Source organism: Aegilops tauschii, chromosome 3 (genome assembly GCF_002575655.3).
Source record: "Aegilops tauschii subsp. strangulata cultivar AL8/78 chromosome 3, Aet v6.0, whole genome shotgun sequence".
Lineage (NCBI taxonomy): Eukaryota > Viridiplantae > Streptophyta > Magnoliopsida > Poales > Poaceae > Aegilops > Aegilops tauschii.
In genome coordinates, this window is record NC_053037.3 from 612,338,893 (window position 1) to 612,410,981 (window position 72,089).

At 45.3% G+C, this 72,089-nt stretch overlaps 2 protein-coding genes across 2 annotated transcripts; one reads left to right on the top strand and one right to left on the bottom strand.

The window, feature by feature from the left end:
• Positions 1 to 17,950: 17,950 nt before the first annotated feature.
• LOC109758396 (DIMBOA UDP-glucosyltransferase BX9) lies at positions 17,951 to 26,258 on the bottom strand. Its single transcript, XM_020317247.4, has 2 exons — positions 25,491 to 26,258; positions 17,951 to 19,015 (listed from the first exon to the last, which is right to left on the bottom strand). Exons 1-2 carry the CDS (start codon positions 25,999 to 26,001, stop codon positions 18,126 to 18,128), a joined length of 1,401 nt encoding a protein of 466 aa, XP_020172836.1. The 5' UTR covers positions 26,002 to 26,258; the 3' UTR covers positions 17,951 to 18,125.
• Positions 26,259 to 40,935: 14,677 nt separating this feature from the next.
• On the top strand, positions 40,936 to 42,563 carry LOC109758398 (uncharacterized). Its single transcript, XM_020317248.3, has 3 exons — positions 40,936 to 41,307; positions 41,407 to 41,586; positions 41,700 to 42,563. Exons 1-3 carry the CDS (start codon positions 41,137 to 41,139, stop codon positions 42,315 to 42,317), a joined length of 969 nt encoding a protein of 322 aa, XP_020172837.1. The 5' UTR covers positions 40,936 to 41,136; the 3' UTR covers positions 42,318 to 42,563.
• The last annotated feature ends 29,526 nt before the right edge of the window (positions 42,564 to 72,089 follow it).

Below are 72,089 nucleotides of genomic sequence, written 5' to 3' on the forward strand. Positions count from 1 at the left end.
AGTCATGAGACTTTAGGTTCTGGAACTTTTTCTCTGGCATATTTATTATTCCCTTTATATTCGACGAGAAGCCAGTCGGGACCTTCATACTAAGAAGGCATTCAAAGAAGATTTCTTTCTCTTCTTTCGTAAGAGCGTAGCTTGCAGGACCTTCATACTGCTTCGGAGGCATGCCGTCTTTTTCGTGCAAACGTTGCAGGTCCTCCCGTGCCTCAGGTGTATCTTTTGTCTTCCCATACACGCCCAAGAAGCCTAGCAGGTTCACGCAAAGGTTCTTCGTCACGTGCATCACGTCGATTGAAGAGCGGACCTCTAGGTCTTTCCAGTAGGGTAGGTCCCAAAATATAGATTTCTTCTTCCACATGGGTGCGTGTCCCTCAGCGTCATTCGGAACAGCTAGTCCGCCGGGACCCTTTCCAAAGATTACGTGTAAATGATTGACCATAGCAAGTACGTGATCACCGGTACGCATGGCGGGCTTCTTCCGGTGATCTGCCTCGCCTTTGAAATGCTTGCCTTTCTTTCGACATTGATGGTTGGTCGGAAGAAATCGACGATGGCCCAGGTACACGATCTTCCTGCATTTGTCCAGGTATTTACTTTCAGTGTCATCTAAACAGTGCGTGCATGCGTGGTATCCCTTGTTTGTCTGTCCTGAAAGGTTACTGAGAGTGGGCCAATCGTTGATGGTTACAAACAGCAACGCGTGCAGGTTAAATTCCTCCTGCTTGTGCTCATCCCACGTATGTACACCATTTCCATTCCACGGCTGTAAAAGTTCTTCAACTAATGGCCTTAGGTACACATCAATGTCGTTGCCGGGTTGCTTAGGGCCTTGGATGAGAACTGGCATCATAATGAACTTCCGCTTCATGCACATCCAAGGAGGAAGCTTATACATACATAGAGTCACGGGCCAGGTGCTGTGATTGCTGCTCTGCTCCCCGAAAGGATTACTGCCATCCACGCTTAAACCAAACCATACATTCCTTGGGTCACCTGCAAACTCAGTCCAGTACTTTCTCTCGATTTTTCTCCACTGCGACCCGTCAGCGGGTGCTCTCAACTTCCCGTCTTTCTTACGGTCCTCACTGTGCCATCGCATCAACTTGGCATGCTGTTCGTTTCTGAACAGACGTTTCAACCGTGGTATTATAGGAGCATACCACATCACCTTCGCAGGAACCCTCTTCCTGGGGGGCTCGCCGTGAAGATCACGAGGGTCATCTCGTCTGATCTTATACCGCAATGCACCGCATACCGGGCATGCGTTCAGATCCTTGTACGCACCGCGGTAGAGGATGCAGTCATTAGGGCATGCATGTATCTTCTGCACCTCCAATCCTAGAGGGCATACGACCTTCTTTGCTGCGTATGTACTGTCGGGCAATTCGTTATCCTTTGGAAGCTTCTTCTTCAATATTTTCAGTAGCTTCTCAAATCCTTTGTCAGGCACAGCATTCTCTGCCTTCCACTGCAGCAATTCCAGTACGGTACCGAGCTTTGTGTTGCCATCTTCGCAATTGGGGTACAACCCTTTTTTGTGATCCTCTAACATGCGATCGAACTTTAGCTTCTCCTTTTGACTTTCACATTGCGTCCGTGCATTGACAATGACCCGGCGGAGATCATCATCATCGGGCACTGGTTCCTCTTGATCTTCAGCAGCTTCCCCCGTTGCAGCATCATTGGGCACATCGTCTGGTTCCTCTTGATCTTCAGCAGCTTCCCCCGTTGCAGCATCACCGTATTCAGGGGGCACATTGTTGTCATCGTCCTCTTCTTCTTCGCCGTCTTCCATCTTAACCCCTATTTCTCCGTGCCTCGTACAAACATTATAGTGTGGCATGAAACCCTTGTAAAGCAGGTGGGTGTGAAGGATTTTTTGGTCAGAGTAAGACTTCGATTCCCACATTTAGGGCATGGACAACACATAAAACCATTCTGCTTGTTTGACTCAGCCACTTCGAGAAAATCATGCACGCCCTTAATGTACTCCGAGGTGGGTCTGTCACCGTACATCCATTGCCGGTTCATCTGCGTGCATTATATATAATTAAGTGTGTCAAAAACCATTACAGAACATCATGAATAGATAATTAAGTGACCAAATTAATAGAGGTTCATCATCACATTAAAACCAAAGTACATACATAGTTCTCATCTAACAACATATAGCTCTCCAGAGCATCTAATTAATTAAACCATACATCTAAAGTAAGAATTTTTTTCTTTCAGAAAGAAGATAAGAACAAGAGGCTCACCACGGTGGTGCCGGCAACGAGATCGGCGCGGGCGATCGACGGCGGTGAAGACGGGATTGGGACGTGACGGGCCGCTAAACCTAGACAAATCTCGAGGAAAATGGAGCATTGAGGTCGAGCTTCGAGAGGAGAAAGCTTAACTAGTGTGGCTCGGGCATTTCATCGAACACCTCATGTGCATAGAAAGTGAGCTAGAGCACCACAAAGCCCTCCCCTCGCCGGCCAGAGAAAAACATAGCACTGGAGTGCTCTGCTGGCGGGCGAGGGGTTATATAGGCACCTCATTGGTCCCGGTTCGTGGCATGAACCGGGACTAAAGGGCAGCCTGTGGTCCCGGTTCAAGCCACCAACCGGAACCAATGGTGGTGGGCCAGGAGCGAGGCCCATTGGTCCCGGTTCGTCCCACCAACCGGGACCAAAGGTGCCAGACGAACCGGGACCAATGCCCCCACGAGGTCCGGCAGGCCCCTGGCCTCACGAACCGGGACCAGTGCCCCCATGGGTCCCGGTTCTGGACTGAACCGGGACTAATGGGCTGACCCGGCCTGAACCAAAGCCCTCTTTTCTACTAGTGTATAATAACCTTTTTTGGATGGCTAGCGTAGTAGTATATACCTAGAACCTGTAGTTTAAGTAATTTCCTTCTGTTGAACTAGGATTCATGTTGTGAACCTATTACTTACGGTAATGGTAGTAGAATCTGATGCAAGTTAAAAATGTGGATATGTTCTGAGAGATTGTGTTCACCATGAAAGGTGTCATGTGTGTTTTAACCTTGTTTAATTAGTAGTATTGCTTTTTTCATTGCTGCTAATTTTTTATTGCACTACTAACGTAAATTGTATTATTTGCTAGATAGAATTATTCAGAATTTTCCATACGAAAGAGAATTATGCAGAAGTTTGCAGAAATGTATTAAGTATGTAAGCCTTCACTCATATGCGAAACAAGTCCATGTAAGTGCATCTAGTGCCACCCCTAGTTGGTTTTGGAGTATTCACGACAAACCTGGTTGAGGGACTAATGTGTTTGTGAGAATTGCAAGATAACACGGGTAGTAGTCCCTCATTGAGTCAGTTTACCTACCGGAGATGACCCCTAAAAATGTATGAAGACAATAGTGGTATGTGAAGATATTCACATTGAAGACTATGACAAGAGAAGGCATTGCGTGAAGACTATGGAGCGCGAAGACTTCGTTGTTTCGTTGTTTCCTTTTCTTCTTTGTTGAGTCGTAAGAACCACCGTACTGTTAAGTGGGGTCCCAGTGAACAAAGTCAGAGTGACTGAAGTGATGCTCAACCAAAATCCTATGTCTTCGAGTGAAGACAATGAGAGCAAATCTTATCCAGAGCTGGATGAGTCAGCTTTACTTGTAGCCCAAGTAAAGTTGCCGCGTGTGTTTGAAATCTGACCGTTGGAACACGTGTCAGTTCCTTAGTGACCCAGGGTCATTTCGGACAAATCAGGTCGGGTTGCCTAGTGGCTATAAATAGCCCACCCCCTACACCATAAATTGGTGGCTGCTCAGAGTTAGTACACAGCTTTTGTCGTTTGAGAGCAACCCACCTCCGAAGCTTTTGAGAGAGAGAAATCCTTGCGAGGACAAAGCCCAAACACCCAGAGCCAAAGAGTGTTAGGCATCACTGAAGTCTTTCTGTCCGCGTGACCTGAAGACTTGTTACACTTGCGGACTGTGAATCCTCCAGCAGGTTAGGCGTCGCGTTCTGAGCATCCAACAGTCATTGTGGATCGCCGGTGAACGAAGTATGTGAAGGTTTGGAAGTCTACCTTGAAGACTTACCAGAGTGATTGGGCGAGGACTGGGTGTCCTTAGCTCAAGGGGAATAAGGTGAAGACGCGGTCTTCTGAGTTGAATCTCAGCCTCCCTAACCAGACATACAGTTGTCATAGCAACTGGAACTGGTCCAACAAATCATGTGTCCTCAACAAGTGACTGGTTCTATCCTCTCCCTCTCCTTACTTACAGTTCGTCTTCGTGAAGTCATTGCCTATTTGCTTTACCTATTTGTCTTCACTGTGTGACTACTATTGTTGTTTGGCTTCATACCATCTTCCATCCTGATCCTTACTACCTAGCAGCTATTAGTCTTCGTGCTTTCACTTCATTGCATACTTGACTATGGGTTGCTTAGTGTAGTTTACCTTCCGCTGCATATCAATAGGTTCATTTATATTGTTTGTCTTCGAAACTCTCATGTTTTGAAGACTTTCATAAAAATCGCCTATTCACCCCCCCCTCTAGTCGATAACTAGCACTTTCAATTGGTATCAGAGCAAGGTACTCCCTTGTTCTGTGTGATTAGGTTTAAGCACCTGGAGTTTTAGCTATGTTGACTGCAGGGATAATCAAAGTCTCCATTGCTTGCCCCGTCTTCGATGGAACTGAATATCCCTACTGGAAGAATAAGATGCGCATGCATCTTGAAGCCATTGATGTCGACCTCTGGTATGTCGTCAAGAATGGCGTTCCCAAGACTGGTGAAGGTGTCACCCTGCTGATGTCAAGAAGTTTATTCAACTGGATTCTACTGCCAAGAACATCATCTGTGGTCATCTGACCAAAGGACATTATGGCCATGTGAGTGCTCTGGAAACGTCGAAGCTAGTCTGGGACTGGCTCTCCAAGGTCAGTGAAGGCGTCTCAACCCAGAGAAATCAAAGGATCAGTGTTCTTCGCAACCTTTTTCAACCGCTTCAAGAGAAACGACAATGAGAATGTCCAGCTCATGTTTGATCGGCTCACTGACATCACAAATGAGCTTCGTGCTCTCGGCGCCACTGAGATCACCAAGCATGAAATCGTCAAGACACTACTGAGATCACTTGACAGCTCGTTCGACACCCTTGCCCTCATGATACAAGAACGCCCTGACTTCAAGACACTCGATCCGTCGGATATACTTGAGAGGCTCAACACACATGAGTTCCAGCTATCTAAGAAAAGAGATATCTATGGTCCCAACTACGGACGAACTCGTGCTTTGAAGGCAAAAGCTGTTTCCTCATCTGAAGAAGAATCTGACTGCAGTTCTGATGATCCTGAAGACATTGGAAAGGAACTTGCTATGCTTGTGAAGAAGTTCCACAAGTTCACTAAGAAGAAGGGCTTCAGAAAGTCTTCACGATCCAGCTCAAGAAATGATGAAGCTTCCACTCATGACTACAAGAAGAGAACATGTCACAAGTGCAAGAAACCTGGACACTACATCTCTAAGTGTCCACAGTGGGACAATGAGAACAAAAAGAAGAAGAAGAAGAAGAAGAAGAAGAGCATGGAATATGATTCAGATGACAAGAAGAAGAAGAAATCCTCAAAGTCTTCTTCCAAGTCCTCATCCAAGTCTTCATCTCATAAGAAGAGCTCATCTGGCAAGGCTCGTGCTTTTGTCGGCAAGGAGATGGATTCAGAGGAGGAGTCTGCTTCTGAGGAGGCGGAGGTGGAGTCTGAGGAGGAGTCAGACCCTGGCGTTGCAAGTCTGGCTCTAGCTACAGCCTACGTTGCCAAGTCCATCTTCAACACTGAAGACAATGGCTCCGTCACCAACGCTGAAGCTAATGACAAGGACGACTCTGCTCCCACCTACTGCTTCATGGCACGTGGTGCCAAGGTAAAATCACGCGATGCTTACTTTCAAACATCTAGTGAAGATGACTCTGATTGTGAATCCAAACCCAGCTACAAAACACTTGCTAAAATTGCAACTGAACAACAGAAAGCTATGGAACATACTCAAAAACTGTTAGATAAAAGCGATGACCTGTTGGACGCTGAAATGACCCGTTCTAAGTCCTTAATTGAAGACATAAAAAATCTTCATGTTAAGTACCAGGAACTTCAAAGTCGTCATGAAACGCTCTCAACAACTCATGAAAAGCTCTTCTATGATTATCTTCAAAGGAAGCAAGAGCTTGAGAAATTGAGAGCGACTCATGAAGATCTTCAAAAAGAGAATGAGTCACTTCGCGCTCAACAGATCAGTTCCACACAGGAAGGATTTGAACCACCATGTCTAAAATGCCTTGAGCGTGATAACGCTACTTCTGTTGCTGAATGTTCTACTGCTGCTACTGTTGCAATATCTTCAACTGCTGATGTGGTAACTAACCCCTCTGCTGAGGATACCACTACTATTGCTGATGAAAATGCTAGGTTGAAGACATTGCTTGAAACAGGGATGTACAAAAGTCTCAAAGGGCATCAGACACTGTACGATGTCCTCATAAAGCAGATTCTGAACCGAAACCCTAGGAAAGAGGGTGTTGGGTTCGAGAGGAAAATGAATGTTGATGGCTCCTACTGGAAGCCTGAGCAGTACCCCAAAACCACATGGGTTGCTGCAAAGGGACCTTCAGTGGATCCATCCACCTTATCTGGCTTCACCTGTGCTAACCCTATTATCATTGATGAATCCTTTGATGCAAACTATAAACTGTTTAAGAATCAGAATGGTGAAGTGTTTGCCAGATATATTGGTACTAACTGCAGGAATGGGCCACCTATGAAGAAGATCTGGATTCCCAAAAGTTGTCTTGAGAATCTTCCCGTGAATGTCATCATGACACCACCTGGGAAGAAGACAAATCCCAGACCAAAGGCTTCATATGGTCCAAAGGCTTCATACAGATACATGACTCAACTGAGTCACCCTAACGCCAATGTTTTGCAGGGAAACCATACTCAGACTTATGAATATGAGCGTGTGTCTTCAAACCACTATGTTCATAAAACTAAGAACTTTTCTGCTTATTCATATGAGTATCATTCTTCTTCTGCAAGGCTATTTGCTAGGGCTCCAAAGCCAAAGTTTTCAGATGCTGCACTTAGACTCATTGCTTCTAAGCCACCCCTGAAGATGTGGGTGGTTAAGAAGAATTAACTTTCTTTTGCAGGGAAAGGTCTCCAGCCGGAAATCAAAGGCGTCTGATGCTATAGCTGGGGACCTAAAACATCTTGTAGGGCGCAAGATCAAATGCCCAAATGGTCTCACTATGTATTTTGTTCCTGAACCGTTTGCCAATCATCCTATCAGTCCTAATCTTGATCTGAGCTTTGATAATCCTCTTGCCCGTCAAATGTTTATGCTTCACAATACTCTTGGTGAAGCCTATCCCCCTAACTGTACTGTAGGGTATGACACCTCATGCTTCAGAATTGATTATGGACATTGGATGCACTAATCATATGACTGGTGATCGAAGTCTTCTCATGGACTCAACCTTACGTCCATCTGACAAGAGTCACATCACATTTGCTGACACTGGTAAAAGCAAGGTATTGGGTCTAGGTAGAGTTGCAATCTCAAAGGATCAACACATGGATAAAGTGATGCTTGTTGAATCCCTTGGTTTCAACTTAATGTATGTCTCAATGCTTTGTGACTTGAACATGATTGTGATATTTGGAAAATATCGTTGCCTTGTACTAATGGAATCTGACAAGTCTCTAGTCTTCGAAGGGTACCGGAAAGATGATCTGTACATGGTAGATTTCTCAGCAGGGCCACAGCTTGCCATATGCCTTCTTGCAAAAGCTTCAGAGTGCTGGCTCTGGCATCGGAAGCTAGGGCATGCTGGCATGAGGAACTTACACACTCTCGCAAAGAAGAAGCATTTCATAGGCATCGAGGGCGTCAAGTTCAAGAAGGATCACTTGTGCGGTGCCTGCGAAGCTGGAAAGATGACTAGGGCCAAGCATCCCTCGAAGACAATCATGACGACATCTCAACCCTTCGAGCTGTTGCACATGGACTTATTTGGCCCTACTCACTACTCCACTCTCACTACTACTGCTTGTCTCTATGGCTTCGTCATTGTTGATGATTATTCAAGATATACATGGGTGCACATAATTCTCTACAAGACTGAAGTGCAGGATGTCTTCAGACGCTTCGCCAACCGTGCCATGAACAACTATGGCGTCAAGATCAAGCATATCAGGAGTGACAACGGCACAGAGTTCAAGAACACCGGCCTCGACCTTTACTTGGATACATTGGGAATCACTCATGAGTTCTCCGCTCCGTTCACACCTCAGCAGAATGGCATCGTGGAGCGCAAGAATAGAACACTCATTGAGATGGCTCGGACGATGCTCGATGAATACAAGACACCAAGAAAGTTCTAGCCTGAAGCTATTGATACTGCATGCCATGTCATCAACTGTGTTTATCTTCACAAGCTTCTGAAGAAAACATCCTATGAACTCCTCACTGGTAAGAAGCCAAATGTCAGTTACTTCAGAGTATTTGGTGCTAGGTGCTGGATCAAGGATCCACATCACACTTCAAAATTTGCACCGAAAGCACATGAAGGTTTTATGCTTGGTTACGGAAAGGATTCGCACTCCTACAGAGTCTTCAACCTCTTTCACTATAAACTGGTTGAAACTGTGGATGTGCGGTTCGATGAGACTAACGGCTCGCAAAGAGAGCACCTGCCAAATGTGCGAGATGAAGTTCCACCTAGTGAATCCATCAAGCTAATGGGAACTGGAGAAATCATACCGACTGATGCACAGCCTGAAGAGGAACTTATCATTTCCGCACCTAATCAACCTGAAGACAATGCTCAGCCTGAAGACAATCCTCCTAACGATGACAATGATCAGCAAGAGCAAAATCTTCGTCCGGTTCATCCTCGAGTTGCAAATGAAGTACAGATTGAGAAGATAATTGACAGCATCAATGCGCCTGGTCCACTCACTCGTTCAAGAGCAACACAGCTAGCAAATTTCTGTGGGCACTTTGCATTTGTCTCAATATCTGGACCCAAGAAAGTTGCTGAAGCCTTCATGGAACCTGAATGGATTCAAGCTATGCAAGAAGAGCTTCAACAGTTCAAGATGAACAATGTCTGGGAACTTGTCAAGCGTCCTGACCCCCGCAAGCACAACATAATAGGCACAAAATGGATATATCACAACAAACAAGATGAGCATGGTCAAGTTGTCAGAAACAAGGCTCGTCTTGTTGCTCAAGGATACACTCAAATTGAAGGGATTGACTTCGATGAAACATTTGCTCCTGTGGCTAGGCTTGAAGCTATTCGCATACTGCTAGCCTATGCTAACCATCACAACATCTTGCTGTATCAAATGGATGTGAAGAGTGCATTTCTCAACAGCAAGATTGAAGAAGAAGTGTATGTCGCACAACCTCCTGGCTTTGAAGATTCAAAACATCCTGATATGGTGTACAAGCTAAACAAGGCACTGTATGGCCTCAAACAAGCCCCTCGCGCTTGGTATGACACACTCAAAGACTTCCTGAAGAGCAAAGGCTTCAAACCTGGTTCCCTGGATCCCACACTCTTCACGAAGACATATGATGGTGAACTATTTGTGTGCCAAATATACGTGGATGACATTATCTTCGGCTGCACCAACCAGAAATACAGTGATGAATTTGGACACATGATGCAAGAGCAATATCAAATGTCAATGATGGGTGAGCTGAAGTTTTTCCTTGGTCTTCAAATCTGTCAACAAAGAAATGGCATCTTCATATCTCAAGAGAAATACCTCAAAGATTGTCTGAAGAAGTTTGGAATGCAAGACTGCAAAGGTTACACGACGCCAATGCCAACCAAGAGTCATCTGGGTCCTGACGCCAATGGTAAAGAATTCGATCAAAAGGTATACCGCTCCATGATTGGTTCTTTACTTTATTTATGTGCATCTAGGCCAGATATTATGCTTAGTGTTTGCATGTGTGCTCGATTCCAAGCGGCACCAAAGGAATCGCATCACTTAGCTGTGAAGCGAATTCTTCGATATTTGGCTTACACCCCAACATTAGGATTATGGTATCCAAAGGGCTCAGAGTTTGATCTAGTTGGATTCTCGGATGCTGATTATGCTGGTGACAAGGTGGATCGCAAGTCTACATCAGGCACATGTCACTTTCTGGGACGATCACTTGTCTGTTGGTCTTCAAAGAAGCAGAACTGTGTATCACTCTCCACTCCTGAATCTGAATACATTGCTGCTGGATCTTGCTGCGCTCAGCTTCTATGGATGAAGCAAACACTCAAGGACTATGGCATCCATCTGAAACAAGTACCACTCTACTACGACAACGAAAGCGCCATCAAGATTGCCAACAACCCAGTTCAGCACTCGAAGACAAAGCACATTGAAATTCATCATCACTTTCTCAGAGATCATGTCATGAAGGAAGATATTGATATCATACACGTCAACACTAAAGAGCAACTGGCAGATATCTTCACAAAGCCCTTGGATGAGAAAAGGTTTTGCAAGTTACGGTGTGAGCTAAATATCTTGGAATCCTCAAATGTCCTATGATCTGGCACACATCCTAACACTTATGCATGTTGATGACTTAGATGTGCAACACACGAAGTAAAGTATATTTTCAATCAATGAAGACTTACATTCTAAGTGTGAATACATTAACACGGAATTTGACTTCGGAGCGCCACGATAATTGTGCGTCGTGTCTGGGTCTAATACTTCCTATACGGTGGGCAACGCCACCACCAAATTCTTCTGTTTGAAGTGTTTTTCTCATGGCGTTACATTTGCTATGTCTTCACATTTGGTTTGTCTTCAATTTCAACTTGTCTTCATGATTATTTTCACTATGTTGATTTGGTTGCATTCTGATATATACATATATTAGTGTCCTTTCCTCTACAGCATTCACTTATAGCTATGTCTTCTCGTTTGAATCTTTTGAACTAAGTGAATGTGATCGGACCCTAACCTCTCTATGCTTCCTACCTCAAACTCTGTCTATCCAAATCATATGCATTCTGTTGAAACTGTCGAATGTCTTCTCTGCGTCCTTGTCAGCAGAAGATACAGAGACAAACATTAAATCTGTTTTAAATGTTCAACTCTTATTGCCTGAAACCCGGAGAAGCCGGAACGACCATCCGACCGTCCAGGCGGGCGTGGGAACGTGGGACAACTCTAAATGTGTTGCATGTTCGCCACGTGTCCCTCAGATGTGAACCGCCAGGGGCACCTGCGTAATTGTGTTGTGCCGTCCCCTTTCCCTATAAATACCTGTCCAATCGCGGTCAAAATCCTTCTTCCACCTCGACAAACCCTAGCGCCACCGCTAGCTCTCGACGATGCCGGCGACGAAGCGCTTAGCTGCCGCGACCTCTCCGACGCCGTCTTCACGTCGGCCGCGGACATCGTCTTCTCCGCCGCCGCCGTAGGTGTCCTCCGTCGCCAAGTTAGGGCATGGAAGATTGAACTGCTCGGCCTCATCTTCTACTCCGTCTAGCAGTTCATCGTGTGGTAAATTAAAACCCTCTTTTTACCGTCTTTTTGATATTATAGATTCATCCTTTCTACCAAAAGTGGTTTCTGCCTCCACAAATTTGGATCTATCCTGTCTGCATCTCATATAATGCCTAGTATATTCACTTATGCTTCACACATAGTTAGATTCCTAACTTGTACTTATTCTTGGATTCGTACAAATCTGGAACCAACTCTCAACATATAAGTGAATGTCTTCGCGCTATCAGGGTCAATGTCTTCTAAACTGATTTATGTTCAAAATCTTCTGAGAATGCATATGACCTCTTCCCCTTCCCTCGCCTCTCTAATGCTGTCACAGGTACATGTCCGTGGGAGAATCCCTTGGTTCTCATAGTCTGCATTCATTTGCAGAATTCTTACAGCATCACATCAACTCTCCCGAAGCCAGTTCCTGTCTGACCAGCGGACAGAAGCCCTTGACAGTGTTGAAGCCATTCAGTCTGAACTTCATGGCAACAGAGAAGTCTGCAAGGAAGGGTGGCAGACAGCGTCGTGGGAACACCTCAAGAGATTTGCCTCCTGACCTCTATGAGTTGTACAAGACAGATCCAGAGGAGGACTACAATCAGTGAAAACCCCGAATCCAATGGATTTGAAGATATTGGGCAGAACAATGGTACAAGTACAGGTTCGTGACCCAGGAATATGCTGATAAGAATGCCATCAAGCGACCATGGGGAGACATTTTGTACAAAAATCTTCCACCCAGGTCCAGAGCTGAAGCCATTGAACAAGGCTTCTACCATTGCATGGTCCGTGGACCGCAGCCTGAAGATGCCGACCCATCTTCATTGCTATCGTGTCGTGACGACAATCTGTTCAAGCGCAACTTCAAGTTTGCCAAGAACTCTGCCAAAGAAAACAAGAAGTCGCGGGGATTAGACTTCAATCCAGGCCCCTCTGCTCCTCGTGCCGATGGCACACCTGAAGCTGAACCCAATCTTGTTGGGCCCGTCTACAACCTAGAGGGTCTCATCACTCATATTATGGTTCAAGGGACAGCCGTGGATGAGCCTGCAGACGACGCTGATTCTGACGAAGCGCCTGCACCACCGAAGCCAAAGAAGCTGAAGAAACCTAAAGCTTTGAAGCCTTCCCCTGCACCAAAAGCTTCATGAGTGAAGCCTCTGGTCACTGCTCCTCCTGCACCAAGTGTGTAGTCTGAAGATCTCTCACGCATCTCCAAGACTGAGAAGAAGAACAAGAAGCCTATGCACACCACTGGTCCAGTTCTGACCCCTACTGCTGTTCTGAGGAACGAGAATGACGCCATTGATCTGTCAAGTGACGACGATCTTGCTGATGACACTCTTGAGCAGCTGAAAAGAGCAAGCAAGAGGCGGAAATCTTCAATGATTTGCCTCTCTTTGACGTGGAAGTATTGAACAACTTCATTGATGAGTGGTTTGACACCCCAATCTCAGCTTTGACGATCTACAACTTCCCATTGGCCTGAGCGTCTCCTTCCATGGCGCCATTGCTCCTGAGCTGGCTCTTGCTCAGAAAATTGTTGAGCTGAAGCACAAGATCGATTATGAAAAGGCTCAGTTCAAGAAGCACATGGCCAAGCTCAGCGTGGCAGACGTCCAAAACTTCAAGGTCATGTTGTATGAGCTCAAGGAAGCATTTCACAAGAAACTTGATGAAGCCAAAGGTTCTCGTGAGCGCATGAAGGTTCTTGCTGCCAAGTGTGTTCAACCTTACAATGAAGCTGAGAAGCGCAAGGCACTTGGGCATCCTGGCATCGACCCTAAGATGGCTGCCAAGCAGAAGAAGAAGCCATTTGTGGACCAAAGTGAACCATCCAGGCGGGAAGAACCTCGCATTGTCTTCCCAGCCAGTATGACAGGCGTGAAGCCTAAGGTCCCCACAGTGGCTTCAGAGCTTCAGAAGACAAGGGCAGATGAAGCCAAGGCCAGAAAGCGCAAGACCAAGAACACCACTGATGATGCTCCACCCACCAAGAAGCGCAAGACCAAGAAGAGAGATCGGGCTGCTCCCACAGAGCCCCTTGTAGTCGAGCCGATTTCTGTTGCTCGTCCTGAATCTGCACAACAAGAACGTCGAATGATAGTTCATGAGCCTGCTTCCACAGAGGCTCCTGAGGCTGAAGACCTTCCAGCTGTTGACCCCACCGCGGCTGAAGACATTGGTCATCAAGACAATGTTGAAGATGATGAAGTCCTTCCTCAGATCGAGCACAACGTGGTATCATCGCCTGTTCTTACGAACAGCGAACTCATCAGCATTGGTTGTCCATTGACGCCAACTGCTCAGGATGACTCATGGGCTGATCACCCACAAGACTCCCCCCGTCAAGAAGAAACACCTGTTACTCCCACAACTCAAGTCACCACTCCGGTGATCGAAGATGAAGACTTTGTGGCCCAACCAACTCCATCTCCACAAGCATCGCCAGCATTTCGCAGGCTTCGCAAAGGACCAAGGCCACAGGTCACTCTGTCAAGTGTTCTAGAAGGAGAAGAGCGCCAATCCGTTTCACGCCAAGTCTTTCCTGAAGCCTCTCCAACTGTGAACAACCCCGAGACTGAAGCCAATATGACTGAAGATATTCCAGCTGCATCAACCGATGACCAAGAAGAACCAAGAGAAGAAGAAGCGTGTGTTGCTACACCCCCTACCAACCAAGTTGTTCTCGAGGAGAATGTGTCTGACCCTCCAGCTACTCAAGTGGAGGTTAACAACATTGAGGCGGCCACAAACACCAACACTGAAGCCAATGACGTTGTCATGGCTGAAGCTAATGTGGCGCCTGAAGTCAATGAGGTGCCTGAAGTGATAGCACCTGAAGTCAATGCTGCACCTGATGCCAATCTGCAGCCTGAAGTCGCTGCCACTGCCACTGCCACTGCTCCTATACCGCCTCCCAGGCCACATACTATTGAGCAAGCATACAACTATGGTCAGCTGGTCACTATCAGATGGCCTATTCTGGTTCCTCCTCCTCCTGCTGGTCCGCAATTTGACTATCATGTCGAGCACAGGCCTCAGGTCCAGAAGCCTAAGCCAAGACTGCCCAGGTTTCCAGGTATTGCAACTTCACCAGGGTCCTTCAATGCTAATGGCTTCATTGCGCACAACACTTTCTTTGATAGCGCCAAGAACCCCTATTCCAAGCCAAGGATTTCATCAGATCGGTTCTGGAGCTATCAGCAGTGCAGTTATTATTCATGTGTTCTTTACGATCAAGGGCGCATCTTTCCTCATATGCGTCTTGACTGCGAAGCCATTGTTGGATTGCCATGCCTTGAAGAAGCCCTTGACTGCTTCCGTGATGCTGGCTTGCTAAACTTTGTGACTGATAAGGAGCATTGGAATGAAGAACTTCTCCTTCAATTCTATGCCACCCTCCACATTCGCGGCTACAACAGGGATCCGAAGACTTGGGTCCTTGAGTGGATGACAGGCAATGTCCATCATGAAGCCAAAGCTTTTGACATCATTGAGCTAACCGGCCTGCCCACTCCAGGAGAATTATATGAACCTGGTTGTCAGCTTCACCGCAATGCTTTGGAGAGTATCTTCCATAAGCCAGAGCCCAACATGAGCCAAATGCTGAGCATGATGAAGCCTCTGCCACATGACGCTGATTACCCAAAGGTGTTCTTTGTCGAAGACCTAGAGTATCTGCCCCGCACTATTTATCACATCATCAGGCGAACTCTATGGCCTGTCAAAGGACATTCTTCAGCAGCAAAACTTGAAGGAGCAATGAAGACTTTGGTCTTTTATATCTTCAACGGCATCAGCTTCAATGCTCAAGACTTCTTTATCAGGCAGTTGGCTGCATCTGGCTCTGATCTCTTTGGACTGAAGTTCTACGCTCCGTGGGTCATGCGCCTCATCAAGCTACACTCAGCTGTCAACTATCAGCCCTCTGCTCGCAACCATCTGATCTTTCTGCCAGAGGTTGATATGTCAGTTGAAGCCATATACCCAGAGCCTGCCAAGGAGCCTGTTTGTCTTCACAATGCTGATCACCAAAGCTTCACGCAACCCATTGAAGGAGTCCAGGCCGTCACTCATGTTTATCCTTTGGTTGGAAATACACACTTACCTCACCGTGCTAAAACTGAAGCCACTGAAAGCACTATTGCTCAAAGGCCTTGGAAGCGATCTCGTGTTCTCAATGACCGAGAACTTCTCGTTGCCCTGCATCAGAAACAGGATAAGCTTCACTTCTGGCTGAAGTGTCAGATGCAAAGCCTCTTGGTGGACGTCAATCGTATTCGCAATGTTGCCACCAAGAATGCCTTTGTTACTCATGAAACATGTCGGAGGTCATGGAAGAGTTTGACATTGCTGAGTGCTGAAGCAGATCTTCAAGACGATGGCTTCACTGAAAGATTCAAGTTTGACTCCACTCCTCCAAGGAATGCTGTCTTGCGTCGAACTCCGTCTCTTGAAGACTCTGATTATTCCTCCTCCGCTGCAACGGTGAATGCAAGAGTGATCGATGATCAAGATTATGCTACTTCACCACCTCCAACTTCAGCACGTATCGACACTGCACCAAGTTCGTCTGCACCGCCAAACCCCGACGCCGACCCTGCATCCTCTCCTACTCCTTCTGGGAACGAGTAGAGGCTCTATGTCTTCAAACCTTTTTGGTCCTTACTGACAAAAGGTGGAGAGGCATATGAGTTGATAGTCTTCAAGCGGGTCCATATGGGCGGTTGCTTTATATTTTGCCTAGTGTTTACAACTCTCGCTTTTGATACATTTGGTTCTTTGAGTTGTAACACTTAAACTTGATGGTCGTCTGCTACGTTTTCTGCTATTCTGTGATGTGATGATAAATTCTGCATGTGTGAGGATAAATTCCGCACTTAGTCATTTTTGCAGACGTCCATTTTTCATTGTGCGTGTCATTATCTTTGTTATATCAAATCATGCATGATGAATTGTCTTCATAAGTTGAAGATGATCTCCACAAGTACAACCTGCCATGTGCATTTGCATTCCAAAAGCAAATTACTTATATGCACATCTTCAGATGGAGCATTTTGCTACTTATGAAGACAATACCTAAATCCTTTACAATTTCACATATTTTTATCCTCGTTGAAAACTTCAACCAGTTTGTCATCAATCACCAAAAAGGGGGAGATTGTAAGTGCATCTAGTGCCACCCCTAGTTGGTTTTGGAGTATTGACGACAAACCTGGTTGAGGGACTAATGTGTTTGTGAGAATTGCAGGATAACACAGGTAGTAGTCCCTCATTGAGTCGGTTTACCTACCAGAGATGACCCCTAAAAATGTATGAAGACATTGAAGACAATGGTGGTATGTGAAGATATTCACATTGAAGACTATGACAAGAGAAGGCATTGCGTGAAGACTATGGAGCGCGAAGACTTAGTTGTTTCGTTGTTTCCTTTTCTTCTTTGTTGAGTCGTAGGAACCACCGTACTGTTAAGTGGGGTCCCAGTGAACAAAGTCAGAGTGACTGAAGTGATGCTCAACCAAAATCCTATGTCTTCGAGTGAAGACAATGAGAGCAAATCTTATCCAGAGCTGGATGAGTCAGCTTTACTTGTATCCCAAGTAAAGTTGTCGCGTGTGTTTGAAATCTGACCGTTGGAACACGTGTCAGTTCCTTAGTGACCCAGGGTCGTTTCGGACAAATCAGGTCGGGTTGCCTAGTGGCTATAAATAGACCACCCCCTACACCATAAATTGGTGGCTGCTCAGAGTTAGTACACGGCTTTTGTTGTTTGAGAGCAACCCACCTCCGAAGCTTTTGAGAGAGAGAAATCCTTGCGAGGACAAAGCCCAAACACCCAGAGCCAAAGAGTGTTAGGCATCACTGAAGTCTTTCTGTCCGCGTGACCTGAAGACTTGTTACACTTGAGGACTATGAATCCTCCAGCCGGTTAGGCGTCGCGTTCTGAGCATCCAAGAGTCATTGTGGATCGCCAGTGAATGAAGTCTGTGAAGGTTTGGAAGTCTACCTTGAAGACTTACCAGAGTGATTGGGCGAGGACTGGGTGTCCTTAGCTCAAGGGGAATAAGGTGAAGACGCGGTCTTCTGAGTTGAATCTCAGTCTCCCTAATCAGACGTACAGTTGTCACAGCAACTGGAACTGGTCCAACAAATCCTGTGTCCTCAACAAGTGACTGGTTCTATCCTCTCCCTCTCCTTACTTACAGTTCGTCTTCGTGAAGTCATTGCCTATTTGCTTTACCTATTTGTCTTCACTGTGTGACTACTATCGTTGTTTGGCTTCATACCATCTTCCATCCTGATCCTTACTACCTAGCTGCTATTAGTCTTCGTGCTTTCACTTCATTGCATACTTGACTATGGGTTGCTTAGTGTAGTTTACCTTCTGCTGCATATCAATAGGTTCATTTCTATTGTTTGTCTTCGAAACTCTCATGTTTTCAAGACTTCCATAAAAATCGCCTATTCACCCCCCCCCCCTCTAGTCGATAACTAGCACTTTCAGTCTACTATCACAACAGTCTAAGTTTCAAGACTAAATCCATATGAAAATAGGAAACATATCTCTTCTAAATGGAAGAAGGTAGTGACGTTATAAAATTCACCAACAAATCAACTCTAGTTTGCGAAGAGCCTCCTTTCTTGATGCATCGGGTTGCTTTGTCCTTCAGATCTTTTGCCCTTCGCCTCATTTCTCCACCTACTTCTTGGCACAACAAGTTTCGAACATTCCTCTCAATCTCCCCCCTCTCCAACTTGCCCTCTAACTCAAATCCTATCTTCCACACCTCCTGGACATACCTTGCATTTATCATCTGGTCGGCGAAATGGGGTCTACATAGCATTGGAACACCCTCACTTATGCTCTCCAACGTCGAGTTCCAGCCATTATGGGTCCAAAATCCACCAACTGCTTGGTGCCCAAGAACTTCTTGTTGTGGGGCCCAACTCACCACCATTCCCGTACCTTGTACCGCTTCCTCAAAGCCATCAGGTAGGCCTACCTTCTCTGAACCATGAAGCAAGTCATGCCTGATCACCCAAAGAAATGGAATGCGGCTATTGGCCAAGCCCAATGCAGTCTCCATTAGCTCTTCCTTGTCCATCGACGCCAAGCTCCCAAAGCTCACGAACAAAACAGACTCGTCCTCCTGCTTGTCCAGCCAATCCAAACAAGTCCGATCTGGAGCCAGCAGGCTGCTCTGGGGACCTGAAGATATCTTGTGAAGCGGACCAATCGCGTACACTGGGACACCCACGCTATCATTGACCTTTTGGAGCTCAACATCTTCGAGGTCACAGAATGTGCTGAAGATGACACCGGAAGAACACCTTACTGATTCCACGATGCATTCTAGACAGGTGGAGATTGTTTCATGTGGACTTGTGGTTGAGAAGACCATATCTCGCACCCGGAGTGGTTGGAGATCGTCCAGTGGCATGTTGAGTTGTGAATGGTCTGAAATTTTGGTAAGAAAATGCTCAACCACCAGGTGACGTAGTGAGGATGCATATGCATTAGTAGGAAACTAGAACCATAAATATGTGAGCCTAGTTATTAATGAATGGTGACTGTGATTGTGATTGTGGTTGCGTGTAGTAGCGTGCATATGTGAATGCGAGTATATTGTAAGAGGTGGCTAGGGGAAAGACCCTAGTGCACTCGTGTGCGCTGCCCAATGAAATCCCACCAACCAATCCTCTCGAGAACCGTGCATCCACTATATATATAATTCGCCTTTGTGTCGTAGTCGAACCACCAAATCATTTAACCACTCGTATTTTGAAGCCACTCATCTGTACCAAGTGTGCGGGACGATAATTTTCACTTTCAGTTTCAGACTTGTTTCAGCACCAACCGAAATGAATTTCAGTGATTTTAGTTTGCGGTCTGATGCAGAAATATTCACTTGGAATTCAATTCAATATTTAGAAAGACTTGAAAATATTTTGAAAAGTATTTGAATTCCTGTGTACTGCTGAAATTGTTTAAATATTTTGACCGAAAGATAAATATTTCAGTGTCTACTGAAATTATTGAAATTCAGTGAATTTCATCGACAAACTTACCAAAAGTTAAAACCATGTGCGGGACCCATGAAAAACTTGAAAATATTTTGAATAGTATTTGAATTCTTGTGCACTGCTGAATTTGTTGAAATATTTTGACCGAAAGATAAATATTTCAGTGTCTACCGAAATTATTGAGATTCAGTGCATTTCATCGAAAATCTCACCAAAAGTTAAAACCATGTGCGCGACCCACCTCCAAGTTATGTTGTCGATGCCAAAGCATGCTCTCTCAACTGCCAACTACTCCTGTCAAATCATCTCCTGTAAAAAAAAACTCCTCTCCCTTCCTCACTAGTCCCCAGCATGCAGTAAAAAAACTTTACGAACCTGTCTGCTTGCTCGTAGCATCTAGCTCACTGTATACTTATAAACTCATTTGGCGTTAGCTCTCAAATTTGGCCTAAATTTAGTGCAAAAGGCGGGATGTAATCGCCTAATCATCAACTCTGACAATTTGGAGGTGATTCAAACCATGCAGGACGGAGGACAGTCAGCGGGAGCGGCGGCAGCAATCTTCGATGAATGCTATCACTATGCTTGTGATTTTATCATGACTAAATTCGTACATTATAATAGAGAGGCAAATAAAGTAGCACATGAACTTGCTAGAGTAGCTAGATTTTTTTCGACTTCGGATTGGTTTGAGGAGCCTATTAGTGAAATTGTAACGTTTCTCACAAACGATGTATTGGTTATTGCTAATGAATAAAAATTTATTTTATTTCAAAAAAAATACTTATAAACTCATTTTAGCTGGCCCTAATAATTCTGTACGCCCAAAAGCTACATGTAACTATTTATAGGAAACTAAATCTACTATTCCCTCTGTTCACTTTTATAACACGTTTTAGATAGCTTGGATAGAAATCAGCCGTCTAGAACGTTTTATAAAAGAAAGGGAGGGAGTAGCATTTGTTAGTACAATTACTCTAATAATGATATTCCAACGACAGTTATGACCCAACTGTACCACCTGAAAATGTCACATCAACATCATAACTTGGACAATTCATTTAGGCTGGTCATAGTGGGGAGTAACTTAGCTAGTAACATGCATATGTTACTAGTCTATATTACTACCTCCATAGTGCATAATATCATAGATTAGTATTATAGGTGGTCTCATTTATTGTCATGCATGACACATAGTAGCATCACATTATGTTACGGTATCTACCTATGTTACTATAATCATCTCTCTTTTTTTAATTGCCTGCCACATAAGCATGTTTGCGAGTTTCAAGTGCATGATACTACTTATGTTACCCCACTATGGCCAGCCTTACAGAAGCGGGAATTAAAAAAAAAATTAAACCTACAAGGCATGACACCCAGATGGATTTTTTTTTCTATACTTAATCACCGCCGACAGAACAGTACTTCACGTATTACCATTGATGATCAATACGCTAGTTTTCAGTGGATCTCACCTAGTCACGCAAAATAACTAATAACTATATGTCTCGAAATAGCCTTTTGCCGCGCTTTATAAATAACGTGAACAATACAACAAGGTACACGGTCGAATGATAGTGATAAAACAAATCTAAACATACAACATGAAGCATAGAACGTCCTAATACATCACCATGACCCGACAGCCGGCGTCATTGCTCCACGACAATGCCCTTAAGGGGGTTACGGCGCCAAGCGTCGCCGGTGCCGAGTCCGCAGACATGGATTTTCATCTGGAACCCTGCTGGTATAGGGAAGATGCCAGCGACAACATCCTCAAGAAGATAACGACACCCAGAGGCATCGCTGTCGTCAGCGCCAAAGCACAAAAGTTTCACTTGGGAACTCCTCCGCCCTACTAGGAGACACAAGGCCACCACTGCGACGAAGATCAGCCCGTCCAAATCAGATTTCGGCGCCGCCACCTCCACTAGAAGAGAGCGGACCAAAGCCTTCCGCCGCTACTCCTCTTGCCACCCACACAACCGAGATTCGAAGCCACCACCGCCACTAAGGAGCCCGATGGAGAGCAAAGCCCACCTTCCGAGGCCGCCACCCCGGCATCCGAGGACGATCCCTACACCGACGCCATAACAAGCAGATGCCACCCCCAAGCAACCTACGGAACCCCGCCAATACATGCTCGGAGGTGACCGAAGCAAGCACAAGGAACAGCCTGCCCCGACCAAGGGGGCCGTGTCAACACCTGCCTCGGTGGGCCAGCCCGCACCGCCGGACAACTGCTAGCCAACACTACTAGGAGGGGCAGGTGTCGCCCCATCAGATATGGCTGTCCAGATGTAGAGGGAAGAACACCGCGGCATCCGGCACCTCCGGCCGCCCTGTGGCAGCTAGCACCTCCGGACGCGAATCGCCATCACCTCCGTCGGCCCCCACAGCATGCTCTGCCACCGCTGCGCCACCATCGAGGGCCACCACACAACCTAGCACACCGGACATAGCAAGCCCCGGGAGGAGACCGCCACATGCCCACCGCACGAAGTCCACCTCCGCCACATCGCCACCTCCACCGAGCACTACAGAGACGGCCGACTGCGACCCAAGCTGTCCCAACGCGCCCGAGCCCGAGCCGCCCGCCAGAACCGGCCGCAGTCACGTCAGGTGCCGCCGGCGCATGGCTGGGCACGCCCCACCCCAGCACAGCCCACCAAGCCATAGGCAAGACCTTGGCACGCCCCACTGCATCTCCACGACCGCGCATCGCAGCGCCCAGGCACGACGACGTCGGCCTGCGCCAGCCCCTGCCGCGCGAGGGCATGAGGAATCCCCGCCGGCACCGGCGCCAGCCGGGCTTCGCCTGGTCGCGCCCTCTAGCAGTGGCGGGAGGGGAAGGAGGGGAAAGGAAGTGGAGAGGCGGCCGATGGCTAGGGTTCCTCCCCTGCCATCCGCGGGGCCGCCTGAGGAGAAGGGGAAAAGGGGGGTTTGATAACTACATGTCGGTAGACACTGCCCCCTGCTCGAGTGTACACATCAGTACAATAACAGTTTATTTCCGGGAAAATAATCATTACAAAAACTTTTGATTAGATAATATATTCTGGAAAATATTACCATCAGTGTTAGTCTTTAAAGTCCAGTTTGAAAAACTAACTTTAAAAAAGCTTGAAACATTTATTAATTACTTAGAAAAATCCAGAACATATTTCGATCAGTGTTAGTTTTTACGGTCCACTTTCAAAAAGTTACTTGTGCAAAAGCTGGCATTGCCAGACTGGTTGCATTTATTAGAAGGAACATTTAGAAGATCCCATCCTGAGATGTGCCGGCCTCTGTATGGCACAGATAGCGTGACGTGTATATAAAATAAAATAGTGCGGTTTGCCTCAGGGACGGACCGTTTGGTCCATAGGTGTATATACATTCTAAAAAACCCATGAAAGAAAACCCCCGTTGACTACAGGTCAAAAAAACAATTGTTTGGTCAAAATAATGTGAATAGTGACTTGTATATACCAATAATTTTTTGCATTTTTTCCCTCAAGTCAATGCCATGTTTTTATTCGTGAAAATTTATATACTGGTACAAAAGAAAGTCAAGTTTATTAAAAAAACTTCTGAACTTTTTTGACTATTTTCTGTAATTATTAATTTTTCCCTATATAGGGTGTATGTACTCCCAGGAACCAAGGGGTATTTCCCCGTTACACATGCATCTTAAGGCAACAAGAAACGCGTTGGATTTTGGGAGTGCTTACCATCAAGAGTCATTCGTTCGCGTCGACGAAGCTACTTTTATGTTTACTTTGATTTGCTTGCTTCCATCTCAATGCTAGTCACTCTAAGTATTGTCTTGCCATGAGTCCTCCAATACCAGTTGTTTTTATCCATACGTGACTACTTTTGCATGCAGTCGCACTCAACTCAAGGTGCCATCTATATTTCTTTTACAACTCATTCTTGGGAGTTGCATTTGGTGTAATTGTTCTATATTTCCCTTTCCAATTGGTGCTTGCTTTAGTGGGTTTTCTGATTTGTTGATTGTTTATTTATGTTTTCTTACCAAATTTCAATGCAACATAGGATATGTGCTTCGTCTCCTGTCCGGACTAACTGGATAGCAGTTGATGCCTCCTTTGGTTCATAGGATAGAAATGTTATAGGAATAGGAAAGTCATAGAAAGTGAGATGACATGCATCTCAATTCCTATAGCTAGAGAAAGAGATGTCATTTGATGGATAGGATAGGAATTTTTCATTGAGTCCAAGCTAATGTTTTTTTTCCTCCAAAATGTAAAGGATTGATTCCTATCCTACATAGGGATAGAAATTCTTTCCTACAAACCAAAGGGTTTCAAAGGAATTTTTCCTTTGCAAATCATCTCCTATAGAATTCCTATAAAATTTCTACAAACCAAAGGAGGCCTGAGTTGCAACTTTCTCCCCAACCGTGGATGTACAATTTCTTTGCTGGCACCTCATCCTGACTATCCTACGAGTGAGATATGTAACTTCATATATTTCCCCAGCCATCTGTCCAGCAATCGATGTGACACTAAAATTGGTTTCTATAGTACTAACATTGGTTCCCTGGAGCCCAAAGGTTGCACAGAACAAAGTTCATCGAAACATACGTGTATGATACCTAGTTTTGTAGACTTGCCGTGAGAGTTTCAATAGTGAAAGCGGATATAATTTTTGCTATCATATTCAAAATTTATATCTTTTTACAAAACATAATTAAATGCATGTGAAGACATAGCACTGCACTGTGGTAACCCATGTACTACATCTTGTGTGCCTGGATGTTCATGTTGCCATGCATATTGAGAACCACGTGGGGCCAAATTTATTACTCTCTCCGATCCATATTAATTGTCATTGATTTTAGTACAACTTTGTATGGTGGAGTACTAATTTTGTTATAAGTCGGGAAAAGTATGTTTTTCTTTCCATTTAAAAGCGTGAGCTCCAGGAAGTTAAATAGTCCAGCTGCACTATTAAGACTTCAGGTAAAAAGAATTCTTCTAATTCAAGAACGTTTCAACTATTACAGGAATATATTTGACGGTTTAAAAAATAATGTTTGGCTTGCGTTATAAAATGTGTCATTAGTTCTAAACAATGCTCCATGTATTAAATAAAAAATGTCTCCGACAACACCGAAATGTCCATGAAAACTTTTCTAACTATCCAAAACTCATCCTAAAGCATTGTAGAAAATAACACGAACGTCAATATAAAACAAATCCCGCAAAAAAAATATAAAAGAAATTGACATGACTCAACATCGGGAAACTACATAAATGAATTTAGTAAAGAAAAAGAAATGGCATGCATCCAGATGAATATGTTCTTCCATTAGTGCAGTGTCATGAATGTACATGACCCCCCAAAATTTCTATGTCGCCTCTCCATTTAATGTGATGTGTTTGCTGGTGTACGCTCAACTAACTCGCTAAACACTTTATTTCACGGACTCAAAGCATAGTGTTTTTCGATATTGTGATGTCCATGTTCTTCGCATCAGCTGAAATTTATCTACGTTGTTAGATATTAATTGTTATTAATGGAATATTAAATTGCTAGTTTGTAAATATTTGTTACGCTCAGTTTTAAGTTAATTTTGATACAATAATATACCAACAAATATGTAATATTGCCGGCCCTAACTATCTATGCACAATATGGATTTCGTCTGAAAACCCTAGGATACTATAAATGGATGTAGTCTTTTCACTTAATGAATATTTAACACAATATATATATATCATATTCAGGATTTATATGGTGTTCCATGAAAAAAAAAGTTTCCTTCAATTTGTAGTTATACTATGTATTAAACGTCCAACTGAACTAAGCAATCCCAAGGGGGGGGAAGGTAAATTAAACGTGTGAGATGATCTCATAACAGTACCTCCGTTTGTTTGTCAGGTAGAGGGATGTACCTTGTGGTGGGAGGAGGCCCTTGTCGCAGAGCGCCGGGAAGGCCATGAAGGCGACGAGGCAGGCCGCGCCGGCCGTACGCAGCACCAGCGTCGGCACGCCGAGCCGGTCGGCGACCACCTGCATCCCACGGAGGTTGGAGTCCAGCACGAGGCACACCGCCGCTCCCTCCTCGTCCTCCTCCAGCACCGCGCGGAGGCTGTCCTGGAAAGGCGCCTGCAGGCGCTCGTTGATGCGCAGCACCGCCCCAGCGAAGTCGGCGTTACTGCCGGTGGGGACGAGGTCGGCGGTAGGCACGCCGGCGCCGACGGGCACGAAGCGGTAACCCGCGGGGTAGCGCTCAGGGTCCGGGGCGTTGAAGGCGGCGTGGAAGATGGTGACGCGGAGGCCCCGGGCGTGCAGCACGTCGGCCAGCTGCAGCATCGGGTTGAGGTGTCCCTGAAACGGCAGCGGGAACATCAGCACGCGCCGGGTGGCAGTGGCGCCGCCAGAGCTCTCCGCCGCGCTGGCCATGGCTTTTGTTAGGAAGGAGGAGAGTGCCTGATTGCTGAAAGACTCCAGCAGTGTTGGCTTTCATATAGAGAAAGACTCGTAGGGATTAGTAGTTGGCTAACTGGATTGGATCGAAATAAACGAGGATCGAGTGATTGATGAGCGCATTGATTGAGTTAGAGCGGGAGAAGGTGGTTGGATGATACTGGAGGCAAGGACGAGGATTGAGTGTGTGGAGGACAACGCCGACCACATCCTAGCACACTACGGATACGCACGAGAGGTGTGGCATTCCTGCTTCCACACATGGAGAATCACCATACAGGTTCCGCCCACGGATGTTACTTTCTTGCAGTGGTGGCTAGGCCAGAGGATGCGCTTCAAAGGAAAGATGAGGAGAGGCTTCGATTCCGTTAAAATTCTAATTGTGTGGTCCCTTTGGAAACAGCGCAATGTGTGAGTGTTCAACAACATATTGAGGTAGAGAACGGCGTTGCAACTTAAGACAGAGATACTAGAAGAAACAGACGAGTGGAGAAATGCCGGTCTAGGCGGAGTCGGTGCTCTAGATCCTTTCGCGAGAGAGTAGCCATTTAGTGATAGGGTGTAGGCGTTGGTGTGGGTTCTCCCTATGACTTGTTCGCATCTAGTCAGGGATCTTGTACATAACTTTCTGCCTTTTATAAAAATACAGTAGGCCATTGGCATACTCTTGAAGAAAAAAGTGTGTGGTCGAATTAGGGAAATGTGTTAGAGGAGCATTACTAGCAGATCCCATAAAAAGGACCCCCGGCCCGGGAAATTCCAGCTGATATGCGGGTTTTGCCTTTTTGGCGGCCCAAACAGGCACTACATATCAGCCGGCCCATAAAAAACAGTGTGACCCGGATATGCGGCCCTCCACTGCTATATACACTGGCACCGGGGAGCATTTAGGGTTAACCTTTGCTTAAAAATAAATTTTAGGGTTAACCTCTCGGACCCCCTCCGCCGCATTTCGTCTTCCCTGATCCGTCGCTTGCCTTAGACAACTACGGTGAGAAATTCCGTCCGCCTCTCCTCTGCTTTGTGCCCTTCTTCGGAAGATTGATGGCCGGCAGTACCGGTGGAAGCCGTGGAAGCCTCGTCGGGTTGCCCCAGGCAAGCGCGCATGAAACAACGTGCGGAGGCCGGCAGCTCCAGTCGCGTCGTGGAACCATGGCGGTCGAGGCAAGCGCGGGACCGCCGCCGGCTCCCCAGACTAACGGGCGAAACCCTTGGGCCAACTTCGATCACCTAACAGTTGCCAACTACCCAAAATTCAATCCAATCCAGAGATGCTCCTCTTCGTTCCAACTGCCTCTTCCCCTCTTTGCCACCACCAAGTTCTTAAGAAATTTCTTTCAATACTTATTCCCAGGAAATTATGTATATAAATCTGAGAGATATTTTCTTTTATTCTGTTCTTTATGTTATAAGTGAAAAACTAAGAACGCCATGGTAATAGTTCTAGAAAAAATTTCATAATGATCTTAGGATGCTTTTGAAAATCTCATAAATTATTCTCTTTTTAAAAGCTATAATAATAATAATAATAAAGAGAAAGGTGCAATTAATCATTGCAATCAAACCTATTGTATCACGTCACATAGACACGAACGAAATTGCCACAGGCCATCGGTGAAAGGGACAATTTCTATCTTTACGGTTTATAGTGCTTGACTCTAGTTATTTTTATTAAATGGATGTGTACCACAAAGTATTTGTCATTCAGGGGGTGTTTGTTTCCAGGGACTTTTTTATGTAGGGACTAGAAAAAGTCCCTCTTAGAGACTTTTTTACCAAACGGGAGGGACTTTTTAGGGACTAAACTAGGCATTTAGGACTAAATGAAGAAGACTCTCAAGGAGAGTCTTTTTGGGACTTTTTGGGACTTTTCCAATAATGCCCCTCCATGCACCCATTGGCCCGCCACCCCATGGTGTTGTTTGATTGTTATTTTTCTATATACTAGGGGCAACATGGTCATTTAATAAACTCTAGGAAGGGACTAAGGACTTTTTAGTCTCTGGAAACAAACAGGGAGGGGCTTTTTAGGGACTAGGGACTTTTTAGTTGGGACTAGAAAAAGTCCTAGGACTAGAGAACCAAACACCACCTCAATACTCCGTTGAAATCTTTGATATGTTTATGGGACACACTACCTCGAATTAAATGAGTACGGACATTTCCCGAAAGTGCGTAGGAGCACTCAACGACTCAGCCCACCAAAATCCCACCCATTCATTAGCGTCGGGATTCACATCTCCTATATTAACCAGTTTGTATTACGTCATATGTCTCTCACATGCTTTTCCCATATTAATGCATGTACTTATGTCCTAACATTGTCAGATAGCACTGGCACAACCGGCCAACCACCCAAAGGCCAAACAATCAATGCTCACGATGCCTCCCACCCCTCTCCTCTCCCCATGCACCAACCCTTCTTCCCTAGGACACAACTTCTTCCTCATGAATCATCTCCCCAAATCCTTTTCTACAGCTCCTGCACTTCTTCCCCAATCTTGTGCTACACTTGTTCGTCGTTGTTTTTTGCGTCCTATGCACCGCGTCTGCCCTGGTCAATGACTCCATGTACTGCATGCCCGAGGCCGCCAGCGTCCTAGTCGTCATCGTCACCGGTAATAAGTCATCGACGTCCTGGTCTGGTCGTCCTCGTCACAAACAAGCTTAGCATGGTCGTCCTAAGTCTCAGTGCTCAAGGTCGTTGGCTCTTCCTACTCGCGACCGGCTTCCTTGACATGGCCTTGCCGCCCTTGCGCATGGCTTCCTTGATGGCCATGAACATGCTTCGCTCCACCCCAGCTTATTTGCATGTGACAAAACAGAGTCGTGGGGCCCTAAATAAATGCGATTCAATGTGCCGTTGTATTACCAGTGAGTATTTATCCTTTATTGGTTCAAAACAAATTAAACTGCATTAATTGCATGCATCCCAAGACAATAACGGACGTGTAGATTTCGGTGGGCTGCTTCGCCGAGTGCTCTTCGTCCACTTCCGGACATTTCTTGAATTACTATTGACATATACCCAAGCACGTTATATTAGGATTTCGCTGCCAATTAACAAAAACCTGCACCAATCCCTGAACTAACTATGAGTGGCTCTGATTCTAGGGGGTACGTCGCCGTGCCCTCCTCGACTGCGTCCATAGTAAATCCCTTTTTTTTTGAGAATGTCGTATCAGAGTTTTTTCGGAGAGACATTTGCTCAAGTCTCAAGTGCGCGCGCGCTCTCTCTCTCTCTCTGAGCATTTTCAACAGGCGCGCTTCGCCTCGGCGCGGTATAATTCTTTTAAAGCGCTAAAATAGTCTTTTTGCGTGCAGGAGCGATGAAGAGGTTTTCCATTGCACAAAAACACGGCGCCCAATCCGATGGTCCCACCTGCAGCAGCCCCAGCGCACACCCATGCGCTAAAGTGTGCGGCTCTATTTTACAGCGTCTGCTGGAGCGCTATTTTTTGTGTCCGGCGCAAAAAAAGATGGTTTTTAGCGCGTGAGGCTTTTTTGGGCCCCTGTTGGAGAAGCTCTAAGGACCTCGCATGCACTATACTACTACCCCTTGTCATTGCATGTTCCGCGACGCATTCACCGTCATAGGACCACTGGGTCGCGTTAGAGCGCCTTCGCCGGAGGACGCCGATGGGCTAAGCCCCCGTCGGCTAACGGCGGTGGCAGGACATCTCTGCGCGCGCCTCGGCGCGTCTTCATAGTGGGGGAGGCTTGGCCTCCCTCCTATATTGCAGCGCGACTCTGGCCGGCGGGCCGGCGGCTGGAGCACCTCGACGGATCTGGACCGGGAGCTCGTAGTGGCAGCCTAGTGCGGCTGGATCTGGAGCTTCGGGGTGGCAGCCCGTGCTTCCCGCCCGGTGATTCTGTTCTGGTGGTGTGCATCGTGCCGGCTACGGCTCTTCGTCAGTGGCTTGACTTGGGAGGCTGTCGGATCTGAGCATGATTGGCGGTTTTGGGTCACTGGTTCTTTCGGCCGGTGATGAAGTTTGTGGTGTCTTCTGCTTGGTCATGGCGCGATAGTTTGTGGAAGGATCAGATCCAGCGCTGCAGCGGGCTCCTCATGCTGCGCCTGCGCCCGCTGCTGTCGGAAAAAAAAATTCTGCCAGTAAAACTTGTAAGATGAGCAGAATTTAAACCAAATTCCCCATATTCATCGACCGATCGTTAGCGATATGCTATGTTGATACGATACGATCGGCGGGGTCTGATGGGAAGTGTCCGCCGATGATGAGGCTCCGAGTTGGAGATGCAATCTAGCGCGCGGTGGCGATTGGAGAGCAGCAGGAGCGGGTACACCTTTTGTTTTCACGGCGTGTTCCGTACAGAGAAGGCATCGTTTCCATTTCTTGTTACGCCTGAACCGCGCCGGACGTTGAGTAGGTAGTACGTCTAATCTACGGTCCTCCGTAATAAACTCGTGGCCTGGCAATGATCCGACTCTGCTCAGGCCTCATTCATTCATTGATCCCTTCATTTGTTTGTGTTTGGTCATTCAGAAGTAATCACTAGCTAGCCTCCAATTAACGCTGTAGTCTGCTGATGCAGCACACGAGTAAACAGTTCTGGATTCAGTACTGAGTCGGGGTAGCGCAATAGTTATCGTTCCCAATGAAACTTTGCGAGTGGCTTTTCGGTAACGCACAAATTATCGTCAGTCTTGTGTGAAGTAATTGTCTGAAAATATGCAGATGGCTTTATTGTCCCTTGAAACAAATATACGAGAGTAGTCGAAAGGAATGATTGTAGCGGCAAGAATAATAATGACTTCCCAACCCTAGCCGCCCCTCCTCCTCCCTCCTCCTCCCTAGCCGCCCCTCCTCCTCCTCCCTTCCTCGCCACCACCTAAGGCAGCCGCCGGGCAAGCCCGGGGCGCCAAGGATGGTGGCGGCGGGGCCTCGGTTACCCTGCCTCTGCGTGGGGAACCCCCGATTTGGAGCGGCGGCTCCATTGGCAAGGCACAGCCGGCTAGCAGCCGTGCGGGCGGTGGATCTACCGTCCTGATCACATGGGCGGCGGGATCCGGTGGTCGTTGGCGGCCGGCGGCGGTTTCTGCGGTGGCCGGTGTGCCGCGATCTGGCGCCTCCCCTCCTCCCCTGTTCGGCGTGCGGGCCAACCTCGTCGGGACGCTCTTCCTTGGGTCACCGGTTCTGTACAGGAGACGTTGCTGGTGGCGGGGATCTAGTTCGGGAGAAATCCCTGGTCGGCCATGGCCGGCCGCGTCGACGGCGACGCCTGAGGGCGCCGTTCCCCTCCTTGGAGGCGACGGTATGGACTGATCCCCTCACTTCCCCTTCCCCTAGGTCTCCCGGGCGAAAGCCCTAACTTTGTTGGGCGGCGACGGCGCTCACGGCGCCGTTTCCTTCTTGAAGGCGCCGCTATGGGAACCTTGGGGCTGGGTGGCGCTTGTGGGTGGTGGGCCATGGCGGTGGTGCGGCCCTATCCTAGCATGGATCTGCGTCCGTTGCTTGGAGATGGACTCGCGTAGGTGGAGGTCGTCGTTTGGCGTCATGGTGGCGTCGATGGCGGAGGCACCTGCCAAGGTTGGCACCTCAATCTGCTCTGAAGAAGGACCAGTGGAAGATGGCGGCGACGACACATGTGAGTGCGTCGGACCGGTTTGTGCCCCGGACCCAGTATGTGGCTCGGTCTTGAGATGTTAGGCTTAGGTGGGAGGTCTAGGTATTTGGCCCAGTTTGCACCCCTTCATCATATGGATTGGAGTAGCGGCAGACATTGCCAAGATGGCGGATTCATGCATATTGTTGTACTACTTTGTAAGATCCTCGAGAATAATCAATAAAATGGCCGCATACATCTCCCAGATGCAGAGGCCGGGGGTCATCCTCCTTTCTAAAAAAAAGAATAATAATGACTTAAAAGTAAACAATGAAAAGTAAATGATTGTTTTCTGCAATAGAGAGATTAAGTGGGGAGAAACTTTGGATCATGATTTTCGTTGAGGGTGATAATGCGACATTAATTCCAATTAACTTGTATCATATCATGATTACAGTATGTAGATTATTTTTCGGTAGGCAGATTGTCCTTCAGTGGTCGAACTCCTCCATGCCGGATTTGTTTTTCTTTATAGTCCTACTTCGACATTGTCATGACATGGTCGTCTCCACAATTAAGGTCATGAGAGCAAAACCATTAAGTTTTGTAGATTATTGTTCTCTCATATTGTCTTTGATCCTCATAGATATCTCCACCTGTTACCTGGTGGTCACGGATTGGCTAAACAATATGTGCTTGTTGCGTAGGTCTTCAGATCAATGTTGTCTGGGCCTTTAAATTGAACACACACATAACACTCACTGCTGATCTGCAAATGCATAGGGTTACTGCAATCAATGTTAAGTAAAGTATGTCAATCCCATAGGGAACAATCGGGCAGATAACTACCAACCTCGCATCTATTTCGTCACTCAAACAGCTATATTCACACCTTGAGCATTATCTGAAAATAGTCTATTTCCTCGGTCGCTAACGAAAATGATAATAAGGGCAATTTGATCTAAACAACTAAGCGAAGGTAAAAACATAAATAAAAAGACGAATAAATAAAGGGGTGGCACTTGAGTAATAAAGGTGTTCTCAAGACGTTTGGAATCTCCACTGCTCGTATGATCTATGGATACTTAAGCCACTTCTCATGTTTCTTTATGTGGGCGAAGCCCGATAGAGGTATGTGCATATATGCAACAACCCTGTATTACATACGCCACCAGCGTTCATCACCACCCCAGTTACGAAATGATAATTAAGGCTTTCCCATGGATGCGGCCGAAGGCGGTCTCCGTATATCCTCTATTGAAGAAGGGAGATAAGCCGGCCCTATCACAACCTACCTCCTCAACTGACCTTCATGCCAATATTAATGACCATTTGTCAAAAACCGGCAAATATTTGATGGCCGACTTCACCTAATCACAAAAATAATTAACATAAACATGTAAAAGATGATCTCATACCTTGCATAGACAACCGGTTCTAATACATACTAGATTCATCTTATTCCTCAAGAGCAAAATAAATTACTCAAACATGGAGATGAAGTACATAGTGGTTAGGGACAAGTTACAAGCCAACATGATGTTGGAGATGGAAAGAAATATGGCAGTGTTGATGAAGATGGTCTGGACCAGTGGCGGATCTAGGCCCCAGGCCGGGGGGGGGGGGGGGGGGGGGGGGGGCAGGCCCGGGGCGTGAGGCCCATTTCCTTCAGAGACTGTAGCGAAAATACTGTAGCAATTGCTACAGTATACGAAGGGGGGCCGGGGCGCTGGGCTGGGTTGGATCCGCCCCTGGTCTGGACGGCATTCTATTCGCTATTTAAACGAGGCGACAACCAGCACAAAAACCGCACCACATCACTGTTTCGCTTCGCATCCTCCACCGTGCAAAGGGGCAGGGGGCAAGCACCTAGGAGGTACTAGACACCCCCCCCCCCCCCCCCCCCCACAACATGATATTTTTTGAAATGTTTGAAATTATGACATAAATTTGAATTTCTATAACTTCTAAATTTATGAAAAAAAGAAACAGGAAAACAATAAGAAAGAGAGAAAATGAAAAAGAAACAAAACAAAAAACAATTGGGTGGCCTTGCACGTATACAAATGGCCTGGCTCACTCCTTTGCCCATGGTGGCGCGTGGCAAAATAGCATATTCCCAATTTGTCGGTATTCCCTATTTGGCGTTTCAGACGCCCATATAGTGCATTTTTCCAACGGGCGCACATCCCTCCTGCAAGCTGGGCCCGACCATCTATCTTTTTTTGGTTTTTGACATAAAATTAAAATTCTGAAAACATTGAATTTATGAAAAAAAGAAACAGAATCCATTGTCCCAGGTGGTGCGTGGCAATATGGCAGATTCCCACTTCGTCGGCATTCCTTATTTGGCGCTTCACGCACCCGATATAGCTCTTTTTTTCAACGGGCGCATACCCCTCATCCAAGCTGGGCCGGCCAATCTTTATTTATTTATTTTAACCCGTGAAAAGAGTGTTCGTGTTCTGGGACTCAAATCCCCGACCTCCTGATTGAATCCACACTGCATTAACCAACAAGCCAGCTCATTATTATTATTTCCTCTCTTTACACCATTTGTTCTTTCCTCTTTTTTTCATTTTTTCCTTTTTTTTCATTTTCCTTTTTACTTTTTCAATTTTCCATTATTATTATTTCTTCTTCCTAGTTTGATGAATTTTTTAAATTCATGAACCTTTTTATTCAAAATTTATAAACTTTTTACAAATCCATGATTTTTTTTTCAAAGTCGATGAACTTTTCCTAAATTGATTAACTTTTTTTGAAATCGGTTAAGATTTTTCAAATCTACATTTTTTAAGTCAATACCTTTTTTGAAAATTTGTGAACTTTTTTTCAAATTCATTGACTTCTTTAAGTTTTTGAACTTTTTTCAAAATCCATCAATATTTTTGAAATTTTCTATTTTTTATATTTTTGGGCTTTTAAAAACAATTGATAGTCAACGGTTGACCGGTCCATGCTTGACCAATCAACCATGACCAGTCAGGAAAGACCCAGTGGTGACTCAGTAGCGAACGAGCGAAGGAAGTTTTTTATTTCTTCAGCAAACGAGCGAGCCAACGCGTGTTGGGCCAGCCCATGTGTGGCTGCATGAGCACCCCTTCGCGAGCAGGCGCCTGAAGTGCCGTATAGGAGCTCCCCAGTTTGTCCTCGTTGCCCACGAAGCCGCATAATCGATCTAAGATGTGAGGCTTTTCACCGCATACTCGTATGACTGAGTGCCCGCACGCCGCTACCGATTGATCATATGTGTTGCGGTGCTACGACGGTCGCAGGGGATGTAGAATACACGGACACTGTTGGCCGGCGACAGCCGCGGTGCTATTATGTATAATGCTAGGCATGGCCATTCTAAGAGCCTGTTTGGATCCATGCCCTCGAACGCCCGGTCAAAACATTGGCGTTAACCAGGCTTTGGGTACCCGTTTGGATGAGCACCAGATAATTGGTGCGTCAACCCTTCCCCAGCCCTCGTAGTTCATTTTCACACCAATCTTTCGGCGAGCACGGGCGTTGAAACCGGTCGCCAATTTATTGGAGCGCCCGCGGTTGGCAGGGCCAGCATCGGGACAATCCAAACAAGCCCTAACTGCCAAATCTGCCGCAATGTCAAGACGATGTGTCATTTTTATGGATTACAATCTACTAGTATTGTTTTTATTTAGTCACTGATTTACAATTTTTTAAAGGAAAACACTCGTTTACAATCTTAAATTGCTGCTAACAATCAAACATTGGTTGACTGTCGGATGAAATGGTGAATCAAACCGCGATGATGTGGTGGGCTAGTGTCACCTAGGGCACCAGATAATCATGTGCTTCTAATTTGCTTTTGCTAATTCTAAGTTGCCTATTTTTTTTGTAAATCTAAGTAAGTAAAATTTGCACATTAGTTAGCCTACAGTTGATTCTTGAAAGTTCACAATCTGAATTTAATGTTAGAAAATTTTGCCGAAAAAATAGAGTTCGAACAACTTGAGATGAGGATGGTTGGATGCGCAATCGTTCGTGACAGCCATCTTGTATTTAAGTAATTATCCATTGAATGCACGCTTGGTCCGGTGAGAGCTCCTCCACCACGCTCCTTCCATCTCCCATGGCTGCCTTCTGTGTTGCACTGCACCTCCCTGACCTTCATCGCTTCCTTTGCTATCACATGGCCCCTCCTGCTCGGCTAGTCTGGTTCCACCAATCCCCTACTACGTGAACCCACCGACACTGAATCCTGCCGACGGCGAGGGCAAGTCGTCTCTCAAGGAGGGTGAGAAGGCTGATATGGAAGTCATCGCCGCCATCAAGGACAGGGCAAACAACTCGTCAAGATAAGATGGAAGGACGTCGTGGACTGCTACACGAAGGACATCGCTCAGATGGGTGCTCTCTCCGCCCGGAACTATGACGCCTCCGCTTCTTCACCAACTGCGCACTTCAACCTTCTCACCGTCAACAACCACCACGCCCTAGACAACAAGTAGCCCTGGTTCTCCCAAGAGGCGTCCTTATGCGGATGAGGGGTCGAGCAAGACTAACAAGGGGCTCAAAATTTTCATTTTTTAGTAAAAGCTCAAGAAAAAAGAATCTCGTGAGTGGAGCTGCAGCAACACTAACAATCAATGGGCCAAGGTTGCACATGCCATATGCGCCAAATGTATGTTTATTGTGATTTGCGATGTGTATTTGCTTTATTGTTTTTCGATGCATGTGATTCACTAGATTAGATGTAGGATCATAATGCTGCTATAGAGAAGAGAATGTCGAGGCTGGGGAAGGCGGTGTAACAGGAATTGACCGAGCTGGATGAGCGACCAGTTCTTCTGCACTAGCCGGAGGTCATGTCAAGTGACTTTTATCGAGGATTTTTTGGAGACCAGTCTGTTATCGGAGTACTTGATTTCGTGTCCTTGAAAAGTTACATGGTGTTTTTTCAGGTAGTATGTAAAGGAATGCATAGGCAAAAAAAGGATGCATGAAAAGTTACATGATGTTTTTTCTCGTAATCGTCATAATTCGAGTGGCATTTATCTAACTAACCCTATATATACTCTCTAGATATTTTACTTGCTTTCCTGAATTCATGTTGGCCTTAACTATCAAACATGTTCTCCACATTTACCATGGGATGACAACCACGCTTACACAAGGGAGATTATTAAGTTGTATTGTAAGGTCAATTTACGGCTTTACGCACTTTGAATTTTACATAGAATGAACCTCTAAGGTTGTACCTTCTGCACAAGACTAGCACCTACAGCTGATCCGGATTTTCTTCCTCTAAATGTCACGAGGCATGAGTCAGAACCTCTTTCTTTGCGAAAAAACTTCCGGTCTATTCATCATGCCATGAAATAGAATTCCCCAATTCAAACTTCAAACCCAAGATCGAGTGTGTATCTTACACGTTGCCTCCGTGATGTTCCTGCATGTGTTTGCTCGGTACCTTTTTTTTAGAACGAAGACGCTAGGAGCGTCCGGCTTTAAATTAATAAAGCCCACATCATAGGCAGCGTAACAAACAAGTCATAGTCAAGCGCAAACGAAACGAGCACGGAGGCTCAGGCCACGCAGATACGGAATCTGGAGAGTTTAAACGGCCAAAAGAAGCACGAGCGGGCAGATTACATGGCCATTGGCCAGAGCACAGAGCATGCAGGCTCGCTCGCTCGGACGACAAAAGGGCCACTTCACGGCGTAGAAGTGGCAGCTGGCTCCCTTGCAAAACATAGACCTGACGGAGACGATCTTGAGCTTGCTTCAATTTCTCGGCATCCTTGCGCCTTGCCAACGGACTCCACTCCTGCAGAAAGAGGTTGCATTTGTAGATTATGTTAACAGGGTGAGTCGGAAAGGTCCCCTCGATCGCTAATTTGTTCCTAATGAGCCAAATGGCCCAAAACAAAGCTCCAATACAGCTCCAAAGCACACGCTTGTTGCTTCCTTGCACGGAGTCAAGAATGGCCGCGAGGTCCAAGGACGACCGCGGGTCCCAGGATGTATTGGCCACAGTCTTGACTGCACTCCAAGCAAAACGGGCCAATGGGCACCAGAAGAAAACGTGATTCGCATCTTCGGTAGCGCTACAGATCGCACAAACGCCGGACGACGGGCCATTTCTTTTGGCGACATTAGCCGAGGTGGGAAGTCTGTTCCGAAACAGCTACCAAAAGAAGACCTTGATCTTGAGCAGGAGATGCGAGGTCCACATGCCCTTAGGCACCTGGAGGGACGGCCCCTAGCACAGTTTGCGGTAAAGGGACTTGACCGAAAACTTCCGGACGGGGTGAGAGCCCAAGTCACCGAGTCCACGGACGTGGACAACGAGACCGGATTGATGAGCGCAAGCAACGCCACAAGATGCGTTTGTTCCTGCCCGGTTAGCTCACGACGGAAGTGAATCGCTGGGGGGACGAGGCTAGTGTCGTGGCCACAGATTGCTCCAGGTTGACAGCCAAGGCATAAAGGTCCTAGAATTCCGACCATAGAGGCTGGGATCCGACCCAATGGTCAAGCCAGAAACGGGCCCAGCGACCATTGCCAATGGAAAAATTGGCCCCCATTGCAAAGGCCGGACGAATCGCTTGGAGATCGTTCCAGAAAGGTGATCCCCTCGCTGCACCCTCGAAAAAATTCCCATTCGGGAAATATTTGGCTCGCAGCAGGTCTACCCACAAACCCGTCGCCCCCTGGGACAGCTTCCAAATCCATTTGCACATAAGTGCGATGTTAAGGATTCTAGTGTTTGTTATCCCGAGACCTCCCAGGTCTTTAGGAGGGCACACCGCGGCCCATTTGACCATGTGATATTTACGTTTAGGCCCGGATCCTTCCCAAAAGAAACGAGACCGAGGCGTGTCCATCTTGGCGTGAACCCCTTCAGCCAAGAGGAAAAGGGCCCATTGCAAATTGAGGTAGCGAGGAAAGGCTTGAATTCGTGAGCACCAATCTAGCTGCGGAGGAGAGGAACTTTCCCCTCCACGGGCAAACCCGCCCGCCCACTTTGGTCCATAGCGGAGCCCATCCGTCAATCGTGACGCGCTTGGCGTCTGACGGGAGACCCAAGTAGGTGAACGGAAGTTTACCGACTTTGCAGTTTAGCAGGTCCGCTATACGCCTGCCCTCATCTACGTCCAAACCCATGGGCAACACTTCGCATTTGTGGAAGTTTATTTTGAGCCCTGACATGAGTTCGAAGCTGAGTAGCAGGGCTTTGACCGTAGCCACACTATGGAGGTCAGGTTGGAACAGCGATAGCGTATCATCCGCATATTGCATGTGTGATATCCCCCCGGGATAAGGTGTCCCAGCACCCCTTTGATATGGCCTGCCTCCGTGGCTTTCGCAGCATAGCCGCCAACGCATCCATGACAAAATTGAACAGGATCGGGGACATAGGGTCGCCCTGACGCAGACCGCGCTTGTTCCTGAAGAAGTGGCCTACTTCTCCATTTACCGAGACCACAGTTTGGCCCCCCGAGACCAATTGCATGACTAGGTGCATCCACACAGGCGAGAAGCCTCGACTGATGAGCACCTGACGCAGGAAATCCCAATAGCTCGGTACCTATAGCTGGTTGATCGGTCCTCCACCTCGTGCACATCACAGAGCTCAAAAGTTTCAAACTTGCCTCATGATGTCATGCCGGCATCCATAGAGTGAGGAGATCGATCTTAGACTTGGCTCAGGCACACAGCTTAAACCTAGGTACTGCCACTGTCACATGACAGGTATGTTTTGTTTTTACTTCTCTATCTATTTCTGCATATTACAACATAAACTTCCTTGATAATAAGTAGACAGTAGAAGATATATGCTAGAATCACTAGTTCAACATGTATAGTTACAAAACGACTACTTCTGTAATACTGATAAAAACACATCAAACATGCCGAAGCCTTTTGTGAACAGAAGGAAAATAATACTGCAATGTACTAGAGCCAGTTTAAATAAAATAGTGCCATATGTAAAAATTGATTTACATATTTTTATGATGGATTCCACTAAAATGCATAATCAATCACTATATGATCAGTTTGAAGTAATATGGCACTTTTATTTCCTGGGAGCTGTACGGTTGCAATTTAAATCGAAATAATTCACGCAAGCTCTCAGAAAAGAAAATACATCAAAATCACAACTGGAATAGTGCATTAAAAAGAAAAGACCACAACCGGTCATAAAAGAAGATTACATGATCAATCACATAATCTAGGATGTAATTTTATATATTGTGTAATATTTTAAGCACCAAAATACATCCATATGAGAATATTTTGCTAACAATTAATTTAGGATGTGATGGATCTGCACCAAGTTTTCCTAGTTATGAGCCTGATGAGTAATTTCTACTCAGTGTCTTGAAGTTGAGGAAGAGATTGAGGAAGAAGATAATTTAATGGTAAACGGAAGTCGACGGTACCGTTCTAATGTGCATGGAAGTCCTAAATATATGTAACAGCTTATTGATATTAATTAATCCATATAATATATAGGTCTCGTTGCAATGCACGGGTCTTTTTGCTAGTTACACCAATAGGCGGTGTTTTGCGCAACAAACCCATTCAGTAGGTGTTGTACGCAAAACTAATCTGATAGTTGATGGTTTCCGTAATTTTCTCATCTCGAACACACCAAATGTGTATGCATTTTTCACAGAAAACCGGCACTGATATAGCATATATTTGTTCGGCTACCTAGTGTACAATACAGTGTAATAATTGAAGAAATAACATGAAGAGTAAACATAGCTAGAAGGGGATGCGGACTATCTGCCCCCAAACTGAACTGCTCTCAGATGAACAGTAAAATTTAAAAAAGCAGTAAAAGAATTCTGAGAATCTCAGCTAGAAGGGAACTTTTAGCTTCCTGTCCAGTGCAACGTGTTTTTTTTCGAGAATACGCAAATTGCGTATCATAAAATATAATTTTATAGAAGGGAGAATTTGATTACAAGAAGCCAACAGTAGTGCGAACATCACCATTAGCCCACCCACGCCACAACAAGAAAAGAAACTACAGTCTCACAAAACGCTGTAAACCACCAACTCCGCCTCTAGCAAGTTTCCAGTACAACGTGCTAAGTGGAAGTAGCAACGCTCTGTTCAAATTGATGAAAAACAATAAACCAGATCATTAGGGGATTTTACGCAAAAAAAAAAAAGATCATTAGACAACCACGTCTCGCTACGGATAGGGATGGTAACGACCGCTCGGCGCGGTGACGCGGCGGGCCGCGACAGCGCAAGGCGCACGTGTGCAGCCACCCGAGGCGCACGTGTCGCCCCAACCGACAGCGCGGCACGCCCTGACTTCTCACTCAGCCTCTGTCCCCAGCATGGAACTCTCAACCAAATCCATCTCCAGTTCCACCCAGCACCCCTCTCCTTGCTCCACGACACGGCCGGCGTGCGTGGCAGTGCTTATCTTTTTCGCCGGAGGTAGCAAGAGTGGCGAGAGTAGTTGACCAGCTAGGTAGGGGAGAGTGGCAGTCTGGCAGAGAATGGTGGCGCCCGACCTGACCTGAGCAGAGCTGAGATCCTCCTTTGCGCATGCTTTCTTCGTCTTGCTCCGTCGCGGCGTGCGGCGTTCGTGCGTTCCGGCTCCTGGCCGTGGCCGCCGTCCGGCTCCCGATGCTCCTCTTCTGCGACGCCATGGTGTGGGCCGTCACCTTCCTCACCTTCCCCGTGCGCCTCCTCGCCGCCGCCGACAGGGAGCGCAAGGTGACCAACTAAGCCGCCGTCCGCCGTCCGCCCTTCGCCGGCTGGTCCGCCCTCGCTCGGCTAGCTCTGATTCTTGCGGTTTTCTTCTTTTTGGGGCAGCTGGAGCGGCTGGTGGGGGAGATGCAGGGGCAGATGGAGCGGGTGGTGTGGGAGAACAGGGACCTGGAGCAGCGGCTGCGGACGGCGCTCAAGGAGAACGCGACCATGGAGGGCATCCTCGACGAGATGGAGGAGGAGAACGAGGAGGCCTTCGCCCGGATCGACCTCCTCGAGAGCCAGGTATGAGCAGAGCCGAATCCGTCGATTCGCCATTGGGGGGATGCAGAGCAGAGAAAGGGGTGTGGTACACTAATTTTGTGCCTGGCGTTTGTGCCTGCTCGGTCGGCATGCAGCTCAAGGCGCTCAAGAAGGAGAACATGCGGCTCAAGGAGCAGAGGGGCAAGTCCGTGTGGGACAAGGCGGCGGCCACGGCCACGGCGGCGACGGTGGCGGTGGCCGGAAATGGCGGCGGCAAGAAGAAGCCTGGCGAAACGAGGGCATGGGAAGGCCAAGAAGAAGAGGAAGAAGACGCGCCAGCGCAGAGGGACCAGCCGGTCGTCTTCAGACCCGGCGACCTCGACGCCTTCCCACCGTCGGAGGCGCGGGATCAGCTGTTGCGGGCGACGGCGCGGCGGCGGAGCCTGTTCAGCCTGGGCATGTCGCTGGCGGTGGGAGGGATCGCGTGGTCGGCGGACGCGCCGTGCCTGCCGCTCCTCGCGGGGCTCGTCGGCGTGGTGGCCATGTCCATGTGCAGCGTGTCGCGCCTCTTCCGGGCGCCCGCAGACCACCGCGTCCTGCCTCCGGCGTCGGCGGCCTCCGACGGCGCCGTGGCGCTGCTGAGCCTCAACTGGTTCCTGCTGGGCGTGCTCACCTACCCGATGCTGCCGGGCGTTGCGCGGGCCGTCGTCCCGCGCGCCGCGCGCCTCGCCGGCCCCGCCATCGCGTGGCTCGCTGCCGCGGTGCCCGTTTGACGGCATGAGGTGGCACCGCAGAGGGCATCCCTGTGTATCCGCGGCTCCGGTTCTCGAGCCTGTCTCTGTCTATCCGTGCTGCAGCCGCCTCTGTTTTCTGAAGCTGTGCGAGTCGTTATAGTAAAAAAGAAAAACTTCATTCCGTTCTCCTAAACTTGAGCATGTAAAAACGTAGGATCTGCCCACGAATACGTGTATTGTCCTTCTCAGATTCAAATAACACACTAACATCGTGGCTTTGAATAATATTATTGTGTCCTTTTTTCTTGAAATAAAACGCTAAAACTGTAATGCTATGATTAATTATGAGTGTTTGATAAGTTCTCCTCGCCTGATTTTTGTGGTTTTCTATTATGCAACACATTTGTAACCAACATGTGGTTGGTTTTGCAAAAAGAAACATGTTATTGAATGGTTAGAAGGATAGTGGTATTGGTTTTGCAAAAAGGGTTAGAAGGATAGTGGTATCTAATGTCTATCAGACTGCCCATCAGAATTTAAGTCCTAAGACTGCCCATCAGAATTGAAGTCCTAGACTAAGTCTGGACTTGATATTAGGGCTAAGGCTTTGTATATTCTTGGATTTATATCCCAAGCCTATCAGAGTTTAGATTTGGTCCAAGTCTAGACTTGATATTAGGGCTAATATTTTCTGGATTTATTTTAGTCTTTATGGCTATGTGCATTGATATGCATTGATTTTAATTTTTGTTCGTACTATTGCTATGGCTACAGCTCTTGGTGAACTACGAAGGAGTCAGGATGATGTGTATGCTCAATCTATTGGAGGTGCTTATAGATATAAATTATGGTGCACGTGCACTCGTTCGTATGGATGAGTATATATACATATGAAATTATGGGGCACGTGCACTCATTCATATGGATGACTATATACATGTGGTATGGATGAGTATATATACATATGAAATTATGACGACGCACGTGCTCTCACTATATGTACATATGAATGTGACTATATGTACATATGAATGAGTATATGTACATATGTACAAATGTGTGCGTCTGTACTCTCTTAAAAAGAACACATGTTTTTCTATATGAGCCAACTTATGTTTATGGGTTGCCTATTATGCAACACATTTTTCAATCGATTTCTACGGTGCAGAGGCTAAGACAGTGCAACCCAGCCGGAAGCGGCTTTATCGATGAACAATCGGTGCAACCTGGCTGGGAGCGGCTTCATGAGTAGATGCTATGGGCGCCAGACTGAAGTCATGGCTTCCTCGGTGGAGAGAAGACTCGCGATTTCATCAGTGGAGGGAAGGAATAGGGTTGACGGTACAATGTTGGAGTATGGTCGTTGATGCTGCAGCCGATCGAGGCTAAGAGGGGTGATCGTGGCGGTGGCGTGTCAAGGAGGACAGCTCTGTGAGGTGGGATGGGATTATTTTCTAGATAAAAAGAAAGAAATGCTAAAATAAAAAGTGGTGAGTCGTTCGATGCAAAATTGACGATCAAAAAATGGTTGATGAGATTTATTTTTTCTGAACAACTACGCCTTTTTAACTACGAGGTGGGACAGCTAATGTTTATTATTAAAATGATCGAATACAAGATGCTTGTGTGACTTTACAATATTTAATATTCAGATTACCTAGCTTTAGAAACACAAGGCAGTGATCAGCTAAATGACAGTTGCCAGTATGAGTCATTGCTAAAATTGAGATTTGAAGAGTAATCCATTAGGCCCCCTATTGTGGAGATCTCTGGAATGGAATCATTTGTCTGAATGTGACTAGTGGTGCCACAAAAAACTTGCTAGGTGACTCCTGGTTTACCAATGCTCAAAATTATTTCTAATATCTCTAGAGACTACAGCCAGAGCCAACATTTTATTGTATGTGTAGAATGTTGCTGCTTCTTCCCTGAGCGAAATAACTATCTGGGCTACCACCTGTAAAACGAGAGCTTCAGCCAACAGAGAAGACCATACTATTTCTTCCTATAAAGAATGTTGATTTTGATTTGTTGTTATCTTCATTTGTTTGGATGGATAGTTCAATCTCTGTGATATTCTGCATATCTTCTCTCCATGTTGCATTTGTGAAAATTTTGCAGTTTGAAACGACGACTAATATAACTTTTCCATTGACTTGTTGTTGTAGTTATAAAAACATGTTGATGTTCAGGGGGGATGCTAAGAAGAAAAATAAGGCATTGCCCTATCATGGCGACACAATATAAATAATTATTATTGAAATCAAAAAATACTTAAACATATAATCATGACTGCTTACACCATAAAACACAAATTAACATATTATTTTTCTAGTGATGCTCACAGTTCAAATCTGATCTTTAAAAATATAATATTTACACTTATTATGGAAGTTCATTATTTATTTAAATTGGTATAGATTAAATTATTCTGAATAGAAGCCGATCGATTCCGTACTCAAACAAATCATATAGAGGAATTTTCAGACGTAGATTTAGTTCTTTTTTCGTATATTTTATTTTACACTTACCAAAATTAATCACATAACAATGTTGCTAACGTTAATTTCACTATACAGTAATATTGTGCACTAATAATACACATGTAATAAATTTTGAACAAAGTTAGTACAAAAAAGAGTGATAGTACTTCTTCCCGTTTTGATACACTACACTATAAAACTTTAGTTAAATCGCACCATAACCGGTCAAATATATGTTAATTTTTAGCACTTTATAGGCATGTATATGTATGTGTTTGTGTCTATTTTGTGTCTTTAAATATCTTGGTAGAGACCTTTACCATCTAAATATATTTTTTTGTAGAGGTTTCGAGAGTGAATGATTATTTTAGGTGTATATCAAGGTGTTTGCAAAAGATTTTTCTATGAAACATTGGCATTGCTCATTTGTTGCTTCTTTCATGGCTATGTTCATGGATTTTCTACTTTTTGAAATTGGACCGCTTGCGATGGATATCCATGAAAACCAGGTATTAGTTATTTTCTTTGTTTATCCATGAAAAAAATACTGGCTTGTTACCCACTCAAAGTCTGACCAATAACCCACATAAGCTCTATGAATTCACTGTTTGATTTGGAAAACCATCATTGTCATAAAGTATAGATCCACAACTCGTCCATGTGTGTCACTGGCGTATGGAATGGAAGAAGCAAATGATATTCTTAGAGTGTACAACTAAAATGCTTAGATAAATTCTTAGTAGATGAACTGGCTTTCTTTTCTGCTATTTAAGATCTCGCTGCTTGTTTTCAAATGATGATTGCTTGACTAGACACCAAGGGTGCAAACGTTTCCGTGCCATTCGATGAACTTCATCTATAGGGGATATGCAAAGAAGGAAGAAGGCACGAGAGGACGAAAAGCAAGGGAGAAGGAAGGAGGGAAAGGTTTATCACCCGCAAGGTGACCTCAACTAGGAGAGTGGCTCGCCACTATCGTGCGAGCTGGGTAATTGGTGCTCGTTTGATCTCTCGGAAGAGGGGTTGGGTAACCCCAAGTATAGAGTGAATTAACCTAGCAATAAGTATTTCAATTAGGATAAGCTGTGACCTCGGCATACATAGAGATGGAATGGTTGTAGAGCACTAACCCAACCTTCCGCCATGAAATCTGCATGGCCTGCCACTGCCGTGGTCGATACCATCGACCGACTTGCTCCTCAACTGGGACTCCCCCTGAGACTAGTTCGGTGCTTGTGCAACCGGATCATTCGACGAAGGAATGGCGGGCAGGCCAGAGCAGAGCAATTTCTTTCTAAGGACGAGAAACAAATCAACCGAGTTATCAATCTGTCGCGCGCCTAATGGGCCACCGGCATAAATGTTTCCTAGCCTAATGGGTGATCAAAATAAATGGGCTTCTATCTGTCGACCACTCTAGTGACCAAAAGTAGAAGCTGTCATTGGGAGGTTTGTGGTGTGGATGTGACAAGGGCAATACTTCGTATTTTTTATGGGACAGAACCAGCGGAGAGCATAAACAATAATATTCTTGTTCTAATTCCTAAGGTCAATCGTCTGAAGGAGATCTTACCTAAGATACTATCAGAAAAATAGTTAGCTTTTGTTTTGGGGCGCCAAATTACGAATTATATTATATCAGATTATGAATGATTCGAGGAATAAAGCAAATGTTCATAGATCTTGTGCCCTAAAGTTGGACATGATGAAATCTTATGACAGAGTTGAGTGAGCTTATCTTCAGAATATCATGGAAAAACTAGGTGTTGCACATCAGTTGGTTTCCACGGTAATGAGTGTGGTAATCTCAGTTTGTTTTTCAGTTACGTCCAATGGAAAGAGACCTGAAAATTTCAAACCATCCAGAGGTATCTGGAAGGAGATCCTCTTTCACCCTATCTTTTCTTGTTGGCAGCAGAGGGCCCCTCATGCCTACTAAAAACTAACAATCAGTCATCTCATCTTAGTGGCATAAAAGTGTCTCGTCGGCTCCACTGGTGAATCACCTTCTCTTTGCGATGATAGCTTATTGTTTTTTAAAGCTAGCAGAGAAGGGGCTGAAGAGGTTTCAAACTTGTTGAATGCTTATTGTAGTGCTTCCGGACAGAGGATTAACAAAGATAATAAGCCCTCCATTTTATTCAGTAAGGGTTGTCCTAACAATATTAAAGATAAGGTAAAGCTTTATCTTAACATGCAAAATGAATCTTTAAATGAAAAGTATTTGAGTATGTCTTCAGATGTGGGGATATGAAAGAACGTGACTTTTAAATACTTGAAAGATAGAATGTGGAATAAAATTCAATGGTCGCTCGAGAAGTTATTATCCATGGGAGGGATGGAAGTATTGAAGAACTCAATGGTGCAAGAAATTCTATGGGATGCCTTAAACTTCTTGTGGTCTATGTGAACATATAAATTCCTTAATTAGGAAGTTCTTGTGGGGATTCAAGCTAGAATGGCAAAAGAACGGTGGCATGGGTGCATGGGACATCGTGAATATACCTAAATATTTTGGCAGTTCGGGTTTTCGGGATCTAGAGATTTTTAGTTTGTCTCACATTACCCGGTAAGCATGGAGAATTCTTCAAGACCCAAATTCGTTGAGTGCACGGATCCCAAAGTCAATGTAATTGGAGATAGATAATTGAAAGAAGAGATGTCTTGATTCAAGGGCTGATTAGGCATATTGGAGATGGTGCATCTATAAAGATTTGGAACCATAACTAGCTTCCAAGGGAAAATTCTATGAAACTGATAACTGCTGCTCTTAACAATGTCTATATGGTCTCGGGCCTAATTGATGCTACTGCTGCTAGTTGGAAGGAAGATTTGGTGCGAGCCCCTTTTCTTCCCCATGGATGGTGCTGCGATTTTAGGCATTCCTTCCTTCATTAGGAACATGTCGGATTTCTGGTCATGGGCAATGAAAACAATGGTTGCTTTTTGGTCTGTTCGGCCTACCAAATGTTGATTAACACCAAACTCTTGAGAGAAGGCTGGTTATATAAGAGTGGAGGTGCCTTAGATTTAGAGACATTGAAACAACGGAAGAATTTGTGGGGGTGCTTCGGTCTCGGCTAAACTGAAGGTATTCTTATGGCGTCTTATGCAACACTCAATCCCTACTTTGGATGTTTTGAATCAAAGGAACATGGCCGACAACCCTCAATGTCCTTTGTGTGGTGCTCTTCATTCTGGGAGACATGCGCTAATTGAGTGTCCCATGGCCCAGTCTGTTTGGACACTTGCAAAGGAAGGTATCGTAGATAATACGATAATGACCAGAATCACAAGTGGAAAGTTTTGGCTCACTTGTATTCATGATTTGGAATAGTAGGCGGATTTTACTGAGATGGTAGTAACACTATGGGTTGTGTGGTTCACGCGAACAAAATCTATATATGAGCAAGAATTCCAGTTGCCAATGTCCACGCACTCATTCATCATGCACTACATTTCAGGGAGGGAATTCATCACCTCATCGGTGGCCGGCCAAGCCACATTATGTTCGGAATTATGTGCGGCAACCCTGGATTAGACCGCCAATGGGTATTATGAAGTTTAGTGTTGATGGAGCAGTGAGTAGACATGAATGTAGAGGCGCAATTGCGGGAATATGTCGGGATCATCCGAGAAACTACATGGGTTCATCGACGGTCACCTACAATGGTATAACAGATGCCCCTATGCTAGAAGCTCTTGCATGTCGCGAGGCGTTGGGTTTGGCAAAAGATCTAGACATATCTCGTGTTCTAATGTCTTTGAATTGTGCTACGGTGATAAAATACATTTAAGGTGGTGGTGGCGGGAGATATGAAGCTATTGTAAAGGAGATTCTCATGAGTTTGAGTCTTGTAATTTTTTTTGCATGAAAGTAGAACTAGAAACTTTGAGGATGATAGTGTAGCAAAATTTTCTTTATCCTTCGGTGTGGGAAGGCATGTGGTTCCTTCAACCGCATGACATTGTAACAATTCCGTTGAAATTACAGGAATAAAGATTCGGTATACCCGTAAAAAAAGCAGAAGTTGTCGAGGCGAATGATCATCACAAAAGATGGGAGATCCTATCTTTGTTCTTTGCGGCAAATTATCGGGGACAGGCACAGGCGACCTCGAATTTGATGCCCCATTGGCGAGTGCGCGTTAGTCTGCAGCAAGCAAACTCAACCAAGTATTGTAGCGAGTTGGTCGAGTACTGTAGCTAGTGAAAGATCCACCATAGCAAACCAGTATTCTAGCATATACTTTAAAAATAAAATTAGAACAATTTTTGTTTTTTGAACCTTTTCGATAATGTGAACAATTTTTGAACTTCAAAAACATTTATGGAAACGAAAACAATTTTTGAAATTGGGAACATTTTTTAAAATAGGAAGTAACATTTAAAATTTCTAACATTTCTTGTAAAAATGTGAAGAATTTAAAATTTTGGAACAACTTTTGAAAATGAGAACATTTTAAACTTTTTGAAAACCACAATCTTTTTACGAAAAAACCAAACAATTTTTGATAAAATGAGAAAACATTTGAATTTGTGAACATTTTTTATTAATGTTAATTCTTTTTTGAAAAGAAAACAATCTTTGTAATTATGGACAGTTTTTTAAAATCAAGTAATTTTTGAAATGAAAAAGGAACATATAAAGAAAAATAAAAACAGGAAACAAAGACCAAAAAATAATAAAAAACCAAAAAGGTAATCTTCTACAGAAGGTTCCCAAAACCGGTAAAACTTGCTTGGAACCCAAAACCGAAACCAAAACTTTTCTATCGACGGCTCAATATGGGCCAGCCACTTGCTCTCACTGGCGCGCTCCTGCTATGCAAAGCAGCGCCTGCCGGCGTGAACTAGGAAATGTGGCTAAAGTTTTGCGGAGCTCCTGTTCGACGCCTTAAGCGCGCGAACAGGTCCCTGGCGCTCCCTGCAGCGCCTAGTTAGGACGGTTCTTGAACGCCCTGTGCAGCGAACTTATAAGAGGCGAAAAAACAGCAAAAATTGTGGCCCTCTCCGGGATTAAAACTCGAGCCGTTGCCTTCACATATGAGTGTGCATAACCACTAGAACTACTTGACTATAGTGAATTATAAGAACATGCAGCCGTGATATTTATTGCATGCGTGCTGTATCACTTAGCTTTCTGAATTATTTAGAAAAATCATGAATTTGACTAAGTATATCAATTTATAAAAAAATCATCACTTTTGAAAATAAGTTCACAAATTTGAAAAAAGTTCATCAATATTTGAAAAAATATCATGATTTTAAGATCTTCTGATTTGAAAAATCAGTTCATTGATTTGAAATTTTTGATCAATTTCTTAAAAAATTATCAATTTTGGAAAAAGTTCGTCAATTTTGGAAAAAATTATTCAATTTAGCAAAACAATAAAAAACCGAACAAAGTCGTTTCGAATAAAAAAGTAAAAGATAAAATGAAAAATGAAAAAATGAATAGAAAAAAGAAAAGGCCATAAGAAGAAAAGAATGCGAAGATGTGACTGAGCACGTAAGGTGAGAACAGTAGGGTGGTTACTGCAGCGTACGAATGACCAGGAGGTCACCGGGCGCGCAGATGTTTTTAAGAACAGAAAAGGGAAAGATGGGTTGAGCCCAACTAGACACTTCTGTAAGCCCCCGTTTGCAAATAACAGTAGTAAACGGGCGCATAAAGCGCCAAACAGGGAATGACAAAGCTTCGTCCGAAATCACTAATTAAAGAATACTTGTTGCAAAGAACACTTCACTTTCCCAGGTCGTGATAAGTGGCGCCCATGCAGCGCGCCACTTGTCGCAACCTGAGAGTTTTTCCTTTTTCGTAGATTCGCTTATTCAAAACGTTTTTATCTCTTAAACCGTGCTTCCAAATCTCGAACCGCTTTCATCATTGGATTCCTCGCGTCGAGATATTCAAAACTAGATCCCATGTTGATAGGTTTTAATGAACTTTTTTTTCACAAAAAACGGATAAAAAAACTGGGCGAAAAAACTAAACCGGGAGTACGGTTTATTCCCTTTCTCGCGAAATAACAACCGTGCCTCTTGTGGAAGCAAAATCGTGACTCTCGTGGAAGGAAAAAAACAAAAAACACGTTTTTTTTTCGTTTCCAAGAGGCACGACCGTGACTCTCGCGAAAGCACAACCGTGCCTCTCGCGAAAGCAAAACCGTGACTCTCGCGAAACAAAAAAAAACAGAAAACACGTATTTTTTCCCTTTCCGAGAGGCACGGCCGTGACTCTCGCGAAAGCACAACCGTGTCTCTCGCAGAAGCAAAACCGTGACTCTCACGAAAAAAAACAGAAAACGCGTTTTGTTTTTCCCTTTGGCACGGCCGTGACTCTCGCGAAAGCACAACCGTGCCTCTCACGAAAGCAAAACCGTGACTCTCGTGAAAGAAAAAAAACAGAAAACGCGTTTTTTTTACTGTTTTCGAAAGGCACGGCTGTGACTCTCGCGGAAGAAAAACCGTGACTTTCGCGAAAGAAAAAAAATGAAAACACATTTTTTCACGAATTTTTTTTAGATTTTTTTGATCGAAAAGCTAAGGAAGACCGGGGGAAAACCAAAATGTCGAAAAAACCGTCTAAAAAGCCGAAAACGCGTGCGAAAAAATAAAAAAAAATCCGGAGAAAGCGTCCAGAGCGCGACACGTGACGAATGGCTGAGAGCGCGCCAAGTGGCGCTGATCGTTGCGAGGCTCCCAAAGAAGCGCTCGTTAACTAGTTGCTCTCATCTTCGTCTTGCTTATTGCAATATTGTTCCCCTCGTCTCGGGCGCATTCAGGGGCGGAGCCAGGATTTGACCATAGGGGGGGAAGAAGACAATGAACATTTTTTTTTCATATAACGACCATACAAAGAGAAACACATGATTAATTTGTATGTTGCAACTATAAAAATGTAGATTTTTCATTAGTTTAATGTGGCTCTTATGCGTAAAACCCATAGAACAAAGTCGGCAATCTTATAGGGTGCGGTTTCGATTCTAGCTGGTTGTGTAAATTTTACTTGAGCCTGAATATTTGATCGGTAGTTTGTACATCAACTAATCGGCCTGAAAAACAGAAACTACTACCTCCGTTCCAAAATATAAGAATGTTTTTTACATTATGCTAGTGTCAAAAACGTTTTTATATTTTGGGACGGAGGGAGTAGCATCTAGCAGTTTGTTAATAATAAAAAACTGCAATAGGCTAGACATGAGCCTCTAGCCGATGATACACCTAGCTCTTAGATCTGGCGTGAGCCAGTGAAATTTGAAACTTAGATGATAGAATCATAATCAGCGAATGCCTAATTTAGTGTACCAATTTTTTAGAAGAAAACAAGAAATTGACACCCTTAATTAACTTGATCTGAACAAGAAGTTTCTGGCCTTCTCGAGCCAGATGCGGATCAATTCATCAGTATTGTTGCGCAGTATAAATCAATAAAGGAATCAAGGGACTCACCGCAGGAGTATGCTGTCCTCGCCGCCGGCGCTGATCGGTTGTGCGGATGCCCTAGTTGAGCTTGCGGCCACGCGTATTGCGTCTGCGCCGAAACAATCGATAGAGGATGCCCTGGTGGCCTCGTCAGCTTCCGAAACTACCTGGTAGTTTGTTTCGTGTAGCGTGGGCTGACTAGCTAGTACATGGGCTTTAACATGCAAAGTTCCTGGGCTTCAAGCCTTAAGCGCACACTTAGGCGTGGCCCCCGCTCGTCCCCCCGTAGCTCCGCCCCTGGGCGCATCCGCTCGTCGGCCAGCCCAATAAGTAGCGTTCCTGTAGTTTCCTGGGAGCTATTTTGAATCGGGGGCGTCTCCTTAGCGCCTCTGCGCTGGGTTGCATTTTCTGGCACTTATGTGCATGGCTTCGTGGGCCTGCCCAAAAACGAGCCGAGACACTCAGGTCGTTGGGTTCGGTAATAACCGATCGTTGTTGACCGGCCCACTATTGACAGGTCAACCGTTGAACTTTGGAAAACACAAAAAATAAAAAAAATCGGGAATTCAATTTTTTTATGGATTTCAACAACACTGCAAATTCAAAATAGTTCATGTATTACAGAAAATGGTTCTCAAATTCAAAAACACTTTCACGGTGTTATTGAAAATAATGTTTGTAAATTTGAGAAAAGTCCATTGATTTAGAAAAAAAGATCATGAATTTAGGGGAAAAAGTTCACAGATCTGAAAAAAAAATTCATCGATTTTCAAAATAAAAATCACAGCTTTTAAATAAAATTCGGTCATTTTGGAAAAAAAAAATCAACAATTTTGAGGAAAATGTTCACGGATTTGAAAACTTCATTCATATTTAAAATAGTTCATGTATTTAAAAAATTTCACGAATTTAAAAAACATCCATTAATTGTGAAGAAAAAATTCATGGATTTAAAAATGGTCATCAATTTTGAAAAAAAGGTTCATAGATCTGAATTTTTTTTTGCAGATTTTTGAAAAAAGATCACCAAAAAAAGTTGTGGAAAACTGTTCATGAAATTAAAAGATTCACGAATTTTAGTTCTTCAACATTGTAAAAAGTTCACACATTAGAAAAAGCAAAAAAAAAACAAAAGAAAAAGAAGAAAGTAAGAAACAAAACAGAACAACCAGCAAAAAAATCTGGTACGGAAGCTTTCAATAGCTTCATAAAACCGGAGAGTAATATTCCTCAGGGGTGCTCTATGATTAGGCCCATTTGTATCGAACGAAGCAGGACGCCAGCTTGCAGGATGGCCTGTAACATGCGCTTTAGGCGTCAAACTCATTGGGAAGAATCGTACGAACCGGTTTTTGAGCTTTAGCGTCGTTTTTTTTTCTTTTGTGTTTTCTATATCAATTTTGATTTGTTTCTTTCGGTAATACATGCCTAATGTTTTCAAATACATGTTGAACATTCTTTGTATACATGTTGATCATTTGTGAAATCACGTTAAACATTTTTCAAATGCACATTGTAGTTTTATCTAAATACATGAGTAGCATTTGTAGAATGCACATTGAGCATTTTTTAATACATAATCAACATTTTAAATTTACTTGAAAATTTTCAAATACGCATTAAAGATTTAGCTACATACATGAGTAGCTTTGTAAAATGCACATTAGTATTTTTTAATACATAATCAAAATTTTAAGTTTACAATTTTTTTTAAATGTGCAAACATTCCATCAAGTGTTAGCACATTTTTCTAAATGCACAAAATTTATTATATATTATGAAAAATTTGAGAAAATGCGAGAACCACTTTGTTCTTTTCAGGGACATTTTTTAAAATGTCATCAAACCTATTTTGAAACATTTTCAAATTTCTAGAGAATTTTTGAAAATTACATGAAGTAATTATATATTATGATGAACATTGTTTTAGTGTGCGAACAGTTTTGTAAATTATGTGAATTTGTTTTTGCTTGTGTGTATTTTTCTTAGTGCACATGATTTTTTTTAAATTTCACTTGCATTTTTCCAAATTACACCAACATGTTTTTATATTATCTCAAACATTTTTCAAACACATTTCTATTTTTTGCAAGTGTTATGGAAGTTTTGAAATGTGTCACGGTTTTTTTATAATCAATGAATACTTTTTTAATATATAATTTTTTTAATACATGATTGCCATTTTGAACAAATAGTGAGCAGTTTTAGAATACAACAACAACAACAACAACAACAACAACAACAACAATAACAACAGCAACAACAGCAACAACAGCAACAACAGCAACAACAACAAGTTAGGGTAGGCTAGAGGTGAAACCCATAAGATCTCGCAACCAACTCATGGCTCTGGCACATGGATAGCAAGCTTCCACGCACCCCTGTCCATAGCTAGCTCTTTGGTGATACTCCAATCCTTCAGGTCTCTCTTAACGGACTCCTCCCATGTCAAATTCGGTCTACCCCGCCCTCTCTTGACGTTCTCCGCACGCTTTAGCCGTCCGCTATGCACTGGAGCTTCTGGAGGCCTGCGCTGAATATGCCCAAACCATCTCAGACGATGTTGGACAAGCTTCTCTTCAATTGGTGCTACCCCAACTCTATCTCGTATATCATCATTCCGGACTCGATCCTTTCTCGTGTGGCCACACATCCATCTCAACATACGCATCTCCGCCACACCTAACTGTTGAACATGTCGCCTTTTACTCGGCCAACACTCAGCGCCATACAACATTGCGGGTCGAACGGTCGTCCTGTAGAACTTGCATTTTAGCTTTTGTGGCACCACTGGTAGAAAAAGGGCCATTTGTCCCGGTTCGTAAGGCCCATTTGTCCCGGTTGGGGAACCGAGACTAAAGGGTCTGTACTAAAGCCATACACCTTCAGTCCCGGTTCTTACACCAACCAGGACAGATGGGCCTCCACGTGGCCGCTGCGGTGAGCCCAGGCAGGAGGGCCTTTGGTCCCGGTTGGTAGCACCAACCGGGACTAAAAGCTACAACGCGTCAGCAGTTCAGGGGTTGGGGTTTTTGTTTTTTTTCTGAAACGGGGGGGGGGGGGGGGGGGGTTGGGGTTTTTTTTGCTTGGTCGACGCTACGTACTATACGTATAGAGAGGACTCGACGCGCTAGCTAGTAAGCAAATGAAGGAAACCATTAAGTACAGAAGATCGTCATGAACATATGCATACAGAGAGAAGTGATATCGACCTCTCCTTCTCCGAGAGATTGGTCAAACAACAAGTTTTCGTATATCTATCCGACACTACTGGCTACATATATACAATACAAGATCTCTTACAATATAATCCCCTAATTATATATGAACTCAGGGTCCACATGGTATTCTCCGTCTTTATTGATCACGTGGTCAAGAAAGAATCCCGCCAATTCCTCTTGAATTGCTCGCATGCGATCTGGTGCTAGGAGTTCATCCCGCATCCGAAACATCTAATTTGAAGAAGGGGATCAATACATATATATGAATGAATGAAACTCAACACAAATGATGTTAATAAAATAAAATTGTGAATATTATTGCTTACGCACTTCATATTATTTGTTAGAGTAGCCCCGCGTGTGGCGGACGGATGGACTCGCAAACGTAGTATCCACAGTAATTATTCCCGGCTTCCTGCCACAACCATTTTACAAGAAATAGAGGTTAATCAAACTGATAAGCAATCGTGCTAAATGGTATTGATGAAACTAGTGCTTGAATCACTAGGAGATGCGTGGAACTAGCTAGTAGTACTTACTTTTGGGTGTGTAAATCGCAGCTTCCCCGGCAGTCCTGGAGCTTTTGCGGTGAATTTTTTCCAAACACTGCCAGATAAAGAAAACAATTACTTGATATCAGAAAATGAACAAAGTTGCCGATATGGTGCGATAATGATCGATTTAACTTACTTCTCGAGCATTTCAGTCATGTCCGCATACTCCTGGGGATCTTTTCGTCTCGAGTCTAAGACGGTTACTAGTCCCTGCTCAAGCTTAATCTCTAGGAGAATATAGTGGAAGCTGTGCACATATGCATAACTCATCAATTACATTACTATAACCTCGACTAATAAGGGAAACCGGATATGCACAAGACAGTAATACTCACCTGAAGTTGTAAGGAAAGAGTATTATAGCTTTGTTTTGATTTTTTACCAACGATCGTAGCAAGTTGGCCTCGGTATCTTTGGCATGAAATTCAACCATATATGCATCTATGAGATTTGTGTTAATGAACCCAATATCACCGATTTGTCTTTTCTTCAATTCGGCGACCTTCAATCTGCATAATATAGTGAGGATAATTATATATATACATGCAATGAAAGAGCTGCCCTATATATAGAGACTTAATGACAGATGTAGTACTTACAGACAGTAGCAAGTGACCGTTAATTTATCGAGGGTCTTTTGATTGAAAAACTGGAAGAACTCCTCAAATGGAAGAGTCAGCAGTTCAATTCCAACGAGGTCATACTCCTCTTTAACTCTCAGCGTCAAAGTATCCTTCCTCCAAGACTCTCTGCAGGTTTCCATGTACCAATCATGGAATCTTCGCATCATCATTGTTAGAGATCTTTCATCTTTGATGAGAGGCTTCCCGTAATGGTATTTGTGTTCGTCCACCTCCATTGTATCATAATGTACATCGTCGGGCAGGTAATCTCCAAGATTGGTACCGGGAAAAATCTCCGGATGATTAGCGACGATATCGCTAGACACCTTGAGCGGGGGGCACGATTAGTTCGCTTGTTCGCCGAGCTAGGCAATTTTTTTCCCAGCTCGTCGTTCTGCTAACCTTCGATCACTGGTAGTACTTCCCGACCGATCCGCTTCGATAAATGACCTTTCAATAATGCGATCATAGTTGGATTGCGGCGGAGAAGGTGGTGGTCGCTTCAGGGCATCGATAGTGCGCTTCGCTTTCACCGGGTCTATCTTCTCCTCCGGAGGTGGATGTTTCTTTTCTTTCACCGCTGCAAAGAAGTCCTTCACTTGGGCTTTCACGATCTTCTCATTTTCCTGTTCGGTCATATCGTATGGTAACTTCTCTAGAGGCTTGAGAGATGGAACGAATCTGTATTGCCTCCCGCCTCTGGCTGTACTGCTAGACGCCGGAGCAGACGGAGCGGCTGCGGCTGTCTTCTTTCCTTGCTTACGAGGCGGAGGAGAAGGACTACGACGGGCGGGAGCAGCCGGAGCGGCGGCGGGTCTCTTACGCCTTTGTCGACGAGGCGGAGAAGGAGGAGGCTGGCTGCTCGGGTGCGCCGGCGCAGGCGGAGAAGGAGGCGGAGTGCCGCCACACGCCGGAGAAGGAGGCGTAGTGCCCTGATCACTCGCCGGAGGAGGAGGCAGAGTGCCCTGACTCGTCGTCGGAGAAGGAGGAGGTGGAGGCGTCCAGTTCGGAAGGTTGATGAGCTCCTTCCGCCATAGGCATGGAGTCTTCAAAGCAGAACCCAGCCGAGTCTCCCCTTCATCGGCAGGGTGGTCAAGCTCGAGGTCCTCAGATCCCTCCGTTATTTCGTACACCGTCACCCTAACATATCCTTTTGGAATCGGATGGCAGTGAAAAGTTGCGCCGAGTTCAGGAGGTCGAACAGAGCCGACAGTCGCCTTGACTTTGAAGTTCTGCCACTGCGTCATAAGGTGGCAATGTTGAGACTCCGTGATATCATCCACGGGGTAGCTAGCAGGAACCGTGAAGACAGGCTCCTGAAGCAGCTTGGTGGAAGCCACGCTGCTTCTCCGCTGAGATGGCGGGGTAGCTTCGGCATGTCGCTTAGTGCGAACTGCGTCTCGTTCCTCTAGCGCTTGTACCCTTGCGTGCAGCTTCTGCAGTTGGGTCTGCTCCACTTTCTTCCTCCTCTCCTGGCATTTGTAACCGCCTGCGTCCGGAAACCCAGCCTTCCACGGAACGGAGCCTGGCGTGCCTCGTGTCCATCCAGGGTGCTCAGGATTCCCGAGGGCCATTGTGAGCTCGTCGTTCTCTCTGTCGGGAACGAACGTCCCTTCCTGCGCTGCGGCGATATAGTCCTGAAGCTTCGTGATGGGTATTCGCAGTTGCTCGTTCGTCCAAACGCACTTCCCTGTTACAGGGTCCAAGGTTCCGCCAACCCCGAAGAACCAAGTCCGGCAACGGTCTGGCCAGTTCAATGTCTCTGGTTCGACCCCTTTATGAAGCAGGTCATTCTCAGCCTTGGCCCACAACGGCCGAGCTTTGAGGTAGCCACCTGACCCCGTGCGATGGTGAAGCTCCTTCTTCGTGGCATTTTTCTTGTTTCTCGCTGACATCTTCTTACTCTTTCCGATGTCTTGTGGGCCACAAATGCGTCCAAGTGCTCTCTGATCTTCTCATACCGGCTGGTGAATTCTGGAGTCTTGTCTTTGTCGACAAATGTTGTTCTCAGCTCAGTCTTCCACCTCCTGAATAGATCCTCCATCTTCTTAAGGGCACGAGCCTTGACCATGGCTCTATAACTGGCTTCTCCGGATCCTCCTCTGGCGGTAGGGTGAAATTTGCCTTCAGCTCGGTCCAAAGATCATCTTTCTGCCTATCGTTGACATAAGGGTCTTCCTCCTTAGGCTTATACCATTGGTGGATGCTGATCGGGATGATGTCCCTAACAAGAACCCCGCACTGAGCAGAAAATGCTTCCTTGGTCCGGATGGGTGCAATTGGTTGGCCATCGCGCGCGATTTCTATGATCGTGAACTTTTCATCCGAGCGCAACTTTTTCTTCGGGCCTCGTCTCTTTACCAAAGTTGTGCTCGATCCGGAGGGCTAGAAAAAAGAAGAAAGACGAGAGTTAATATGTGTGCATACCAAAACAATGAATGCATCTAGTCAGCACAGGATTAATTAATATATATACCTGGCCGGACTCTGTTCGGTCACCGGAGCCGTCATCACGGTGTCCTTCTTCCACCGGCATTCGGTCAACGGAGCCATCATAATCATGTCCCTCCTCCTCCACTGTTCGATCACCGTAGCCTGCTTCTTCACCCTGTCCTTCCAGACCATTGCTGTCGTTAAGATACGACAAGACATCAGCTCCGGCTGCGATTATGTCCCCCAACACCTCTTCTGCTGCCTCGTCTCGTCCGTGCTCCATTATTTCTGCAAATATTACACTAGTACAAAACAGGGCTTTCGTCACAGGGCAATATTCACATTAGTCCCGGTTCAGTCACGAACCGGGACTAATGTGAGCATCGGTCCCGGTTCGTGCGGCTAAGGCATTAGTCCCGGTTCACCTGGGCCCTTTAGTCCCGGTTGGTGCCACGAACCGGGACTAAAGGGTGCGATGCCCATTAGTCCCGGTTGGTGCCACCAACCGGGACTAATGGGCTTTGAGGCATTAGTACCGGTTCATGGCACGAACCGGTACTAAAGGGCCCATTTTCAAACTCTACCCCCGTGGACCGCCTTTTCAGTTTTAGAAAAAACAAAAGAAAATGATGGAAATGTCAAAAAAATAAAATAAAATAAGTTTCCCATGTGATATGTGGTCTAGTTGTTGGGAAAATTTACAAATATGAATTTCGACTTTATTTGCAAAATATCTCTGGAATTTGTAAAATGGGCATAACTTTTGCATACGAACTCGGATTAAAAAGTTTTTTGTATGAAAAATCATCTACTCGGAAAGTTACATCCGATTTTAACCGGGGGAACCCCGTTAAACATTTTCAAAATCCTCAAAAACCTAACAGAAAAAAAGTTACGGGGCTTTTAAGATCTGGAGAGGCAAAAAAATTCAAAAAAAATTCAAACTATGGTCAAACAATGGTCAAACTAATTATTCTAGAATATTAGTGTTACTAAATAATTATTTCATTTTTTTTGAATTTTGGTCAAATCTGGTCAAACAGTGGTCAAACAATGGTCAAACTAATTATTCCAGAAATATTAGTGTTACTAAATAATTACTGTTTTTTAAAACAATAGTTTCAAACTCAAACAGTGAAATGTGTCACTTCATGCTCAAGCTAAATTCCTGAGGGTTAATAGGATTGACATCTTAGTATTGTCAGGAAAACAACAAGTGCAGACTTGGAAACGAGGGAGAATAGAACCCGGAAGTTAAGCGTGCTCAGGCTGGAGTAGTGAGAGGATGGGTGACCGTCCGGGAAGTTAGATGATTTGGAATGATGAGGGGTGATTAGAGATTAGAGGATAAATTGAGCAGTGATGAGGGGTGGTGATTACAGATTAGAGGTTAAAATAATTCAGAAATTTGAAAATAAAAAAAATTCAAAAAAAATTTCAAAAAAAAATCATAAAATTTCCTTTAGACAAGGTGGAGCTCCACGTGGCCGCGGCCTTTAGTCCCGGTTCGTGTAAGAACCGGGACTAAAGGGGGGAGGCATTAGTAACGACCCTTTACTAATGGGGGGAGGCATTAGTTCAAAAACCGGGACTAAAGGCCCTTACCAACCGGGACAAAAGCCCCCTTTTCTACTTTTGTTACAAAATGGCAATTATTATACAAACATGACATCAGGTGGATATATTAGTGGCAAACGTAGACCTAGCTACCTAATCACAACAAGGAATCATATTAGTGGCCTCGGCGCTTCTCTAGGGTTTGCGGTGGCCTCGGCAATGCTTATAGGGTTCTGGGTGGCCTCGACGACAACGCTCTTTTAACTTGGTAAATTTGGGTGGCCTCGGCAGCGCTTCTAGGGTTTGGGCCGGACTGCCTCTCTCATGATTGTCCGACGTCCAGACCGACAAGGGATTTAACAAAATGGCACCATTCTGGATGTGCAGATAATTGGCTAATGATGAAGCCATGGATTTTTTCAATACTTTGACACTAGGCAACCTGTCGACCCCTCGGCGACCATCGAATCCTCGACCCTCGACCCTCGACCCCTCGACCCTCGAACCCTCGGCAACCCTCGACCCCTCGGTGACCCTCGACCCTCTACCCTAGCTAGTTCCCGACCCTCGACCCCTCGGCGATCCTCGACACCCTCGTTCCCGATAAAAAGAAGAAGAAGAAGAAATAAAAAGAGGAGAAGAAGAAAAAAAAGAGGAGAAGAAGAAGAAGAAAAAATAGAAGAAAAAAAAGAGGAGAAGAAGAAGGAATAGAGGAGAAGAAGAAAAAATAGAGATTTTTCTATTTTTTCTTCTTCTCCTCTATTCCTTCTTCTTCTCCTTTTTTCTTCTACTTCCTCTTCTTATTTTTTTCTCCTCTTCTTCTTCTCCTTCCTCATTCTTCCTCTTTTCTTCTTTTCCCTTATTTTCCTTCTTCCTCGACGACCCTAACCCTAAACAGTACAACTTCCTCGACGTCCCCGCCTCTCTCATGAACAAAAAAAATCTATGAATAAAAAAACATCATATTCTATGAACAAAAAAACATCATATTTCATCCACATCCATGCATACATCATATATATGATCATCTATGAACAAAAAACATCATATTCTATAAAAAATCATCATATATATGAACAAAAACAATTATGATAACAAGCATATATATCATCATATATATGAAAAAAACAAGTATATATATGAAAAAAAAAACAAGCATATATATCATCATATATATGAAAAAAAACAAGGAGAGGGAGGGCGCCGGCCGGACCAAGGTGAGGAGGGGCGCGGGGTCGGCGGCGAGGATGGCGACGGCGATGACGTCGACGGGGCAGGGGGCGCGCCCTCGAGGCAGGGGGCGACGGCGATGAAGGGGGCGGGGCAGGGCGACGGCGACGACGGGGACGGGCCGAGGCGGCGGGCGTCGGGGCAGGGGCGGCGAGTGGCGACGGCGCGAGCGAGAGGCGCGGGCGACGGTGAGGGTGCGGGCGATGGCGACGACGGGCGCGGGCGACGGCGACGGCGACGGGCGGCGTCGGGGCAGCCTGGCGGCGTCGATGGGCGTCGTCGGGGCGGCAACTGCGAGATGAGAAGTGAAATTTTCACAAGTGTTTGCTTATATACCAAAGCCTTTAGTCCCGCTTCGTGGAACCAACCGGGACTAATGCCCACCTTTAGTCCCGATTGGTGCCACCAACCGGGACCAAAGGTCTCTTTTCAGCAGGCGAAAGGGCGGGAAGCAGAGACCTTTGGTCCCGGTTGGAGGCACCAACCGGGACTAAAGGGGGGCATTGGTACCGGTTCGTGGCACCAACCGGGACTAAAGGTCCCCCTTCCGTCCCGGTTCTAGGCACGAACCGGGACCAATGGCTGTGGGCCAGGAGCGAGGTCCATTGGTCCCGGTTCGTGCCTAGAACCGGGACAAATGGGTCCACACGAACCGGGACAAATGCCTCCCGAGGCCCGGCCGGCCCCGTGGGCGCACGAACCGGGATGCATACCCCCATGGGTCCCGGTTCGTGACAGAACCGGGACTAATGGGCTGGCCGGGCCCCAACCAAAGCCCTATTTTCTACTAGTGCACTCTCTTGCCACAAAGAATGCCAGAAGCTTGGCGCCACTTCATCCATCCGGCTTTGATTCGATGGTTCACATCTTCATCAATACCCCCATCCTCCTGCAGCATTGACCCCAAATATCGAATGGTGTCCTTCTGAGGTACCACCTGGCCATCAAGGCTAACCTCCTCCTCCTCACACCTAGTAGTACTGAAACCGCACATTATGTACTCGGTTTTAGTTCTACTAAGCCTAAACCCTTTCAATTCCAAGGTTTGTCTCCATAACTCTAACTTCCTATTTACCCCCGTCCGACTATCATCCGCAAAGAGCATACACCATGTGATATCTCCTTGTATATGCCTTGTGACCTCATCCATCATCAATGCAAAAAGACAAGGGCTCAAAGCTGACCCCTGATGCAGTCCTATCTTAATCAGGAAGTCATCAGTGTCGACATCACTTTGTTCGAATAAATGACTAAAAATTAAATCACATAATGAACCTTTGGTAAATATACGATAACCATTTTTATAACCAATTTGTATATAATATAGAAACATTCTTCTAAAAATTTCCTAAACTATTTGTTAGAACGTTTCAAAAAAAGGAAAAAAGGGAAGAGAAAAGAACCCCACATATTTGGGGCTGAGATCTTGAGATGTTTAAGCTTGTGAAGAGTTACCGAATAGGCCCTAATATGATTAGCAAGTTTGTATGTTTCTTTCACGATTGGGTCACAGTCACAATGGCCTTGCACTCCACATAGAGGGGAAAGGAGGAGCACCAGCGCTGTACTGGTCATTTTTATTTGGTACAGGTGCATCTGCCCACGTTTTTATATTCTACTTCTTCTTCTTCTTCTTTTGTATTGCCAGAGTCCCTGCCGGGCTAGGCCGGAGATGGACCAGTGTAGAGTTGCTTCACGTCGTACGGTCACAGGCGAATAAATAAAATAATAAAAATAAAAATAAAAAGTTTCTCAAAAGAATGGCGAATAAAAAAGGAACAAAAAATATTCCCATGCAATGGAACAAGTGAAGAAGCGACTGCAACAGATTCTCATTGTCACTCACGTGGGGAGGGGTTTTGTTTGGGACCGTAGCGCGAGAACTGATCAATGGACGGGAGCGCGGAACGGCAGCGACGTTCTCACCACGCAAATCCGGGTGCCACCTTGGCGCGTCACGACATCAACGTAACCCGCGTCTTATCCCCCAATCTATCCATCCATGGTTACACTGTGACTACATGTACAAGGAGGCCCATTTTGTGCGATTGGCCCCTCGTTCTCCTCCCAAATTGCAACTGCTTGAAAGCATTTCTTCATTCCCTGCCGATTAGCTCTTGCACGGCATTTTGCTGAGCGAACAGTGCAATTTCTAGAGAATTTATAGCTTTGGGTGATCTTTTTGGCACTTTTTTTAAAAAAGGATGATTTTTATAGACTCATAATATAGCACCGAGGGATACAATCATAATGAGTACATGCTCGGTATATGCATAACTAAGATGCACACATCCAAAACTAACACACACACAAAAAGATCACACCGGCACAAAGCTATGTCATACAAGACCGAAACTATGCCCATGGATGAATAGAATGAAAAATCTCGAAATGATGAATATAGTGACTGATGATAGACAACAGAGACCATTAGCACGGACCATCTTTTAACAACACAGACCGGCGGGCGCGAGGGAGGACGCACGGCAAAGCCTCCCAGAGAAAGTAGTTCGGGGCCTCCCGATCACCAGTCTTGCATGACTTAGGAGTCTGTTCCCCACGACACGTTTTTTGAGGCCATGTTAAAAATATCAAATCCACATAAGCTTAGGTTTGCACTCAAACTCACTCAAACACATATTAGAGCAATAATTATACAAATACTGCAGCACTAAACAAAAACGTAGCTTAACTAAACTGTGTATTGGCACTCTGAGCTCAAACGAGCTAAAAACAGTAGAACTACTCCTCGTCATCGTCGGAGACCTCGATGACTGCATCCACACTATCAACTCGGCAGCGGTGAGTATGTGGAATTTGTGTGCTACCTCCGTCTCGTCCGCGACTGATTCCTCGGTTTCGCGATGCTCTGCAGCCGCGTGCGGGTAGGATGCACAACACTTCTCCTCCTCCTCTTCAGACATGGTGTGCTTGTATTCTCACTCAGCATCCTCCCATGAGAGGACATCCACCACACCGCCGCCCTGTTGTCCTCCTGTTCCGGGTCCGGCATCCCTTCCTAACCCTCCTTCTCATTGCGTGATGAAGAGGAGGAGCTCAAATCGGTGTTGGTAGTCTCCGTAGCCTCACACGCGGCGACAATGGCTGCGACCTCAACCATGATTTCAGTCCGGCGCACAGTGGAGAGCAATGCTGAGACGGCGGGGCATGAGCAGACCATGGACGAGGCTAGGGGCTGCTCATGACACGTTGGGTGGACGGGGAGGTCATGGTAGATAGCGGCAGTGACGACGACTCAAATCCCCTCTATTACTTGGGAAATGGGAGGCGGCGAGGTAGGTCAAGGTTTGGAGATGTGTCGGTGGGGATTTATAGTGGCATAGGGGTGAATCGAGCACTGAGCCAATGGCTGTGTCATGAATACAAGACAGGGGCGGAGAGCTAGACTTTACCAAAAGTGCCTCTTTTCAGAGCAAATTTGTGTTGTAGGGGCAAGTTTTGAGGGGATAACTCCTCAAACTTTTGTGAGACTATAGCTATAGGGGAAGTGCTAGCTACACCATCTTTTTATTTTTTATTTGTTTCCGCCCTACTTTGGCATAAGATCCATATGATTTTTAACCTACCTGCACCTACTAATATAGTTAAACTTGTTTGGAAACTGGCTGGGTGAGGTTACTCTTAAAGTAAGACACATTTTGGAGAGCTTTATTTTGGGACTTAAGGAGCTACCATAATGTTTGTAATTTAATAGTGGCTGCTATTATCCTCCTTTAAAAAAATAAAAGAGATGCTCTTACTACACAATACATGTCCCAGAAACGGTGTCACTCTTTCAGGAGTTAGGATTTACCCCTCCCCAGCCACTAGCTGGAAATACAATGGCTGAAAATTACAGAGGGGGTTTTGGGAGGAGGTTCAACATGGGTGGTGGCCGGGCTGGATACCAAGATCTGAAGAAAAATTTCCAAGGGGTGAGTTCTTATGGGGGTAGGTTTAGAAATAACCTCTCTATGCCTGCCTATGGAGCTGGTGGCAGAGGAAGTGGTGTGGGTAGTTCTTCGACAGGAAATTTTAGTGCTGGAAATGGAGGAGGATCTAACATTCAAGGAGGGCAGCAAGTATGGAAAGGACAGATGGAGATTAGTGGAGCTGTGAAAGGAGATCAAGGGATTGAGGGGAAAGAGGCACCGGGTAATGGAGGCGGTGGCTCTAACACCCTAAACTTGGAATCTGCTCAGCAACAGCAATTGTTGGCGGCTTTGCTATCTAAATTAGCTCAAACTATGTCCATAGAAGGAATTGGAATGCCTCGGATCCCTACTACTGCGATGGGCGATATTGGAAAAGAGGCACCTCATGTTGGAGGTGCTAATTCAGGTGGAGAGAAGCTGATGCTTGGTGCAATTGCAGGTGCTGCTGATAAGATAGGAGAGATCAAGAAACAGGGGAGCAAGACTGGTGGTGGTCAGAGCTTATTTCGGGATAGAACAGGGAAGCGGGTTTGTGGGAAATGCAAAGATATAAGACATTCTACCAGGGAATGCAAAATTGGATATTGTTTAATTTGTGGAAGAGATAACAACATTACTAATGATTGTGCTTGGCTGAAGCAAATGAAACATGTCCCCAAGTATGTTGGTTATGCAGATAGAGGTCTGGGAGTGCTGTTGGTGCAAAGTTATAAGGATGTTCTTGTGGCAGAGCACAAGAATCCTTTGGCTGTGGTGATTATTAGATTTGGTAAATTAATGAAACTGATTTTGTAGGATTTTAGTGATATGTTCAGCTGGGATGGGATTGAAGAGTTAGAGAGTATGGATAGAATTGCTATCTGATGAGATTTCCTAACAAACTAAGTTGGTAGAATTGGCAAAATTTAATGCCTTCACTCTGCTAAACACTGGAGTGATGATTAAGGTGCAGGGGTGTACTCTGGACATCAGGTTGTTGGGAAATTACATACTGCTTGGCTAAGATTTGGAGGGGGCCCTGGCTGCTTTAGGCACTTTTTTGGTATGTGTGAATTTGCTGCTGCTGTAGGACCTGTTCTGGAAATAGATATGTACACTATAAATCAGGAGAAAGTTAGAGCTAAATGTGGTGTGAGAGATGGGGGGGGATCCCACCTCATGTTGAGATTACCTCCCAGGATCTGCCGATGTTTAGAATTGAGTCTAAGCTAGAGTCTGTGGTGGAGCTGGGTGGTATAAAGAAGAAAAGATAAAGGATCTGGGTAACAATGAATTGGAAGACATAGCTGAGATTGATGAAGCTAGGAAAAACGCCAGAATTTATGAGAATAATAGTTGTCAGATTTCACTAGGGAGTTTTTCTCTGGCACAAATTGAAGAAATTAACAAAAGAAATGAGCTAGTGAAAAACTCCACCGAGGACCCTATGAGAGCAAGATAAAGGAAATGGTAGCTAAGAGAGCTAAAATGCAGAAGGAAATGGATATCATGTTTAAGAAAATTCAAACTCCTGAGGAAGATAAAATGAGACAGACTACTTTATGGGGAAAAGAAGAGAAAATAATTACTAATTAAAACTGAAGATGACAAGTTAAAGGTGAAAGATGAATTGGCCCAACAACATGCCATTGTGCAATAATTGGTTCAGGAGGCAACTAATAGAGAACAATATGAGCTGGAGTTGGCTAATATGGAGATGGATGAGATTGAGAAAAGAGAAGAGAGTAAAAAGAGTGGATCGGAGACAGGTGGATACACTGAGCCTACTGACTATAAACTTAGCGAAGAGTTCAATTTTTTTGGAGAAATGACGACAACTATTCGTGGAGAAAAATGACTGAGGAACATGAGGATGAATGGGACGAGGAACTCAGAAGAAGCCTGAGATTCAAAGGAAAAGAAGACCAAAAGATAGAGGAATTGGCCAGAAGTAGAGCTGAAGAGAGAGATAATTATGGCAAGGGAACAAAACAAAGAGGTGCTGGAGCTGGGAACAAAGCTACTAGAACATGTAGCAAGTGATGTGTATAAAGCTTCGCAGGGATGGTGGTACAATGTGCCAAGGCTGGAAGGTCGAGGAGAGTTGCTGGAACGCCTTGCCTGATACTAGCTTCTTTTGGTGCATTGTGCTTGTTCTATAGTTATGGATGTCGTAGTTTGGTCACCGGTACTTTTGGGGCTGTTTTTGTTCCTTTTGGTCTTGTTCCTGATGTAACCAAAACCTAGTGGATTTGTTAGCTCCCTTCTAATCAGGTCTTTGCGCTTGTGCTGCCTGAAAGCGGGGTGAGATACCTAGGTGTTGGGCGTCGTTTGTTGGTGACATTCTCGGATATGTCTGGGAGTGCGCCTGATGGTGTTTGCTTTGCTTTATTTTGGTTCTCTAGTAGTTCTCTAGTAATTGGTCGTTGTGCTTGTAGAACTTGGATCTTATAGTTCAAACTACTGGTTTTCCTTAATGGAAATCAGAAGGGGGAGCCCTTCTTTTCACCCAAAAAAATGAAGGAAATATGCCCTAGAGGCAATAATAAAGTTATTATTTATTTCCTTATTTCATGAGAAATGTTTATTATTCATGCTAGAATTGTATTAACCGGAAACATAATACATGTGTGAATACATAGACAAACAGAGTGTCACTAGTATGCCTCTACTTGACTAGCTCGTTGATCAAAGATGGTTATGTTTCCTAACCATGGACATGAGTTGTCATTTGATAAACGGGATCACATCATTAGGAGAATGATGTGATTGACTTGACCCATTCCGTTAGCTTAGCACTTGATCGTTTTAGTTTACTGCTATTGCTTTCTTCATGACTTATACATGTTCCTATGACTATGAGATTATGCAACTCCCGATTACCGGACGAACACTTTGTGTGCTACCAAACGTCACAACGTAACTGGGTGATTATAAAGGTGCTCTACAGGTGTCTCCGATGGTACTTGTTGAGTTGGCATAGATCGAGATTAGGATTTGTCACTCCGATTGTCGGAGAGGTATCTCTGGGCCCTCTCGGTAATGCACATCACTATAAGCCTTGCAAGCAATGAAACTAATGAGTTAGTTGTGGGATGATGCATTACAGAACGAGTAAAGAGACTTGCCGGTAACGAGATTGAACTAGGTATTGAGATACCGACGATCGAATCTCAGGCAAGTAACATACCGATGACAAAGGGAACAACGTATGTTGTTATGCCGTTTGACCGATAAAGATCTTCGTAGAATATGTAGGAACCAATATGAGCATCCAGGTTCCGCTATTGGTTATTGACCGGAGACGTGTCTCGGTCATGTCTACATAGTTCTCGAACCCGTAGGGTCCGCACGCTTAAAGTTATGTGACGATCGGTATTATGAGTTTTTGTGTTTTGATGTACCGAAGGTAGTTCGGAGTCCCAGATATGATCACGGACATGAAGAGGAGTCTCGAAGTGGTCAAGACGTAAAGATTGATATAATGGAAGGATATATTTGGACATCGGAATGGTTCCGGGTGAAATCGGGATTTTACCGGAGCACCGGGAGGTTACCGGAACCCCCCCGGTAATTGTATGGGCCTTAATGGGCCATAGTGGAGAGAGAGAGGAGGCCAGGGCAGGCGACGCCCCCCTTTCATTCCTCCCTCTCTCCCCCTTCCTTCTCTCCTAGTCCAACTAGGGAAGGGGGGTGGGGAATCCTACTCCCGGTGGGAGTAGGACTCCTCCAGGGCGCGCCATAGCTAGGCCGGCCCTCCCCCTCCTCCACTCCTTTATATACGTGGCCAGGGGGCACCCCATAGACACACAAGTTGATCATTGATCTCTCTTAGCCGTGTGCAGTGCCCCCTCCACCATATATAATCCACCTCGGTCATATCGTAGCGGTGCTTAGGCGAAGCCCTGCGTCGGTAACTTCATCAACACCGTCATCATGCCGTCGTGCCGACGAAGCTCTTCCCCGAAGCTCTACTGGATCCTGAGTTCGCGGGACGTCACCGAGCTGAACGTGTGCTGAACGCGGAGGTGCCGTACGTTCGGTACTGAGGATCAGTCGATCGTGAAGACCTACAACTACATCAACCGCGTTGTCATAACGCTTCTGCTTTCAGTCTACAAGGGTACATAGACAACACTCTCCCCTCTCGTTGCTATGCATCACCATGATCTTGCGTGTGCGTAGGAATTTTTTTGAAATTACTACGTTCCCCAACAGTGGTATCAGAGCCAGGTTTATGCGTAGATGTTATATGCACGAGTAGAACACAAGTGAGTTGTGGGCGATACAAGTCATACTGCTTACCAGCATGTCATACTTTGGTTCGGCGGTATTGTTGGATGAAGCGGCCCGGACCGACATTATGCGTAAGCTTACGCGAGACTGGTTCTACCGACGTGCTTCGCACACAGGTGGCTGGCGGATGTCAGTTTCTCCAACTTTAGTTGAACCAAGTGTGACTACGCCCGGTCCTTGTTGAAGGTTAAAACAGCACTAACTTGACGAAATATCGTTGTGGTTTTGATGCGTAGGTAAGAACGGTTCTTGCTCAGCCCGTAGCAGCCACGTAAAACTTGCAACAACAAAGTAGAGGACGCCTAACTTGTTTTTGCAGGGCATGTTGTGATGTGATATTGTCAAGGCATGATGCTATATTTTATTGTATGGGATGATCATGTTTTGTAACGGAGTTATCGGCAATTGGCAGGAGCCATATGGTTGTCGCTTTATTGTATGCAATGCAATCGCCCTGTAATTTCTTTACTTTATCACTAAGCGGTAGCGATAGTCGTAGAAGCAATAGTTGGCGAGACAGCAACGATGCTACGATGGAGATCAAGGTGTCGCACTGGTGATGATGGTGTTCATGACGGTGCTTTGGAGGTGGAGATCAAAGGCACAAGATGATGATGGCCATATCACATCATTTATATTGATTGCATGTGATGTTTATCTTTTATGCATCTTATTCTGCTTTGATTGACGGTAGCATTATAAGATGATCTCTCACTAAATTTCAAGGTACAAGTGTTCTCCCTGAGTATGCACCGTTGCCAAAGTTCGTCGTTCCGAGACACTACGTGATGATCGGGTGTGATAAGCTCTACGTTCATATACAACGGGTGCAAGCCAGTTTTGCACATGCAGAAATACTCAGGTTAAACTTGACGAGCCTAGCATATGCAGATATGGCCTCGGAACACTGAGACCGAAAGGTCGAGCGTGAATCATATAGTAGATATGATCAACATAGTGATGTTCACCATTGAAAACTACTCCATCTCACGTGATGATCGGACATGGTTTAGTTGATATGGATCACGTGATCAATTAGCTGATTAGAGGGATGTCTATCTAAGTGGGAGTTCTTAAGTAATTTGATTGATTGAACTTTAATTTATCATGAACTTAGTACCTGATAGTATTTTGCATGTCTATGTTGTTGTAGATAGATGGCCCGTGCTGTTGTTCTGTTGAATTTTAATGCGTTCCTTGAGAAAGCAAAGTTGAAAGATGATGGTAGCAATTACACGGACTGGGTCCATTGTTGGGGAACATAGTAATTTCAAAAAATTTCCTACGCACACGCAAGATCATGGTGATGCATAGCAACGAGAGGGGATAGTGTTGTCCACGTACCCTCGTAGACCGACAGCGGAAGCGTTATCACAACGCGGTTGATGTAGTCGTACGTCTACACGATCCGACCGATCAAGTACCGAATGCACGACACCTCCGAGTTCTACACACGTTCAGCTCGATGACGTCCCTCGAACTCCGATCCAGCCGAGTGTTGAGGGAGAGTTTCGTCAGCACGACGGCGTGGTGACGATGATGATGTTCCACCGGCGCAGGGCTTCGCCTAAGCTCCGCAACGGTATTATCGAGGTGTAATATGGTGGAGGGGGGCACCGCACATGGCTAAGAGATCTCAAGGATCAATTGTTGTGTCTCTGGGGTGCCCCCTGCCCCCGTATATAAAGGGGCAAGGGAGGAGGAGGCCGGCCCTAGGAGGGGGCGCACCAAGTGTGGAGTCCTACGGGTTCGAGAACTATGTAGACATGACCGAGACACGTCTCCGGTCAATAACCAATAGCGGGACCTGGATGCCCATATTGGCTCCCACATATTCTACGAAGATCTTTATCGGTCAGACCGCATAACAACATACGTTGTTCCCTTTGTCATTGGTATGTTACTTGCCCGAGATTCGATCGTCGGTATCTCGATACCTAGTTCAATCTCGTTACCGGCAAGTCTCTTTACTCGTTCCGTAATACATCATCCCGCAACTAACTCATTAGTCACAATGCTTGCAAGGCTTATAGTGATGTGCATTACCGAGTGGGCCCAGAGATACCTCTCCG

Coding starts and splice junctions, on each gene's coding strand:
- LOC109758398 (XM_020317248.3), top strand. CDS start 41,137: ATGCTTTCTTCGTCTTGCTCCGTCGCGGCGTGCGGCGTTCGTGCGTTC. Junction 41,308..41,406: donor CCGCCGACAGGGAGCGCAAG/GTGACCAACTAA, acceptor TTTTTGGGGCAG/CTGGAGCGGCTGGTGGGGGA. Junction 41,587..41,699: donor TCGACCTCCTCGAGAGCCAG/GTATGAGCAGAG, acceptor GTCGGCATGCAG/CTCAAGGCGCTCAAGAAGGA.
- LOC109758396 (XM_020317247.4), bottom strand. CDS start 26,001: ATGGCCAGCGCGGCGGAGAGCTCTGGCGGCGCCACTGCCACCCGGCGC. Junction 19,016..25,490: donor GGGCCTCCTCCCACCACAAG/GTACATCCCTCT, acceptor CCAAAATTTCAG/ACCATTCACAACTCAACATG.